Source organism: Nicotiana tomentosiformis, chromosome 8 (genome assembly GCF_000390325.3).
Source record: "Nicotiana tomentosiformis chromosome 8, ASM39032v3, whole genome shotgun sequence".
NCBI classification, from domain to species: domain Eukaryota; kingdom Viridiplantae; phylum Streptophyta; class Magnoliopsida; order Solanales; family Solanaceae; genus Nicotiana; species Nicotiana tomentosiformis.
Genome location: NC_090819.1, coordinates 18,366,038 through 18,438,126, shown reverse-complemented (window position 1 = coordinate 18,438,126; position 72,089 = coordinate 18,366,038). Strand labels below are relative to the sequence as shown.

Sequence of the window (72,089 nt, the reverse complement as noted above, 5' to 3'; positions counted from 1 at the left end):
CAAAAGTCACAAAACTCGAAAGCCCATTCACTTACGAGTCTAGACATACCAAATTTACTCAAATCCGACAACATAATCCCCTTCAAAACCTCAAAATTCCATCTCAAGAACTCTTTCACTTTTTCCCCAAATTTTCACCCCAAATCACAATTTAGATGATAAAAATCAAGATTTAATCATGGAATTTAACCAAAACCAAGTGAGAAACACTTACCCCAATCAACTCCGCAAAAATCCCTTCAAGAATCGTCCAAATCTGTGATCTCTTGCTCAAAATATGAATAATGAGCTCAAACCCTCGATTTGAATTTAACACTGTCTTCCCAGATTTTACCCTTCACGAATGCGACCGTCCTCTCGCGTTCGCGTAGACCAACTTGACTGCCTTACCATTTTACTCTTCGTGAACGTGACGCATGCCTCGCGAACGTGATACTTTACTAGCTCAGGCCTTCGCGAACGCGACCACCACCACGCGAACACGTAGAACAAGGACCTGGGGTCCCTAACTGCCTCACTCCTCTTCGTGAACGCGACCCTTCTCCCGCGTTCGCGATGCACACGCAGACCACACCTTCGCGTTCGTGTTCGCGTCCTCCCCTTCGCGAACACGTAGAACAAAAATTTTCCACTCAGAAAATACTCTTCGCGAATGCGAGAGCCCACTCGTGATCGCGAAAGAGGAAACCAGATGAATGCAGCAGCACAAATCAGCAATCTCACCAAGGCCAAGAATGATTCGTTAACCACCCGAAACTCACCCGAGGCCCTCGGGACCTCAACCAAACATACCAACGCGTCCCATAACCTCATACGAACTTTGTCGAACCTTCAAATCTCCTTCAACAACACCAAAAACACGAATTACACACGGATTCAAGCCAAATGAACTTAGAAATTTTTGAATTCCACAAACGACGCTGAAACCTACCAAACCACGTCTAAATGACCTCAAATTTTGCACACAAGTCTGAAATGACACCACGAACCTACTCCAACTTCCGAAAATCCAATCTGACCCCGATATCAAAATTTTCACTGCCGGCCAAAATCGCCAAAATTCTAACTTTCGCAAAATTCAAGCCTAATTCCACTACGGACCTCCAAATCACATTCCGGATGCGCTCCTAAGTCCGAAATCACCTAACGGAGCTAACGGAACTATAAAAATTCAAATCCGAGGTCGTTTACATATAAATCAACATCTGGTTGACTTTTCCAACTTAAGCTTCTAATAAAGAGACTAAGTATCCCAATTCACTCCGAAACCACTCTGGACCCGAACCAACTAACTTGATATATCATAATATAGCTGAAGAAGACAAAAAGAAGTAGAAATGGGAAAAATGGGGCTATAACTCTCGGAACGACCGGCCGGATCGTTACATTAGTTGTACAAGGCCGTTCCAACAACTGCATATAACTATAAAAACTATTGCATAATACACAAATTCTATGTCCATAGGTACAAGAAAATCAAACACAGCAAAACATAATCATATAAATCATTTCAGAATAGAATTCACTTAAAAATGCAGCTAAAACAACCAAAAAATATTCCAACTACCATATGATACCAATATGACATATAACTATACCAATAGAGTATACAGTTCTGCTAATTAATTCCAGAAAACTATATATAACTATACTACTATTACATAATACACATGCATAAAGAGAAAAATCAAAAAATAGTGTATCACATATTAATATAAGAACGTATTTCAAGATATTGTACTATAATACTATTATATAAAACAAACGCATAAAGAAAAAATCAAAATGATTATATAATACACATGCATAAAGGAAAATTAAAAAAATTCAAGATACTGTATTATTCTACTATTAATAAAGAAAAATCAAATAGTGTACCAATTAAATGTAGCTAATACAACCAAAAAATATTCTAGCTAACATATGATACATGTATAGTATATAGCTATACCAACATGGTATACAATTGTACGCAAAGAGTTTAATTTTTTTTTAAATTTAATTATTAAATTGAAATATTATCAGTTGTCACATAATTTAATTACGCAACCCTACCCATATAACGTTTCAGTATATATGTATACTATTATAGTATACTGTTGCAGTATAACTATATACCCAATTATAGTACACTCTTAACATATATTGTGATACAGTGGCGGTATATTGTTAGGTAACTGTGTTTTAATTTAAATTTTGCTGAAAAATTGCATATTATTATAGTATATTGTTTCGGTATATATGTATACTATTACAATATATTATTGTAGTATAACTATATACTCTTACGGTATATTGTGATACCATAGCGGTATACTATTGGGTAAATGTGTTTTTATTCAAGTTTCAGCTGAAATATTGTGATACCATAGTGGTATATCATTTTGTTATTATACTGTAACAATATTCCACTAGAAAGAACTGTATACCCAAAATTGTATATAGTATATCATTTTGGTATACAATACAAATTCTTCTTTTCCAGTTCAACTCAACTTTAATCCAAATTGAGTCTCGATGATACCAATCTAGTATATATTATATACTAATAGGAAATCATAGAGGACTAAATCACTTCTTCTTAAAAATACTCCTCAATCCTCTATATTATCCACATGGTATATATCACATACTGACATAGTACAATAGAGGACTAGTTCGTTACTTCAAAAAAGAGCTTTGTCTTATATGATACCAAACTGATATATAAGTATACCATTTTGGTATAAAGTACAAATTAATCTCCTTCGCAAGTTTAACTTAATTTCAACAAAAATTTCACAACTCCACTGCAAAATCTCCATCGACTTGTCCCAAGCTTTAACCACAACCCCTAATCAATATTTCAAACAAACTCCAGGTGATATCATATCAGAACAACTACAAACTCAATAAACTCATTATATGAATTTCAAGTTTCAAGGTCCTTGAATGGTGGATTTGAAGACTTTAAGAAAATCTATAAAATTTTAATTCAAGCAAAAAAAACACGAAATGCAAATCCAAGCAAGCATGGGATTTTGACAGAAAAGTGATGAGATTACATGAAAAATAACGGGGTCATCTGGATTTCGTACTCTATCAAATGAGAAAGCTCTGGGACTTTTCACTTTAAAGAGGAAAGGGAATGGAGTAAAAGGGAAAAAGGGATAGGTAGGCCGGGTAAAATATTTTAGCCGAATAGGTAGTTTTTGTAACAAACTTTTATATGGGTAATTACGGGTAATTATTTTGGATTGTGTGGGCATTTAGTATAGTTTTTCCTAAATAGTTTAGGCTTAATATGTATAAAGTGAGATTTTCTCTAGCTTATTTTCCTTAAATAGACATTAAGGAATTTAATGTGCAACCCAATTCAAAATGTGGAAAATTTCAACAAATTAAACAAAATGGAATTATGGTGCAAGATGCTTGGCCATCTTGTGTTTCATCAAACTTTATGGTGCAACGTCTGACATCAACGGGAGGATAAGAATTATATTAACAGACTCACTAATTGTAATGGCAAAAAAGGAATAACTAGTTCTTTTTTTAATCCATTGTTTTCGAATCGGTGCTTCCTACTTCAAATAAAATTGAGTCTGACACTTCAGCAACATGTTCAAGTTGGTGTCTGGAAATTTTATAGGATATGAAAGGTATAATGATGGTATGCACTTGGCAGAGGAAACAGAGAACCCAACAATTCTTCTTGAGAATGGAATTTTGAAATTGCAACAGTAAGATGTCAACTACGAGGTGACGATTCAAAGAGACGGTGGAAAAATTGGGTTATGATTTCTTTACTTGACTCATTTTTAATTGATTTCTTATCCTGCGTAATTTATGAAGCTCAGTTTCTACAAATGGTTAGGATAGATAATTATTATGTGATGATCTCAAATTATAAACCTAGAATTATATGCATGATTAGGAATAACATGTGTTTGCGTTTAATTTTATTATTCTTTTGACCAAATAAAAAAAACTATTTGGTAGTACGCACGAATTAGTTGGAAGATTATTCTCAAAGTTGTAAGGCATCAATGAGGCTTACATTAATACTTGAAAATCGTTTTGAGTTCATAAATATGATATTTTATATGTATATTAGTTTGGATTATTAAAGATATACATATAATAGTTTGATAAGAACAATATATCAAACCGTTGAAATGTGTAGAGGCTACAATGATTTAGTTGGAAAGCCGTTTGAAAAGAAAATTAAATTTGTGTAATTTTATACTCGTTTGTTGAGATTAAAGTCTAAGTGACTTTCTACTCATTTTGGAGATTACATTCTTAGTGATTTTCTACTCTATTTATAACACAGTTTGGAGATTCAAAACTTCACACTTTATTAAATTTGATTGTGTCATATATTACTTGGTTGGAAGATTAAAAATTTCATCATTTATTATATCTGGATGTATCAGATATTGCTCAATTTGAGGATTAAAAACTTCACCCATTATTAATTCTGGTTGTGTCATGACACAAACAATATGTTATGTGGTTGGCTCTACAAAGTACTAGAGGTGGCAAGTATGAATCTCTTTTGAAGAAATATATTTGAAATATGATATTATTCACCAAACAAGTGCCCCTTACTCATCGCAATCTAATGGAAGTGCGGGAAGAAAAAATAAAACGTTAAAAAAGACGATGTGTGCCTTATTGATAAGTTTTGATTTACCCTAGAACTTATGGGTGGAAACTATTCTTACTGCTAATCGAATACTCAATCGAGTTTCCCATAGCAAAACGCAATCCATTCCATATGAAAAATGGAAATGAAGAAAGCCCAACTTGAAATATTTCAAAGTGTGGGGTTATTTGGCTAAAGTGCAAGTCCCTAAACTCAAAAAGGTTAAGATTGGACCGAAAACCGTTGATTGCGTTTTCATAAGATATGCAACAAATAGTAAGGCACATCGTTTTCTGCTTCATAAATCAGAAAATTCTGACATTCATATTAATACGGTAATTGAATCAGATAATGCTGAATTCTTTGAGAATATTTATCTGTATAAAAAGGAATATGGGTCGTCTAGTAAAAAATTCAAGCGACCTCGGAAATAAGCAAAGGAAAGTACCTTTAAGGAGGAAAATCCAATACATATTAAACGTCAAAGGACAAGTACTTCCTTTGGATCAGATTTTCTAACATTCTTGTTGGAAAATGAACTTCAAACTTTAAAAGAAGTTATGTCTTCCTCGGAAAGAAGCAGTCAATAGTGAGATAGAATCTGTATTAAATAATCATACTTGGGAGTTAGTTGATCTTACTCTAGGAACAAGCCATTGGGTTCCAAATGAATTTTCAAGAGAAAAATAAAAGATGATGGCACTATTGACATGTATAAGGCAAGACTTAATGTCAAATGGTATGGACAATGAGAAGGCCTTGACTATTTTGGCACATACTCATCGGTTACGAGCATTACGTACATATGAATATTAGTAGCATTGGCTACCATATATGGTCTTGAAATCCATCAAATGAATGTAAAAACAACCTTCTTAAATTGAGATTTAGAGGAAGAAATTTATATGGAACAACCTGAAAGCTTCGTGGTTCTTGTGGTAAAAAGGTGTACAGACTTATTAAGTCACTTTACAGACTAAAACAAGCACCCAAACAATAACATGTGAAATTTGACTAATTAATATTGTCAAGTGGTATGTTGATAACGAATAATAGAAAAAGCACATGAAATATTTGAAATGTGGGGGCATTTAGCATATGCATGCCAAAAGCCAATGTTAGACATGATGTCTATTTCCACAAATAGTGAAAACCAATATGGTAGTCGGTAAACTCATGTCACGACCCCAATTTTCCTCAGTAGGATGTCGTGACGGCACCTAGTCTCTAAGACTAGGTAAGACTAACACTTACTGAACTAACAGAAGAATTTAACCATTAACTGATAAATCTGAAATAAAAATCTTTATACACAACTTACAATCCCAAAATCGGTAGCACAAGTTATAATCTCTATTGAGTTTGCTAGAAAATCCATAAATATAATTGTTCGGAATAGAATTAAAAAGTAAAAATACAATATTAGAAGGTGACTTCGAGGCTTGCGAACGTGACGACAGGTTTACCTTGAGTCTCCACAACAATGCTCGACCAACTAGCTAATAATCAACAATAACCGAGGCACATGGATCTGCACAAAAATGTACATAAGTATAGTATGAGTACACTACGGCAGTACCCAGTAAGTATCAAGACTAACCTCGATGGAGTAGTGACGAGGAACAGTCAAGACACCTACTGGACTAAACAACCTGAACAAGTATGAAGGTGAACTAACAGAGAAATAATATTAATATAATGCTAAGCATGATAAGGAATACAACACCATACTTGCAATGGTACACTATTAACAATAATTTTTAACAGAAAGCAGTCAGGTAATAATGTTGTAGAGTAACCTTAACACAATCTAAGTTTGGTGAAACCGAATAAAGGAAAAAACAGCAACAACTCAATAAGAACAACCGCTTTCACACCAAATCTGTTCAAGCATTTCCACGAGGTACCAAACCTCATAATCACAGTCTGTGGGTCCCTATTCATCAACCCTAATCACTTGGTACCTTGTACCCACATTACAATTCATAACCGCACGGACGACCCACGTGCCAATAGATTAACTCTCACGCAGAAGGTAAGTAGACGAGAGTGCACGTAAATGGTCAATAACATCATAATTCATCTTCTTAAACCGATATGGGTGATTTATTTATGTGTATGCTTGTGCAAGTGTTCTATGACAAATCAAGTCAACAAGTAAGAGTAGAGACAATGAATGATACATACGAAACGATCACCACAAAATGTACACTGTAATAAAGATAGCAATAAAGTAGAAGCAATGACTAGTACAATAAGATTAGCTACATAGAACTAAGCAAATAGTGCAACATGGAAGAAAATAATTAATAGTATGCTAAAGAAAACAACAATCAAAGACAAGTGCACAGGAAAGAGAAAATGTCAACAAGAGCCCTACCGAGGTACCGCCTCATAGTCTCAAAAGATAAAACGAATCACAAACTTTCCTTATTTCACCGCAGGAGCATTTACATTTAGTTTTAAAAATTATTTTTTCCGAAATAACATCCCACGTTTTAGCCCACCTTATCACACCACATGGCTTCTAGTACTTCCCCTACTAGACACGCGTTTCAAGCCCACCTTATCTCACCGCATGCGTTTCAATACCCAGACCGTATACCACCATATGCGTATCAATAGTAACAACAACACGGCAAAAACCTCATGCAAACAACACAAAAACAATACGGCAGAAACCTCGTACAAACAACATAACAATTCTCTCAACAATAACACGTGTGCCAAAACATAAGAACAACAACAACAATAACATGAGAATACGGGAAGTAAATCAACTCAGGAACTTCAGAACACAACGAAACGGTGGAACGAGCGCACAAAGAAAGATACAACATGGAATAATGATATCAACAAGAATAGCTCAACAAGAAAGAGATAATGTGTCGCAATGATTCCACAAAAGTACAATTCGACGATAAGAAATATAACATGAACTAATGATTCCAAATAAGGATAAGTCGACAATGAAAATGGATAACAAAACGACATTTAGAGTTGAGCAATTACGGAAGAGAAACCACAAATTTAATTAAGGATAAGCAATTACGGAAAAGATAACAATAACTTCAATTAAGGATAGATACTTACGGAAAAGATAATAGTAACTTCAATTAAGGATAAGCAACTACGGAAATGATAGTATGGCAATTAAAGAGGCAACAACTTTAGTTGAGGCACATAAGAGTTTAATCGGCAATAATGGTAGAACATGAAGCAATTAATTCCAAATAAGACACGTAAGGGTGAATTTGATATATGGGGGATTTAACATGACAAAACAATTTTATATCTATTAACATAAGAACCTAAGAGCCCTAAACGGTCAAATTTCCACAATTAAGCCCGAGTACGTACTCGTTACCTCGCGTACACGGCTTTCACATGACACAATTAGCACAAATGACTCAAACCCTAAGGGGTAGTTCCCCACACACAAAGTTAGGCAACATACTTACCTCAAAGAAGCTAGACAGATACTCTAAAATGACCTTCTCGAGTGAAACAACCTCCGGACGGCTCAAATCTAGCCAAAATAACTTTAAATCATAAATAAAACTCATAGGAAATAATTCTGGATAATAAAGCTTCGATCTTTAACAAGAACTAAAAAGTCAACCTAAAAGTCAACCCTCGGGCCCACACATCAGAACCCGATAAAATATACAAAATCCGAACACCCATTCCGATACGAGTTCAACCATACCAAAATTATCCAATTTCGATATCAATTCGTCCTTCAAATCATCATTTTACACTTTGGAAGATTTTATAAATTTTCCTCAAATTTCCAACATAATTCTCTAATTTAATGATAAAAATAAAGATAAAACCATGAAATAAAATCAAAACCAGGTAAATATCACTTACCCCAAACAACCACGTGAAGAACCCCTCAAACATCGCTCAAATCCGAGGTCTCTAGCTCAAAATATGAAAAAATGGACAAAACCCACGATATGGAAATTATATTTTGCTGCCCAGGTAACATGAATCGCGATAGCGAAGATTTGTATGTGATTGCGAAATAGAAAGATGACAGCTGCCAATAATACACTTCGCGATCGCGAGAGGAGAGATGTGATCACGATAAAGGAAATTTCTCTGCCCCAAAGAGTGCACTATGCGATCGCGAACTAATTCAGGCGATCGTGAAGAAGAAGGATATCACCTGCCAAGGTTATTTCTATGCGAATGTGAATGCGATGAAGCGATCGTGGGATAAGACATGCGAACGCGAAGAGAAAAAAGATCTATCTACCAGAACAACCTTCGCGATTGCGGCTACACCCACGCGATCGCAGAGAGGGACATCAGACACCAGAACTTCAGCATTCCAAAACATAAGAAAATGGCTCGTAGCCCATCCGAAACGCACCTGAGGCCCCTAGGACCCCGTCGAAACATGCCAGCAAGTTCCATAGTATAACACGGACCCCCTCGAGGTCTCAAAATACATCAAACAATGTCGAAACTATGAATCGCATCTCGAATCGAACTTATGAACTTTCAAATCTTCCAACTTCCAAAACTCATGCCGAAACATATCAAATCAACCCGGAATGACGTCAAATTTTCCATGCAAGTCTCAAATGACATAATTGTACAAGAAGTTGAATGGATCCTGAATTTCTTGAAGAAATTCCATCTTAGTTCAAAATATTTGTACATATATGCATATATTGCGATGGTCAAGCGAAAATAGGAAGGGATAGGAGCATTATGTATAGCGAAAAATCTCGTCATATACGACGAAATCATAAAACCGTTAGGAAACTATTCTCTAGGGAAATTATCATAGTTGACTATGTGAAGTCAAGCGATATTGTATCAGATCCATTTTAAAAAAAAAGCCTAACTAGAGAGAGGTAGTTGAAAGATCATCGAGGGGAATAGGACTATGGCCGAGGATAAGTCATTGTGGCGGTGACTCTACCTAGAAGACGTGAGATCCCAACATCAAGGTTTAAGGAGCTCAAACAAAGTCATTTATGACGGTTTAATATTGTCAAATAATATTTTTTGGTCCATTCTCGTGATGAGATAATGTTCAGTACCAAGGACAAAACGTTAAGGCTTTTTAATGATTTTTAAGTTTGATACGGGGTATATCAAATAGTGTATCTACGGGATAACGCATTTAGGAATCACCTATGTAAGTGTGAAGTGTTAGTCGCTTCAAGGAGAGTTCTGTAAGGCCAATTCTCTATTGACTTACAAAACCAGGCGATGTTCATGGATGAAACGAACTCAATAATGAGAACCAATGACGATTAATGGTTGATTGTATGATTTATGATTATTTAGGTATACACCAAAGCCCGACGATTCAAAGATATCAAATCTACTGATTGACCGAGTATATCCGACATATGTTCACTACAAAAAGTTCAAACGGAAACCTACTTATCCAGATGCGATTAATCCTTATTTGTGAATCACACAAGCTTTTTTGCATGTTTTTAAACATATTGCCATTCCCCCATTCATGTGGGGGATTGTTAGGTTTCGTGAATGGGTGTGAATGGGAAATTGAAGAGGCACCTTTTGAATTGCACCTCTTCATCTCACCCTTTCATTGTCTATAAATATAGAGGATTAGCCTCATTTTTTAAACGTGGAAAATCTGAATATGTCTTCCCTCTTTTCTATATTTTTGCATTATTTTTTCAAATAAACAAAGTGTCAAGTGTGATTTTCTCTATTTGTTGAGTTCACTGAAGTTCTGTAATTTTGATTGCCAGTGTTATAAAATAGTTTTTTTATTCTATCCTGAGAGGAAGTAATCCATAATGTTGGGCAACAATGAGGGGATTAAATTCCTTAAGGATACAAGTAACTTGTGGGCTCGAAATTATTTTCTATTTTGTTTATTGAATTAACGTTTCTTTGCTTCTATAATTTTCTGATTTTGAACACATATTACTAACAATAAATAACATTTGTTTTTCTCTCCAATAATGAATGCATTAACAATAAAAAAAAATAAGAAAGAAGGTGTCAAACGAAACCTGAATTAATTGGATGTGTGTCTTTCAAATGATGGTTGAGAAATAAAAAAAGACTGAACATATACTGATGCACTTAAGTTATAATTTTTCATTTAAACATCTTAATTAGGTCTTGTTTCGATTGAACACATACAGTTGTATTGGTGGAAACTTACCACATGGACTAATAGTATAATAGTAGGTGTCATAGGAGTCGAAGTAATAAAGAAGAATGATGTGCAAAGAAGATATGAACAACACCCACGGGATCATCTATGAAGATGTAATGACCCGATTGTTTATTTTGAGTATTTACGCTCATTTCAATTATTTGAACTCTTGAATAGTTTCATATGATGTATTATGATGTGTGTGAATCATTGGTTTTGGTTTTCAAGTGTTTCAGAATTAGTTCGGAATAATGAATTTCATGTTTGAAGCTTTAAGTTGGAAGAGTTGACCAAGTTTGACTTTTTAGTATTCATATTCGGAAGAATGCGTAGGCAAAGATATGCCTAGAGTTGACTGTTAAGCGTAAAGTTATAATGTTTCTCATATTCGTACCTTTGTCGAGAATTATCTGTGCTACACTTGAGGTTACAAAGGGGCTTAATCCCTGAATAAATTAGGTAGTTAGTATTTATGTGTTAACTTGTCGATTTGAGTTATGATAGCACACTTTGCACATGCCTACTCTATGGCGTGTTATTTATACTAGTATAGGAGCATGTGAATCTTATTCCATTTATCATATACATGTGTACTAATTTGATTGCTCATGTATGATATGCTTGGACTGGAGGCATATGACCATGCTAGGCAGATTATGTCATTGGCACGTGAGTTGTCCGTGCGGATCCATATACTGATATTATTGGCACACGAGTTATCTGTGCGGGTCCAGATACTAATATTATAGTACGTGAGTTATCCGTGCAGTTCATGTTAATGTGAGCTCTAGGAAAGCTGGTTACCGTTATTAGATTCGTGTGTCTCGATTCTACCATATATGATGAGTTCGTAGCATTGTGATTCGTGATTTTGATGTTGTTAGGTGTGATTTGAGGCCTTGAGTAGGTCCATGTTATATTACGGGACTTGTCGGTATATTCGGAAGGGGTCCCGAGCGGCTCGGTGTGTTTTGAGGTGAGTTTTGAACAAGTTTGGGCATTTCGGAGGGCACATTTTTGGAGTGCGGATGTGCGACCTCAAACCCCCAAAGTGCGGAGGCAGTGGAAAATGTGCGGACCGTAGTTGAAAATATGCGGACCACATTTGAAAATGTGCGGACCGCAGAAATCCTCTTGCGGCCGCAGAAAGGGGAATCTACAGGTTTGATGGTCTGACTTTGGAAGCTTATATCTTTTAATATATAAGAAATTTGGAGATGATTCAAAAATAAAAGTTGTAGCTCTTTGAATCTAGTTTCCAGAAAGTTAAACCATACATTATTTTGACATTTGTACCAAAAGTTATGGTCAATGTACTGAAACTTGGTAGTGTAGTAGTTACTGAAGTGCGGCCGCACAATTTGGATCGCGGCCGCGGAACTTGGAATATACGGACCGCACAAAACATGTGCGGTCAGCATAATGGGAGATCAGATTATTGTACTTTATAAATGAGGGTTAGAGTATTATTTCATATTTGGACTTTGGGAGCTCAATTTGTGGCGATGTTTCGTGGAATTTTCAAAACATTCATCGGGGTAGGTGATTCTAATTCGAATTTGGTTAATATACATGAATATATCATTGTTTTCATCATTTAATTAGTATTTTGAGATGAAAATTTGGGGAACATTGTGGAATTTCATAAAATAAATTTTTGGAATTTGAATATCGATTCGAAGTCGGATTTGAGTGAAAGTAGTATAGTTAGACTCGTAATTGAATGGGTTGTCGGATTTTGTGAGTTTTATCCGATTTTGAGATATGGGCCCCACTACCGACTTTTTGAGCATAGTTGGAAATTTTTATAAATTATTAAATTGTAAGCATTGGAGTATATTTTGATAAATTTGCACGTTGTTTGACTAGTTTCAAATCGTTTGGCTTGGAATTGAGGAGATAGGAAGGCGTTTGAAAGTTGGTACGCACGAAATGGAATTTTCGGAGTATTGTTCAGCTTGCTCAGCATTAGATTCGGCTTGTTCGAGTTAAGTAACATCTAAACTTGGTTCTGAGGGTATGAATCCCCGAATTTTGTGTTCTATAAATTATTGGATGTGACGCACATGCTAGGTGACGAGCGTGTGGGCGTGCACCATAGAAATGGTGACTTAAATAAATTCCGTGGAGTTGTAAAATTAAAGAATCATGTCATTATTCGCATATCCTCCACGTGCTAGAGAAATTGAGCTGAGACACGTATTAAAGATCATGTTTAGGCTATGGGGCGATACTTTGGGACCCATAGGGTCGTGTTGCTATTGAATTTAATTATTTTAAAATGTACATTTTATACTCAGTCATGTTCATCCATTATGAGGATATTTATGGGATCGGGATGCCTGCCTGCAGCAGGCCATATCGGCTCTATATATTTTATTATTATATGGATCGAGGTTGCCCGCCTGCAGCAGGCCATATTGGCTTTATTATTATATGTTTCAGCCCAAGCGTGATATAAAGCCGATATGGCCTGCTGCAGCAGGCCATATCGGCTTTATATCACGCTTGGGCTGAAGGAGCCCCTACGGAGTCTGCACCCCCCACAGTAAGCGTAGATGATTTATATATTCGGGATGGACTTCCCAGGGTATGGACTTGTCTTATTTATATATATTTGGGATGGACTTCCCAGTGCATGGACTTGCCTTATTTATTTATAATTGTGATGAATTTTCCCTGGACATGGATCTTGTCCGAGCCATTTATATTTGGGGATAAATTTACCCATGGGCTGGATTGGCCTTATACGGTACTAAGTCACTGACTGGCAGTTGATATATATATATATATATATATATGATGGATCTTTCCCTAGGTAGGATTGGCCATATACAATACTGAGTTTAACTGTAGAACTTGAAAGCATGCCTATATTTCTGTACTGTTATTTCTATACTAGATTGTACCTGCTGAGCTCGTCACTACTTTCAGCCCAAAGGTTAGTCTTGTTACTTATTGAGTTGGTTGTACTCATACTACACTCTGCACCTCGTGTGTAGATCCAGGTGCTCCGGACACGGCGACTGTTAGATCTCAGAGTATTATCAGTTGGAGACTATCAAGGTAGTTGTATGGCGTCTGATGACCTCGACTCTTTTTTCCCCAGTTATTGTACTGTTCTATATTTTTCGACATTGATTTTATCAGTCAGAATTTGTTATCATTTAGATGCTCATGTACTTAGTGACACCGGTTTTGGGAGTATTTTGTATTTGAAATTGTGAGGTTTTCTATTGAATTCAAATATTATGTTTTCAAACTTAAGAGATAATGTGGTTTATTAAGGTTGTCGGCTTGCCTAGCATTAGGATATTCGCCATCACGATAGGTTAGGATTTTGGGTCGTGACAAGTTGGTATCAAAGCCTAGGTTACATAGGTATCACGAGTCATGAGCAAGTGTCTAGTGGAGTCTTGTAGATCAGTATGATGATGTCCATACTTATCTTCGAGGGGCTACTGGGCATTTTAGGATAAATTTCCCATATTACTCTCCTTATCATGCGAAATTGATTCAGCTTGAAATATTACTCTTTGAATTCCTTCCATGCATTCGTCTGCGTATGTGAGTGATGGTATCAGCTGTGCATCGTCGGCTTATGATTCCATGAACGAGGTTCGAGATAAGTATTATGTGTTTTGGTGATGGGCCAGTCTGGAGGACTTGAGGCCAGTGCTAGACCGCAGCTTAAGCTCGGTAGCTTCAGTTGTAACTTGTACATTTGGACTCATATGTCCGGTAATGTTCCTACGAGTAGAATTTGTGGCTCGATGAGAGGTGAGATAGCTTTGTGATGAGTATGATGTGACTGACGGATGTGTTAAGACGATTTGAATATGACGAGAAGTGTTTCATTGAAATGTAAAAAGGGCCATTGGGTGCTTGATTTTTGTTTTGATGTGACGTACAGTCTCAAGTATGAATGTTTTGAAGGATATTTCACGTTGTTAAATTTTGGGACAAACTAAATTCTCATGTCTTGTTAATGAGTTTGGACTCAGAAAGATTAAGTGATTTCATAGTAATTGTGACTGCGAAAGGGTATAACAAGATGCCAATTTGAGGCTAAGCATGTGGGTTATCACCTGCGGAGTAATCTACATAGGTGTGTTCCTTATAATGTTGAGTGGAGAGTTTCTTTTCTGCCAGCGGGGCATATGTGTTGAGATTTGAATTTGAATCTGGTTGAGAAAGTTGACTTGAGTATCAAGAGAATTAATGTGAGCTTAGCGAATCATTGAGGTATTTTTATGGTTGGCATTGCATGAGCTTGAGAAGAATTTTTATAGAACTGATTGTGGTATTTATGGAGGTGCTTAAGAAGAATACAATGACTTATAGGACATAGGGCGGTGTATTTTTATGATAGGATGTCTTGTAGTGAGATTTGGGTAAGGATCGTGGAGTTATGATAGGGAGAAGTGTCAACTTGAGGGTAATTCAGAAGAAACTCGGAGAAAATAGGACGACTGGGTAGTAGGCTAGACCAGTATGGCATGATTGGTTCTTTGGATACCTATGAAGTGGTGAGTCTCTACGGATGTTTTAGTGGAAATATTCTTGGGTTGGTGAACTGCGTGGCTTGGTCGAGTTAGAGGAATTCAGTTCTGATAGCTTGGTTATGTACAAATAGATTTCAAAGTATTCTTGATGATCTCTACCATGGTTCGAACCAAATATTTTCTACCGGTGTGGGGGACATGTTGTGTATTGTGATTTCCTCCTGGATGAGAGCAAATGGAAGGTTTCTAACTAACCGAGGATGTAATTTGCTGGTGACTCAGAGTGTTAATGAGGTTCTCGTGTTTTCATAGGATGGCCTAATAGAGGTTGTGTGTGGAGTTAGATTGGGATTTGCATGTGCAAGTATACGATTTAGTTTCAAAAGGAAGGTTATGAGTTTATGGAGCACAGTCGATTTCAGATATTGGCACTAGTGGTATTACCTGAGAAGAGTGTACATTCAGAAGGGCACACTATGTTTTGACTTACAGATGTTTCGTTGGTATTGCGGTAATGAGTATGGATTCTATATTTTAGTATAAGAAAGGTAAAAAAGAACAATTTTAAATTCACATAAGGTATTTTCAGAGTGAGTGTTATGGTTGTGGTGGTGCTTGTTGAACTTGCAATACGATTCTCTTCTTTGAGACATTTCCTATTTTTGGGTGCACGGATTGTGCAATTGTGGCTTGAGTTATATTGGTGTGGCATGTATGTGGGATAGTTGTGTTTAATAATACAAGTTCATTGGACCTATAATGGGCACTATCAGGTTTGATTACGGTATATTTGGGAGGATAATATTGAAAGTCGGCTTAGAAAGTGATTATGGTTCTGGTTGGAGCGAGAGAGCTCCAAGACTTGTTGATCTGATAAGTGGTTATGAGATTCCACATGTTCCTTTCATTATCGGCAGTGTTCTAAGGTTTTGGAACAAGGTTTTGTTTGATATAGGGTTTAATACTAGTACCGGGTTGGTTTTGAGTAGTTACTATGATCAGGAATGGTGTTGCGAGTATGCGAGTTGTGTAGTATGTTATGTGATTATATTTAGGGCTATGGTTATGGCTTGATACAGCTTGTTCAAACTTATACAGTGTGTAGATATGAGACTCGGGTCTTGTAAGAAATTCTGGATGTTAGAAATTGTGTTCTAAATTTTGCGGACTAAGGTTAAAGTAATAATCTTCGATTATGTTGTGTTGTCAGGCCTATATAGAATAGGGTGGCGTGGGATCACCCCGAGTATGTGCATGGTAAGGTGGAATAGTGATTTGAAGGTTTAGGAACAACTCTTGGCACGTTTGAGGACGAACGTATGTTTAAGTGAGGGAGAATGTAACGACCCGACCGTTCATTTTGAGTATTTACGCTCCTTTCAACTATTTTAACTCTTGAATAGTTTTATATGATATATTATGACGTGTGTGAATCGTTGGTTTTGGTTTGCAGGTGTTTCGGAATTAGTTCAGAAGAATGAATTTCATGTTTGAAAATTTAAGTTGGAAGAGTTGACCAAGTTTGACTTTTTAGTATTCATACTTGGAGGAATGCTTAGGCAAAGATATGCCTAGAGTTGATTGTTAAGCGTAAAGTTATACCGTTTTTCGTATTCGTACCTTTGTCGAGAACTATCTGGGCTACACTTGAGGTTACAAAGAGGCTAATTCCCTGAATAAATTGGGTAGTTACTATTTATGCGTTAACTTGCTGATTTGAGTCGTGATAACACACTTTGTACATGCCTACTATATGGCGTGTTATTTATACCAGTCCAGGAGCATGTGAATCTTATTTCATTTATCATATACATATGTACTTATTTGATTGCTCATGTATGATATACTTGGACTGGAGGCATGTGACCATGCCAGGCGGATTATGTTATTGGCACGTGAGTTGTCCGTGCGGATCCATATACTTATATTATTGGCACGTGAGTTGTTCGTGCGGGTCCAAATACTGATATTATAGCACGTGAGCCGTGCAGTTGATGTTTATGTGAGCTCTAGGAGCGCTGGTTACCGTTATTAGATTCGTGTGTCTTGGTTCTACTATATATTATGAGCTCATAGCATTGCGATTCGTCATTTTGATGTTGTTAGGTGTTATTTGAGGCCTTGAGTAGGTCTATGTTATGTTACAGGACTTGTTGGTATATTCGGACGGAGTCCCGAGCGGCTCAGGTGTGTTTCGGGGTGAGTTTTGAACATGTTTGGGCATTTCGGCACATTGATGATGTCCTGGAGCAGTTAAAGTGCGGAGGGCACATTTTAGGAGTACAGATATGTGATCGCAAACCCCCAAAGTGCGGAGGCAGTGGAAAATGTACGGACTGCAGTTGAAAATGTGCGGACCGCAGTTGGAAATGTGCCGACCACAGAAATCCTCCTGCGATCGCAGAAAGGGGAATCTACAGGTTTGATGGTCTGGCTTCGGAAGCTTATATATTTTAATCTATAAGGAATCTCTAGATGATCCAAAAATGAAAGTTGTATCCTTTGAATCTAGTTTCCAGAAAGTTAAACCATTCATTATTTGGACATTTGTACCGAAAGTTATGGTCAATTTACTGAAACTTGGTAGTATAGTGGCTGCTAAAGTGCCGCCGCACAATTTGGATCGTGGCCGCGGAACTTGGAATGTGCGGACCGCACAAAAAATGTGCGGTTAGCACAATGGGAGATCAGATTGCTGTAGTTTATAAACGAGAGTTAGAGCATTATTTCATATTTGGACTTTGGGAGCTCGGTTTGTGGCGATTTTTCATAGGATTTTCAAGAAATTCATCGGGGTAAGTGATTCTACTCGGATTTGGTTAATATACATGAATATATCACTGTTTTCATAATTTAATTAGTATTTTGAGATGGAAATTTTATAAAATGATTTTTTGGGATTTGAATGTCGATTTAGAGTCAGATTTGAGTGAGATTAGTATGGTTGGACTCATAATTGAATGGGTTGTCGGATTTTGTGAGTTTCATCGGATTCCGAAATATGGGCCCCACTCCCGACTTTCCGAGCAGAGTTGAGAATTTTTATAAATTGTTAAATTGTAAGCATTGGAGTATCTTTGATAAATTGGCACATTTTTTTGACTAGTTTCGAATCGTTTGGCTTGGAATTGAAGAGATAGGAAGGCGTTTGGAGGTTGATACGCACGAAATGGAGTTTTCGGAGTATTCTTGTGACGACCCGACTTGTCGTTTTGAGAATTTACGTTCCGTTTAGCGACTTAAGGTCCCGAGCAACTTCGAAATATATATTATAACCTCTGTGTGTGGTCGAGTTTGGTTTTTTGAAGGTTCGGAATTAAATTGAAAGAGCAATTCTCATTTTTGAAGCTTAAATGAAAAGAGTTGACCGGAGTTTGAATTTTGAGAAAACGACTCCGGAATGGGATTTTGATGATGTCAATAGCTTCGTATGGTGATTTCGAACTTAGGAGTATGTTCGGATTTGGATTTGGAAGTCCTAAGGACAATTTGATGCATGTTGGCGAAAGTTGAAAAATACAAGATTTTTAGAAAGTTTAACCGGGAGTTGACTTTTTTGATATCAGGGTCAAAATTTAATTCAGGAAATTGGAACAACTCTATTATGTCATTTTTGACTTGTGTACAAAATATGAAGTCATTCCAGATTGATTTGATATGTTTCGGCACAAGTTATAGAATTTGGAAATTTCATAAACTCATAAGTTTGATTCGAGGTGTGATTCGTAGTTTCGGTACCGTTTGATATGATTTGAGGCCTCGACTAAGTTTGTATCGTGTTTTAGGACTTGTTGGTATATTTGGTTAAGGTCCCGAGGGCCTCGGGTGTGTTTTGGATCATTTTGGGCTACGTTGGATGCTGGTTTTTCTGATGTACGGTGTTGTTCTTCGTGTTCGCGAGGTGCCTCTCGCGTTTGCGAAGAAGGATTTGGCTTCTGGGATTTTGTTCTTCGCGTTCGCGAAAAAAGGAATTCTTGTTGTCCGTCACCTGACTTCAGAAGCTTATATCTTGCAATCTATAAGGAATTTAGAGATGATTCAAAAATAAAAGTTGTAGTCCTTTGTGTCTAGTTTTCATAAATGTAAACTATTTAGCATTTGGAGTTGTGTACAAAAGGATATGGTAGATACACTACAAGATGTCTGGGAAGAGTTTAGAAATCGCAAAGAAGAAATTTCTAGTGCACAGAGCTGACTTTGGAAGCTTATATCTCGAAATCTATAAGGAATTAGGAGCTGAGCAAAACATGAAAGTTGTAGCCTTTGATGTCTAGTTTTGAAAAAGTTAAACCATGTGTCATTTGGAATTTTGTACAAAACGTTATAACCATTGTACTAAATGTTGTTTGAGAAGAGTTTGGAAATGGCTGTGGAAGGATTTGTTCATCGCTAACGCGAGAGGAGGGCCGCGAACGCGAAGAACAAACCCTTGGGCAGCAGAATAAAGTCAAAAAAATTCTTCCATTTTTGGACAAAGAAAGCTCGGGTGAGGATATTTTTCGAGGGTTTTTCAAGTAAAATATTGGGGTAAGAATTTCTAACTCGATTTTGGTTAAAATACATGAATATATTATTATTTTTATTATGAAATTAGTGAATTGGGTTGAAAAAGGTAGAAATTTTCTATACCTTAAATTGAGGATTTGGAGGTCAATTCGTTATTGGAATTTGATAAAATTGGTATGGTTGAACTCGTATCGGAATGAGTATTCGGATTTCGTAAAAATTCTATCGGGTTTCGAGAGGCGGGCCCCTCGTTGACTTTTTAGAACAAAATTTTAAGTTGATATTTTATTATCCGGAATTATTTCCGATGAATTTTAATGAAGTTATACAATTAATTTGGATAGATTTGAGTTGTCCGGAGGTCAATTCAAGCAAGAAGGCAATTTTGGAATATCGGCCTAACTTCAAAAAGGTAAGTATCTTGCCTAACCTTGAGTGGGGGAATTACCCCTTAGGCATTAAGTCTTATGTGAAAATTGTGTAATTGAAAACCATGTACGTGAGGTGACGAGTACATACTTGATTTACATGTGCAAATTATATCGGTTGCAATTCATAGACGCCCTTATGTATTAGATTGAAAAAATTGTTGGAACATAGTAAATTCTTTATTTGTTATGCCTCATTCCTTGTTTGTCGAGGTTGTTTTTATATGATAATTTGGTGTGATTGTCACTTTGATTTTTATGTGAAATACCGTGGTTAGTTGGGTTGACATTTTTATGCCAAAATTTGGATTTAAGAAGGTGTTGTTCCTTGATGAATTACTTTTCAGTTCATGTTGTTGAAATTGGTATTGAGTTATAAAAGCCGTAAATCATATTGAGGCAAAGTGTTAAATTGTAAAATATTATTCTGTTAAGTTGTTCACTGCCGAATATTTTATTAAGATTTTGTGCACATTACGGTCGAGCCATGGGCTCCTTATTGTGAAAAATAATGTATTATTGATTTCTGTGGCAAGTTGTAATATTTGAGAACTTGAGGTGCAATTTATGAGATATTGGCACGTGATATGGTTGGGATGTTTGTTCGGGTGTTTGCACGAGGTTTCTGTCGTGCTATTGTTACTATTGATATATGCACATGCGGCGTGATAGGGCGGGCTATATATGTGGTTTTGCGCATGTGGAGAGACAAGGTGAGAATATTATTATGCTCGTACGGCGAGACAAGGCGGGCATTTACTTTATTATTGTGCACGTGGCAAGATAAGGTGGGCTATGTCGGGGATTGATTTGTGATGACTTGTGATGTCCTGGGAGCCTTGTTATTGTTGATATTTGTGTTGGGACTACGAGGCGGTACCTCATGAGTGCCCTTTTGTTGATATTTCTTTATGGCTGCACTTGCCTTTGGTTATTTTATTTTTCGTAATATGTAAATTCTTGTGTTCTCCGTGATGTATTATTTGACTTAATATTAAGTGTTTTGTATTTCTTATTATATTGTGTTGGCTTTGGCTTTTTCGTACGAGATTCTGAGGATTTATATATCTGGTTTGTACTTGTTCTTAATAATTGAGTTATTTTAAATAAAAGAAATTACTATTATGTTTTAATTTAATAAGTTTTACATCCAAATCAGTAGCTTATTTGATGCTTTTTTTTAATTAAAATATTATTTTTCTTCACTCAAACTATTTCAAAAAATAAACTCATTTCTTTGGTGAATTCTTATTTGATTTACAAAAACAATAAAATAAAATTGTAACCTTATTTTGTTGAAAATAAATTGATCGTGCAGATTTTATGTATTGATATATATATTGCACAAGTTATTTGACTAGCGAGTGTCTTGACTATACCTCGTCACTACTCCACCGAGGTTAGTCTTGATACTTACTGGGTACCGACTGTGATATACTCATACTACACTTTTGCACATTTTTGTGCAGAGGGAGGTAATTTGGAGTCAGTTGACCGCTAGCTAGCTATAGGGATCTTGTTGTGGAGACTCAAGGTAAACCTGTTGATGCGTTTGCACTGTCTTATCTCTACTTCAAAACAGTTGTGTTTGTAGTATTGTACTACCGGTTTTGGGATTGTAATTATTGTATAGAGATTTCTTTTTTGCATTTATCAGTCCTTAATAAATATTGTTATTATTTCAGTAAATGTTAGGCTTACTTAGTCCCTAAGACTAGGTGTCATCACGACATCCTACAGAGGAAGATTTGGGTCGTGACAATTGTTCAGCTTGCTTGGCATTGGATTCGGTTTGTTCGAGGTAAGTGACATTTCTAAACTTGGTTCTGAGGGTATGAATCCATGAATTTTGCGTTCTATCAATTGTTGGAGGTGACACACATGCTAGGTGACGAGCGTGTGGGCGTGCACCATAGAAATGGTAACTTAAATAAATTTTGTGGAGTTGTAAAATTAAAGAATCATGTCATTATTCGCATATCCTACACGTGCTAGAGAAATTGAGCTGAGACTCGTATTAAAGATCATGTTTAGGCTACGTGCCGATGCTTTGGGACCCATAAGGTCGTGTTGCTGTTGAATTTAATTATTTTAAAATGTACGTTTCATACCCAGTCATGTTCATTCATTGTGGGAATATTTATGGGATTGGGGTTGCCCGCCAGCAACAGGCCATATCAACTTTATGTATTTTATTAATATATGGATCGGGGCTCCCGCCTGCAGCATGTCATATCAGCTTTATTATTATATGGATCGGGACTGCCCGCCTGCAGCATGCCATATCGGCTTTATATCATATTTGGGTTGAAGGAGACCCTCCCGAGTCTGCACCCCTCACAGTGAGTGTAGATGATTTATATATTCGGGGTGGACTTCCCAGGGTATGAACTTGCCTTATTTATTTATAATTGTGATGAAATTTTTCCTGGACATGGATCTTGTCCGAGTCATTTATATTTGGGGATAAATTTATCCCTAGCATGGATTGGCCTTATACGGTACTGAGTCACTGACTGGCAGTTGATGTGTGTGTGTATATATATATATATATGGGATGAATCTTTTCCTAAGCTGGATTGACCATATACAGTATTGAGTTTAACTGTAGAATTTGAAAGAATGCCTACATTTCTGTACTGTTATTTCTTTTTTTTTTTTATAAGGAAAAATTTAGCGTTAATGACAATGAGCAGTATTGACCTAACTGTAGAACTTGAAAGAATGCCTACATTTCTATACTGGACTGTACCTACTAAGCTCGTCACTACTTTCAGCCCAAAGGTTAGTCTTGTTACTTATTGAGTTGGTTGTACTCATACTACACTCTGCACCTCGTATGGAGATCTAGGTGCTTCCGGACACGTCGATTGTTATATCTCAGAGTATTATCAGTTGGAGACTATCAAGGTAGTTGCCTGGCGTTCGCTGACCTTGACTCTCTTTCTTTCAGTTATTGTACTGTTCTATATTTTCAGACAATGATTTTATTAGTCAGACTTTGTTATCATTTAGACGCTCATGTACTTAGTGACACCGGGTTTTGTGAGTATTTTGTATTTGAAATTGTGAGGTTTTCTATTGAATTCAAATATTATGTTTTCAAACTTAAGAGATAATGTGGTTTATTGAGGTTGTCGGCTTGCCTAGCATTGGGATATGCGCCATCACGACAAGTTAGGATTTTGGGTCGTGACAGAAGATACAATGCATGTTAGTTGAATAAGAGAAAATAGGTTTGGGCCTGATAATTAAGGTCATTGGAGGTCGCATAAATGGAAAGGTAATTAATAGTTCAAATATGGAAAGAAATCAGTTGAATCCCTGATCGTGCGCGATTTGCTATTATTGCTTCGACCCTTACAAATCACCCACGTAATGGGTAATTAATATAATAAATATTATAACGGGTAGGAACTAAATAGGATAAGCGGTTACAAATTGTACTACTATATAAATCCCCTTTTCATAACTTGTATCCCCATCAGAAAAGTCAATTATCAATATTCTTGCTATTCTCTGTCATTATAAATCTTGTTTTTTCTTATTGAAAGAAAACGATAATCATCAATAAGATTTCTATTTCATTATTCTCTCAGTTTTATTCTCTATTATTGTTATTCCTTTTCATATAAATTATATTTAGAAAAATGAAGTAAATTGGTTGTTAGAAAAATTAAACAGTACTAGACCCAACGTATACCAGTGAGACGCATTTCGCACTGACATGAAAATACCTCAACCTCGGGTCTACAAGTGCACATGGAGTAATTAGCCAATTAAATTACTTTGATGCGAAAGATGAACCTAGGAACGAGCATGAAAAGTTGTCCAAAAGAGGCGTGAAAATAACATATTCCAATTGTAATAATAATTTAATTGGTTAATTATACTAAGTAAGGAGCGTTTGCAGACACACACTTAGGGTCGTTTGATTTGAATACGGCTTATGATGGGATAAGTTATGCTGAGATTAGTTATTCTGGTATTATTTTTTATTCACTGTTTGGTATGTTGTATTAAAAATAATAATTACATAATTTCTAAGAAGAAGATATAAGTTATTCCGACACTAATTACCACACTCCTATAAGGTATAAGTTATCCCGGTACTAATTTTAATCCCAAAATAACTTATATCAAATTTGCTAACCAAACAAAGTATTAAGATAGTATTAAAACGTTATACGAGTATCTACTTGTTCCTTATAGCAAACAAACCCCTCAAGGTACTTCGGGTGCAGAGTATATATGATTGATACACCATGGACTGACTATAAGTAGTGTCTAAATGAAAACTCATGGTAACTTTAGGGTCGACAATGTATTTACCAAAAGTTCAATGAAGGAAATTATTTACCAAAAGATCAGGATTCTCATTTGTCCTATTATACTTTCGGTTAAACTCTTAACAGCAAGCAATGCTTTATCCCAAGTAAAATATCCAGTGGCCATTACAATGGCCTCGAACATGCTTCAACTGTCACTCCTACCACTCTCTTCCTCATCATCACTAACATTATTATCATCTTCACGCTGCAACAATTCCTTTACTCAGCAACGCCGCCATTTCTCTCTCTTTAATGTTCAAAATTTTCGGTTTCAGTTAAGCAGAAGCACTTCCTTGGGACCGCTGTTTGTGAATAAAGAAGAAGACAGTGCAACTTATACTGTCACAGAAGAAGAAGATGATGATGATGCTGACCCAGATCCTCAATCCCTTGAATACGTTTCACAAATAAAAAGGGTTCAGTCTTTATGCTTTACCCAATATTGTTTTACCTATGATTTGTATTTTGCAGCTTCTGATGTGTATGGGGTTCAAATTTGTCACTTTTGTAGGTTTTGGAGCTTCTCAAGAGGAATCGGGATATGCTCTTCGGTGAGGTGTGAATTTATTTTCCTTAACCCCCTTATGATTTTTTCTTTCAATTAAGGTGCATTTGGTATGGATAGTAATGTTTTTTTGGAAATATTTTAACAATTGTTTGCATCATTTTTGAATGTTTGGTCTGGTAGAATGGTTGGTGACATATGGTATTTGTGCAAAATGTGGGATAAGGTATGAGGATAATGTTTTGGGGAATAATTTTTGAGTTTTAAAAGGTAGCAATAATGTCAAAGTACTGATTGAACTAAGTTATATGGAGATAGGGATGGGATATTATGTTATAAAAGGAGAATGGCTACATTTCATTATGTTACTTGTACCAGTAACTGGTTTATGGACGATATCCTCTACTACTTGACCCGCAACAGTCCTTTGACCAACTCCAGGTCTAATAGAAGCAAGCCCTCTATTAGAACGGGATTCCAACTCAGCTTGCGCTTATTCTGGAAAATTCTTCATGCTGCCCGAGACTTCAGCCCATAAGTGAAGAAAGTTGTTTTTCCCATTAATGAAATATATTTTTCCTTGAAAAAAGATTTTGTATTATTCATGTTGAACATTTTTAGTTGACCTCCATACACGCCCTTTGAATTTTCGGCTTGTTTAAGCTCTCAGTTTATTTTGAAAGATCACTTATTTTGTTAAGCTCACCACATGTACTAAGTTTGGAATGCTTTTTGCACTTTTTCATTGTCCCTTTAGTTAATGTTATATGAAAGATGTCGGTGCCTCTTCTTTTTTAGTACGACATTAATTGTCTTAACTAGGATTAAAACTTTGTTACATTAGGTCCGGGCGTCCACGCAGATGTAAGTGTGAGACTTAGGGAACTATGGTTTTAAAGAATCTTAATTTGCCCTTAAAGATGAATTATTTAGTATTGAAATGAAATGGGCCTGAAGAGAGTGGAATGGATACTGAAGATTGTCATAGTCAACTCCAACTAATTTGGGATTGAGGAGTAGTGATTAATTGATTGATAGACTGTCTTGGTTAACTAGCTCCATGGGGTAATTTAAATGTCAATTTGTATCTTGATTGACCTATTCCCTTGGGTTTATTACAGGTTAAGTTGACAATAATGATTGAAGACCCCAGGGACGTTGAGAGGAGGCGGCTGCTCGGCATCGACGATGAAAATGCTCCAACAAGGGATGACTTAGCTGCTGCTTTAGAAGAAGTAAGTCTCTGCTCCACAAATGCCTCAGCTTAATGCTGACCAAATTATATGGCTTTTTGACTCAGGAGGCTGCTCCTGAACTATCTGCTTTAAAAGTTGTGATCTGGTTCTGGAAGTGTGACCTGGAACTATGATTTGGACTATTAATCTGGCATATTTGTTGGTACTAGATGGTTTCCTCATAAAAGAAGGAATATAGGACATCCAATAAGAATAGATCATCTCTTTGGGATTGAGGCTTAATTGATTGATGACAAGAATAGAACATTCCGATGTGAAGTATTTCCTCTGGTGCAGTTGCAAAGGGAAGTTTATTCTAAGCAAATGAAAAAGGCTGCATACCTTTTTATGGAAGACTCTAGTTAAGTAGATCAAAATATAGAAGTCAGCGAAGTACAAGTGCAATATGTTGCAACACAACATTTTAGAAGGATTTACAGTGTAATATATTGGAGTTGGCATAGAAGGTTTTTCGACCCTCCAAAACATGCACTAGGATATTAAATGTTGCAATAAGAGTCCTAGTGATGCTTTTGTAGTTTTTCTCTTGCCGGCTGAAAGCTGCTTGGTAAGAAAAATAAGGAATATAATTGCTGTTTTGTTTTCAAAAATTTTAGAATGCAGATTAAATGACGTTGTTTGGTGACAAAACCTTTTCAGTTTCTAGGAAGCACTTTGAAAGCAGGCCTTGATATTAAAAGAATGAAAACTGATGTTAACACTTGTTTTAGGAAAATATTATTTTACATGCTTCAGTTATGCACTGAAATAGGCGGATATTTGAATCCCTTTGATTACAAAAATTGCTCAATTGAACAAGAGGTTCTCACTGAAAAAGCAATTCTCCTTCTGTCACTGCTTTGTATTACTCCCTTCATTTTCTCATTCTTTCCTTCATCTTTTTTCTTCCTTCAACAGCATTTCCTCTCCCCCCTCCCCCCCCCCCCATTTCCACATCCCTTTTTGTGTTTTTCCAGTTTGAATAAGAATGTTTTCCACCAAAAGACAAGTTATATGGACTATGGAGAACAATTCATAATGAACTGCTGAAACTGTCCTTTCCGCATTAAGGACCTTGTTTAATCAATAGGTTTTGCCAGCAAAAAGAAAACAATTTCTCATCTATTGTTGCAGAGCAAGTTGAAATATTTCCTTTATAAGTATTTTCCAGTACAGGTCCCCGCCTGCTTTAGTCTCAAATAGGGCACAAATTGAGGTGAACAGACTGGACTGAACCTCCCTACGTCAAGAGTTTTTGGCTCTTAACTCTACTCCTCAAGTTTTGGGTTAGATTCCCATGTTTCTTTCAAATCCAACACATCTTATAACTTATCTAAGCACTCTACTAGAATGCATGTAGATCATGTTATTAGTTCTTGTGATGTGGGAAATCCACAAGCCTCTCAGAGGTAACTTTTGAGGAATAATACAGCAGAAAGGGAATCTAGGAATACTTCGAAAGGGGGAACATAGTTAGGAAAAGGAAAAGATAAGATGTAAGATCATACCAAACTCCTTAAGTATCATGCTATATGGGAAACAAGAGTAAGAGGAAGGGGTCCTCCACTTCTAACCATGATTTTGGAGGTTCAAGTCACAAGGGGAAAAAGAGTGGAAAATTTCCACTTTTGTTCCCTGGGGTGTGGTTTGAGAGAAGTGTTACTATATCAGAAATGGAAGTATCATACTATATGGTAAGAGTTAGGAAAAAGAGTAGCTAGGGAAGATTCTGTATTACTTGAAGTATAATAAACTTTTTGTGATGTTAACTCTAAACTTAACTCTATTCTGTAAAAGATCTTTCAAACCAACAATGCAACCAACCCTTTAACTAAATACTACTTTTAGTATCTGTCAAACCATGATGAAGACAAAGGAAACTTGCACTACAACAACCAACGCATCAACCCCAAGTTAGTTGGGGTCAACTATATGAATCTTCACTATCCATAGTGGTCCCAGACATACCTAATGTTGTTTGAGACTCATCATAAGTTGACTAGCTTTACACTGGGTATCAACTTACCACAACTTTCCACTAGTTGAGTTTGGAATCGGCAACATGGGCAAGTTTAGACCGGCGAAGTTAAAAGGAAACTAACACTCTTCCTTGGAAATTATAAGCAAGATCTTTGGGAGTTACCACAATGTCCTTCAGATGAAAATTTCATGAAGCATAGAAGTTGTAGTCAGAGCAACTAATTCTGCAAAATTCTACTGATATTATTGGAGTAGTCGATTAAATTTACAATTACATCATAGTACGAGATGAATATTTCCTGTAGAATGTATGTGGATTTCTATGTGAACCCTAGTGACAATAAAGTGAAGTACACATGTATGTGGCATTAACAATGATGCGAAAGGAGATTGGAATAAATTATTGCAGGGAAAAGTGTTAGTTGTCAAGGGGTTGCATTGAGTTATTAAGGGTTTCATTTTATACTGCTTGGCAAATTTATATCTCGACATCTGTTATTGGTCTTGCACTCCGATTATGTTTATTTGATGGTGTATAGGTCTATACTCCTTTGAATTTTTGCTGATATATTACCTATTTAAGAAAATGTATCTCTCTCTATGTGCTTGGTAGGGATAACTGCTATATGCTATATGTCTATAACACAATTTCCTACTCCCAAATGTATTTAAGCTTTAGGAAAAGATTGATCGTTCATATATCTCTTAGAAACAATTTGTCCTAAAATCTGTAGAATCGATTGTGATCACTCTCAGAATAATGTTTAAAGTGTAGGAGAACATTCTTTTACTTTTAGTATTACTCTATAACATCCAATGTATAGGAGAACATTCTTTTTACTTTTGGTATTACTCTACAACAAATAATTCAACTTACACTGTTGTGTCACATAATTTACTTCCATGATTTTTTTTTATAATTTAAGCACTAAGTATGGAAATCCATACTAAGCTTTCCTTTTTTTATGTTACCAAAAAAAGTGGATTGAATGGAATTTTTTGTTGTAAGTAGGGGTGGCAAATGGGCTGTTTGGGTGAGTTTGGATTGGTCAAGATGGGCTGAACTATAAATGGGTCAATGCCCAACCCAACCCAAAGTTCACTTGATTCAAGATGGGCTGGGGTCAAAATGGGATAAACAATGGGTCATAGCCCAACCCGTCCAACTTGACCCAACTTTTTTTCTTACCTTTTGAAGAAACCAATAAACATTCTCAACCAAATATCTATAAACAAGTCTTCATAAATATTTACATATAACAAAAAGTTATAAATTTATTACAACAAGAAATTTTTGAAATACTAATTTTCAGTGAATTAAATGTAATATCTATCTCTGCATAGTATTGATTCATGCCATTTTTTTGTCACAAACCTTTTCATTGCCACAATTCTTGAATCCATGCCAATCACGAAAATGATTAACAAAAATCTCTCGTGATCAATTTCAACTTAGCATATTGCTCTGAAATCAGAAGTAGAAGTAAATATAACAAACATTTAGAGTTATACATATCTTTCTTTCTCACTAGTTATAACCTCCACCAAAGAAGAATTAAAATATTATTAAGAAATTTTGTAACTGCTATGATATCGTCTTCAATAGAGCAACATTTCCAAGATTCTTATTGAATAATTTTTTTATCTATAATACATTTAAATCTTTTTTTGTCTTAATTGGTTCAAGCTTCAACCACCAAAAGAAATAACTTATTTAAGAAATTCCAAATTACATGAGGTATTAGAAAGATTGTTGATTGGCCAAAAATTTACTTTGTAGCAAAAACACTAATCCCAATAAAATCTTCATTTCGTATTCAAATTCTTGTCCGTACGTGTTTGTGATACGTATTTGCATGTAATAACCACAGTTAGGGAGTAATCATAGTTAAATCCATAGTTAAATGATAAGGAGTAGTCAAGTTAGTAGTTAAAACTGTTAGTGAAGGTTGTTAGAAGAGGCACGTGTGGGTCATGTGACTTCCATAAGTTAGTTATAACTAACTAACTGCACATCACGTGGATTAACCTATATAGCTCACAAAACCTTCATTTTGTACTTAGCTATTGTTGTGAAGATTAATAACATTCTCCCTTCTCTATTCTCTCAATTCGACTGAGCTTCATTGAGCTCTTGGAATCACTGTTCAAGAGTAGTTCTTCTCGTTACTCTTTAGGTGTTCCTTCTTTTCAATTCCAGAATTTGTGGTGCGTATCATTGGTATTAGAGCTGTAATTCCTTGGCTACGACAATGGGCGATCATAGCACGCGAATGGCAGAGTTACGCAAGGATGTTGATAGTCTCAAAGGCTCTGTAGATTCTGTAGTTCACATAGTTGCAGAATTGACTATTTTAGTGGAAGCAAAATTTTGCCCAAGCATTAGAAGAGATTAAGAAGATGATGCTTATCAATGGGGATAGCCACGTGCAGAATGAACCAGTAATAGATAGAGGTGAGGAAGTTCTGAGAAATCGCGCAGAGAATCGAGTGGCCAGAGCTGTCGAACATCAACCTCCCTTTAGAAATTATCAGGTGGATGTGGCCATCTCCAAATTTGATGGAACTGGGCTTAAGGATTGGCTCTATAAGTGTGAGCAGTTCTTCGATGTGGACGAGACTCCTGAAGATTCAAAGGTGAAATTGGCTTCTTGTAAACTTGAAGGCCGAGCTCTTCAATGGCATCAAGGATTCATGAAATCAAGGGTTACAAGAGAGTGGCCTCGCTGGGGGAGTTTGTAGGGTGTCTCTATTCCAGATTTGGAGCAAAGTTGTTTGACGATCCAATGGGAGATTTCAAAGGCCTAAGGCAGGTAACAACTGTTCAAGAATACATTGACATTTTTGATGAATTGCTTAATAGAGTAGAATTGCAAGATGAATATGTTGTTAGTTTCTTCATAAGGGGACTGAAGCCTGATATTGGACTGCTTGTTAAAATGTTAAATCCTAGATCTTTAGCCAAAGCCATTAGCCTAGAAAGAATACAGGAATAAACTTTAGAAATCCAAAAACAAGTTTTCTTTTCAACACCTATTTTGCCAAACCCCAGAAATAATCCTAGAAACCTTCCTGTGAAACCACCTTCTTCTCACTTTGGACCAAACCAACCTCTCACCCAAACCACTGCCCAGATCTTCCTAAAACGCCAACACCCTTACCCCGTTAATCCTAAACTACCCTACAAAAATGCTAAACTCTTAACTCATGTTGAAATGGAGGAGAAGAGGAGTAAATGATTATGTTTTAACCGTGATGAGAAGTACACTCAAGGCCATATCTGCAAGAAGAGAAGACAATTCTTTTCCATGGAGGTGGATGAGGGTATTGTAGCACCCACAATTTCTTGGATCTCAATACTGCCAAGAGATTGGGATGTGCTTTGACTGCCATCTCACCATTTGCAGTTTCAGTAGCTGATGGCAATAAGGTACACAGTCACTATGTGTGCAAGAAATTGATATGGAAAATGTAGGGAATTTCCTTTGATTCAGATATGCTAGTGTTGCCCATTGGAGGGTGTAACATGGTGCTAGGAATTCAATCGTTGGTCACACTTGGAGATATCATGTGGAATTTTAGGAAGCTCAAGATGGAGTTCACTATCATGGGCCAAAAGATATCCTTGAGAGGCATCCAGCCTCCTGCTGCTAAACTAATCCAATCTGGCAAAATGGATAAGTTGCTAGCTAAACCTGCAGAGTTATGTATGATATCAGTAGGCATTCTAACAGAAGAATCAGTAGAGGAATATGCCAGCTTGTTCTCTTTGGAATCTCAGTTGGAGACTCAAAGTGAACCTGCAGATCTACAGCTAGTACTACAGAAATATGGTGATCTGTTTGAAGAGCCCAGCAAACTTCCTCCTTCTAGGATGCATGATCATAGGATTATCCTGAAGAAAGGTACTTCTTCAATCAACAAGAGACCTTATAGGTATCCAACCATCCAGAAGAATGAAATAGAGAAAATGGTGGATGAGATGTTAGCCTTTGGTGTAATCAGACATAGCACCAGCCCTTATTCCTCACCAATTGTGATGGTAAAAAAGAAAGATGGCACATGGAGGATGTGTGTGGATTACAGAGAATTGAATGATTGCACAGTTAAGGACAAGTTCCCAATCCCTGTCATTGAGGAACTATTAGATGAACTACATGGAGCTAAGTATTTTTCTAAGCTAGACCTTAGATCTGGATACCACAAAATCAGAATGTATGAGCCGGACATTCCAAAGACTTATTTTAGAACTCACAATGGCTACTATGAGTTCATGGTCATGCCCTTTGGCCTAACTAATGCACCCTCAACATTCCAAAGCCTAATGAATCAAATATTTCATGACTTCCTTAGAAAATCAGTCTTGGTTTTCTTTGATGACATTCTTATATACAGTGCTAGCTGGGCAGATCACCTAATTCACCTTGAGGAAGCTTTTCAAGTATTGAGATCACATGTGCTCTATGTCAAGAAAAGCAAGTGTGCTTTTGGAGTGAAACAAATAGATTACTTAGGCCATGTAATCTCTGAAGTGGGAGTTGCTATGGACCATCAGAAGGTGGAAGCAGTAGTGAACTGGCCTCAACCAACTACCCTAAAGAGCTTGAGGGGTTTCTTAGGTCTCACTGGGTACTACAGAAGGTTTATAAGGGGGTATGGTATTATTGCAAGACCCTTGCATGATCTGTTGAAACAAGGGAATTTCATCTGGAACTCTGCTGCCACTGAGGAAGTTGAAGACTTGAAAAAGGCACTCACTACAACACCTGTTCTGGCACTACCTGATTTCAACAAAAAGTTTGTAGTAGAAACTGATGCTTCTGGTTCTGGCATTGGAGCAGTACTGGCTCAAGATAGCAGACCTATAGCTTTCTTCAACAAAGGCTTATCCGAGAAAAACAAAGTACTATCAGCCTATGAGAGAGAGCTGCTAGCATTGGTTACTGCAGTCCAAAAATGGAACCTTAGCTACTGGGGAGACACTTGTAATCAAGACTGACCATCAGTCTCAAGTATCTACTAGAACAGAAAATTACCACTCCCAGCCAACAAAAATGGCTAATCAAACTATTAGGTTATGATTACATCATCTCTTACAAAAAGGGCAAAGACAACATTGCAGCTAATGTTCTTTCCAGGAAGGAGGATCCAATTGAACTATTCAGCATCTCTGGTCTCTTCTGAGCTTTTAGAAGCAGTTAAGCACAGATGGACCCAAGATCCAGCACTCCAAAAGCTGGTTCAAAGGCTGCAATCTGGTACCTGCCATAAATCTCACCACTTGCTTCAAGGTGGCATCCTTAGTAGGAAAGGGAGAATGATGGTAGGTGCAGATCCTGAGCTGAGGAAAAGATTGTTGTCATTCTATCATGACAGTGCTATTGGAGGACACTCTGGTATCACAGCTACCCTCAACAGATTAAAACAGGATTTCTACTGGAAAAAGATGAAGCAGGATGTGTATCACTATGTAAGGGAATGTGATGTGTGTCAGAGGTGCAAGGGAGAGAATGTGGCTTACCCAGTGCTATTACAACCTTTACCTATCCCTGCAGGAGTTCGGCAAGATATCTCTATGGATTTCATAGAAGGATTGCCTAAGGCTGCAGGTAAAGAGGTCATTTTTGTAGTGGAAGACAGGCTCAGCAAGGCTGCTCATTTTATGGCCCTCAAACATCCCTACACAACCTTAGAGGTAGCCCAAATTTTCATGGAAGGAGTATTCAAACATCATGGAATGCCCAGAACCATTGTGTCTGACAGGGACAAGGTATTCACAAGTAGATTTTGGCAGTAGCTGTTCAAATTACAAAAAGTCTCACTTCTGACTTCTTCTGCCTATCACCCTCAACCAGATGGCCAAATTGAAGTTGTCAATCGATGTTTGGAATGCTACTTGAGGTGTATGACCTTTGATAAACCAAAGGAATGGCCACACTGGTTGCCTCTTGCAGAATGGTGGTACAACACCACCTTTCACTCAGCTACCAATATGACTCCATATGAAGCTGTTTATGGTCAGAAACCACCTCCTCTACTTCCTTACCAACCTTTTGATTCCCAGCTGGATGTGATAGATAGGAGCTTGCAGGCAAGAGAAGCCACATTAAGAGCTTTAAAGGCTCATCTGGAGAAAGCTCAACACACAATGAAAGTGCATGCAGACAAGGGAAGAATTGATAGAAGCTATCAAGTTGGTGATTGGGTCTTCATCAAGTTACAACCTTACAACAACTCTCCTTAAAGAACCATTCTTATCAGAAATTATCTGCTAAGTTCTTTTGGACCTTCCAAATCATTGCCAAGGTGCCTACACTCTAGCTCTAGCTCCACACTGTAAGATCCACCCAACTTTCCATGTTTCACTGCTCAAGAAAAAGTTGGGAGCTCACACTGCTTCTGTGACATTGCATGTGATCCATTCTGACTCAGGGCATGTCCTACTAGAACCTGAAGCAATATTGGATAGGAGGCTGGCCAAGAAGCATGGCAAGGCAATAGCACAAGTCGTTGTCAAATGGATGAATGTTGCACCAGAGTACAACACTTGGGAGGATCTACAAGATTTCAAGCTCAAGTTTCCACTTTTTAATCCTTGAGGACAAGGATTGTCTGAAGAGGGGGCTATTGATACGTATCTATATGTAATAATCACAGTTAGGGAGTAGTCATAGTTAAATCTATAGTTAAATGATAAGGAGTAGTCGAGTTAGTAGTTAAAACTGTTAGTGAAGGTTGTTAGAAGAGGCACGTGTGGGTCATGTGACTTCCAGAAGTTAGTTATAACTAACTAACTGCACATCACGTGGATGTTACTATGTAGCTCACAAAACCTTCCTTTTGTACTTAGCTATTGTTGTGAAGATTAATAACATTCTCTCTTCTCTATTCTCTCAATTCGACGGAGCTTCATTGAGCTCTTGGAATCACTGTTCAAGAGTAGTTCTTCTCGTTACTCTTTAGGTGTTCCTTCTTCTTTTCAATTCCAGAATTTCTGGTGCATATCAGTTTGGGTAGTGGCGGGTTAACTTTGGGCTTCTTCATGGGTTGAGTTTGGGCTAACTTTTTTCATGGGTCTAGATGGGTTATGCCCAAACTAGCTCATCAGGAAAAATGTTTCATGCCCAACCCATTAAAAGTTGGGCAGGTTACATGGACTTGGGCTACTTTTGCCACCCCTAGTTGTAAGCAAGTGGACCTTTGTACCAATGTGATAGTGGTGTTAAACTAGCAGTTTGGAGAATAAATGAACCTAAATAGGCAGGGAGTCATAAAATTAAGTTATAAGAAAATTTATCGATGTTCACTAGGAAGATAACTATTATATTAACTATGCCTTCCACCCCATTTTATGTGGTACAATTTGACTAGCTCTAGAGAGAATGAGTTAATGTGACTTAAATATTTTATTACTAAAGAAAGAAAGCACTTAACTTCTCATTGAAATGTGTATAAAGTTTGTTCAGTATGGGAAAATCTCACATCATCATCTGAATGTGAATTGTATTACAAACATATTATTTGCAGAACTGTGTCGAAGATTTCATGACCTCTTGAAAAGGAAATGTGCCACATAAAAATGAAACGGTGAAATAGCAAAAAATTTAGAAACTCTTTTTCTTCTTGCTTTGTCCACCTTAATAGATTCTCAATGAGTTTATATGCATAGGTATAGATCAGATTGTTTCTATTTGAATGTAAAAGAAGAATCTTTTTTGGACCAAACTACTATCTGTTGAATATTTAAAGTTCCTTGATCAACCAGTTAGAGTGCTTTTTAATGTTGCAGTCTATGATTCTAAGTATATACTTCCCAAGGTCTTGCTAAATTCTTTATTTATTTTTATTTTTTTTGGTTTCAGATCAACGAAGGAAAAGTACCAAAAGATTTTGCTGCTCTGCAGATGCTGGCTGAAGAGATGAATTCATGGCCTAATTTGGAGGTATTACTGTGACTTCAAACATTCTTCTTGGCAAAATTTACAATTAAACATGATGGAAAATGCTCATAATCCAGCTCCCATTTTGTGGTAGGGCTAGCATTTCTGCATAGCGGGGAAGAAAAAACACTTTTTTTTATTGGGGACGGGGTGGGGAAGGCCGGTGAAGGAGAAACTAAATGCTCTAATAAGGTTACTTGATTGTTTTCTCCCGTAGCTTGATTGGACCAACAAATGCATGACTAGGTTTTATTATGACCCAAAATCATCAGTAAATATTGTGGTATTTTAACTTCATTTTATTCAACTGCATTCAATAATAGGTTGACAATCACAATATCTGCTTCATGAAGCACATTCATGCAGGCATAAATCATTCTAATATAGTATGTCGGTTCACTTGGGCCAGAATCAGATAGACTTACTTAATATTGTGGGTGAGAGGTGTTGAGGGACAACAATAGTATAACTCAAGACTGTTAAAGATTAAGAAGGACAAAATATGTTCTTGCTTAACATTTTAATTCATAGAATATCAAAAAGTTACTACTTTTCTTATATCTAGACTCTGTTTTATTAGACTTAGCTAAAAGTAAATGACATTACATCTAATAAGAAGTTTAATTTTTTTTTCTTCTTTTAAATGAGGGATGTCAACTTCTTGGAGAGCGAAATCTCATATTCTCGATAAATTTGACCTGAGAATCAAGTTTTTTTCTTAATTAAAGTCCTCTTAACATGCAATGGAGGTTTGTTAGTGATACTTTATCTAGATACGCCTATTACAAGGCAAATTCTAAGCCATCTATAGTTATAGTTGTCAAATGGGCCGGGTTGGCCCGGTTCCCGGACCGGCCCGGTAGTAAGGGGGCCGGGCAGGGCTGGGTTGGGACGGGGACCGGACTGTAGATTTTTGGTATCGGTTAACCGGACCGGTACGACCCGTTATGGTCAAGTCATATGGGAACCGGTTAACCGGACCGGTTCAATGCTATTTTTTGATTTTTTTATTTTTATTTTATAAAGTTGCTTGTTTGGCAACAGTCAGCTGCCATTTTGACCGTTGCCCAATGGCTAATTTGCAAGAATAGCCTTTTTTGGGCTTTTTTTTTTCAAAAATAACACTTTTATTATTTACTAATTTATCCTTTTGAAAAACTATAAAAGACCCCCCCTTCTTCTTCATTTCTTCACTCATCTCTCAATTCTCAAACCCAAATTTCAATTCAAGTTAAATCATGCCTTGCGCTTCTAGAGTGCGCTCATATGTTTGGGAACACTTTGAGGTGGTAGAAGAAAATAAAGAAGTTCACAAAGTAAAGTGCAAGAACTGTGGTCGAGCCTTAAATTTTCGTCGAAAGTGGGAGGGCACAAGCTGTTTAAGGAGGCATATGAAGAGTTGTCTTGAGCGTCCTCCAGAAATTTGTATTTAAGTTGATTTGAGACAATTTGTGTTATTTTAAAATTATTAGACTTATTTAAGCTTAATGTTTTAGTTTGTTAGATTAATTTGAAGTATTATTATGCAATGAAAATTTGAAATGAAACTATGAAAGCCTTTGAAGTTTGATCCTTACATATCAAGTTATTAACACTCCAGTGTCCAGTATAAGATCTATACTATAAGTTATATTTATTCAAACATTCTTTTTATACGTTAGTTTTTAATGTTTTACATTTTTACTTTATCTTAATATAAATTACGATTGTTATATAAAATACAATAAATAAATAAATAAGCCCGGCCCAGTCTGTTAGGCCCGGAACCGTTCCGGTTAAATTTTGCACCGGGGAAGCCCGGAATCGGTAAACCCGGTAAAAAATAACCGGAACCGGCCCGGTAATGAAACCGGCCGGTTCCGTTTTACTCTACCCCTGACCAGCCCGGCCCCTTGACATCTATATCTATAGTCCATGGTGTTGAATTTAACCTTTCACGCTCAAAGTCAGATACTGTGATAAAAAGGAAAATTTATTGCATTTGAATTTTTGTAACATTGATTTATTGGTTGAATAGTTTCTCCTCATCTTTAGATTTCAGGATAGTTTTATCTTTCTCCAACCATTTGCTGCAACTTTTCTAAAAAGTAGTAGAATACATTTTCTTGTTCTTTTCTTTCTTTTGGAAATTTCAGACACCAGTACTATTTTTTTCATGTATTAAGCTTTTACTTGATCTGGAGAATTCCACTTGCAGATAATATTGATTTCTTTTTCATTTCTTGAAATCAGATGAGACTCCTTGATTTACATCCTCTGGAAAAGCTATGTCTTTGTAGTGGCACCAATTTCATCATTTAGCCAATTAGTAGTTTTACTCTATTCTTGTTGGATTTAGGTTGAAGCTACAAAGCAAAATAAGCCTGGCAGATCCCTGTATGCAAAAGCCACAGACACTGGTATCAATCCAAAAGAGGCTGCTAAGCGGCTCAAGATTGACTGGGATTCAGCAGCTGAGATTGACGAGTCAGCTGAGAGTGATGAGCCAGATGTTCCTCCAGCTTTGGTTAGTTGACGAAATAATTCTTAGACATTGTCTCTAGTTATCCCTTTTGTTATGATTGTTCATAAGGCAGGCTAAGTACTGTTTCCGGTAATTAGCTTACAATTTGTGGAATATGTTAAATGGACCAATCTGACATGTTATTGTTGGAACATGTCAAAACTAATAGGTCCACTTCCAACCAAGAGGTTGTGAGTTCGAGTCATCCCAAGAGCAAGGTGGGAGTTCTTGGAGGGAAGGATGCCGAGGGTCTATTGGAAACAACCTCTCTACCTCAGGGTAGGGGTAAGGTCTGCGTACACACTACCCTCCCCAGACCTCACTAGTGGGATTATACTGGGTTGTTGTTGTTGTTCTTTTAACGAGTTTTCAAGTCATGGCTAAATCCTAAGTTGCTCGGACTCGGGTGTGGGTATCCGATACGGGTGCAGATCTAGAGGTCGGATCCTTCGTATCTAAATTTTAAGATTCGGGGTACGTATCTAGGTACAGCTACGGGTGGTGCGATTTGACTATATCTAAAAATAGAGCTATAAAAATATGCCAAAATAATGAGACATTATGTGAAAAACTTACATGTAGGTAGTAGAATGCAGTAACTCAATCTTTTATTCTCAAGTTGTAGGTAGCCATCTAGAAATCTACAGTCGCTTTTGACTTGAGAAATCAAAATGCAAAATCTTATCTCTAATTTCTTAGTAGTTTGTAGTCAAAGTACCTAATGTTGATTGACCAGATCTGGTACGTATCCCACACCCATACTAGTGTTGGTATCGTGTCGACATAGGTGAGGCGCCACAAATGAAAAGTCCGCTCAACTTAGACTAAATTCAAGTTAAGCTGGTAGATGAGAAAAAAATTGGCTTCATGGAAGATTATGTTGCTGCTGTGGAAAAGCATTATTGCAAATGCCCTCAAATCTTTTCATATGCCTTATAATGTAGCTCCATCATATAGCGATTTCTTGAAGATTTTCTCAACTATCAGTTTAGTGGAAAATGTGCTTAATGAAGTGATATCAGGTGCTTATTAAGTAAAATTGAATAAGATTATGCACTTGTAATTGTGAAACATTGCCAGATATGTTGCTCTCATTACCGCTTCTTTTGGAGCTGGTTCTGACGAGTGACAATTTCATGCAGGGATATGGAGCGTTATACTTGGTCTCTGCATTTCCAATCATCATTGGCATCTCTGTTGTGTTGATTCTCTTCTATAATTCTCTACAGTGATACAGCTTTTGGCATTTTTGCAGGGTCAGTAAGTTGTGTCAATGTACACGATTCGTCCTACAATAGTGGAACATGTATATTGCCACGGAAAATAGATACGTATATCTGTTTTTATAGAGCTAATTGATTGAGTAAATTTTCCACTCTCCAGACTCCAATTTATTCTGCTTTTTCTCAGTGTATCTGTATTTAGCTATGTAAGTGAATCAGTTAGATTCTAATCTTTCATATGCAACTGTGTCTTGTCTCGTCTCCTCTAGTGTTTGGAATGGTTACATTTGACCACTCTCAATTATTTAGTTAGTTGTATAATTGTATTCAGCCGTGTGATTGCACGTTCATTTTGTTAAATTTCAGTTCGAAAGTCAGAATTAAGTTGATTAAAATAGTAGCAAGTCATGCAGTTGGTGGTTTTTAGTAGTTGAACTTACTAAAACCGAATATGAAGACATACTTAAAGAATATTTTGATATTCTTTTTGTTTGTTTGGGTTACATCGAACCTTTCATGCCGGTGGACTACTATGTATGAAAAACTGCTTAGTAGATTTTTTTTTTCCGCATCGCTTATCCGAAATTCACTAGTCTGATTAATTTGGAGTCGCGCCGGGTAGACCCACTATGGAGAGTAAGGTGTTCCTTACCAAGAGGTTCTTTATTCCCATGACTCGACAAAGACCTTTGGATAAGAGCAGAGGGATCTAAATCATTCTATCACATCCTTTGGTGGTTGCTTAGTAGAACTTGTTGTCCACTTAGTTCTATGGTAAGTCAAAGTATCACATAATAGATTAATGAAATAGTGTTTTCCACACATTGGGAGAGGATTGCTTAGTACAAGTTGTTGTCCACTTAGTTCATGGTAAGTCCAAGTATCATATTAATAGATTAATGCTATTGTGTTTTCACACATTGGGACAGGAAGACGTGAGAATCATAACTAAGAAAAACAAAGACATGGCTTCCACATTCTTGGTTTAGCTATGCTTTGGCTTTTCCTTAAATACCTCACTCTATAATTGGTAGCAACCTCACTCACTTTCAGCTTCAAAGTTCAGACAAATTCAGAATTCAGATATGCCTTCATTCATGGATATTCAAGTAGCAAATGAATATGATTTCCCTATCTCACTTCACACAAATGACAAACCCAAATCTTTTGATCCCATAACAATTCCTCTCCCTTTTCCACCGTCAAAGAAGTTCTTAAGCAACAGCCTTCCAAATTCAGCAACCTCATCACCAAAATTTGCATCAAATTTATCCAAAAAGAAAGGGAAAAACCAACCTTCTCCTCTCTCTAACAACCCTTTGGCTAGGCAGCATTCTGTGGCGCTAGCAAATCTCGAACGGCTGAAAGAAAACCACTTGCGCAGGAGCATGTCATTGGGTGTAGAAAGATCAAGATCAAGCGCGCCACCGGAAAAATCTGTTCTTGGGTTGACAAAAGTCAATAGTGTTAAACATGTTGAGGAAAGCAAAGTTAGCAGAGTTCACAAATCTAGTGGTGGTGGTGAAGATAAAGTGGAGTCTTATGAGGAGAAGTTTAAGTGTGGGGCTATGTGTTTGTTTATTCCTGGTATTGGAAAAGCAAAACAAGTAAAAGCCAGAAGGGAAGAAACTGGAATATGTGATAATATGGGAGACAATGTTTCAAGGAAAGTGTCATTGGAGAAATTTGAATGTGGATCATGGACATCATCAGCTATAATCAACTCAAGTGAAGATGAAGAAAATGAGTCCAATCTCTTCTTTGATCTACCAATGGAACTAGTCAGATGCAGTGTGAGTGACACTCATTCCTCAGTGACAACAGCATTTGTTTTTGATAAGGAGCCAAAAGGGGTCCTGAAGAACACCACAGCAAAAATAACTGATAGAAAATCCGATGAGTCGAGACGCCATGTTCGGTTTTCTACATCGTCCCCTGACTCTGACTCGCCCAATTCCTGCGTAACTCCTCGCCTTCACAAGGCGAGGGAAGATTTCAATGCCTTCCTAGAAGCCCAATGTGCATGATCGATTAGTGGCGGATTCAACCATAGGTTTTGCAGTCGGCAAAATTCAGTGTTTCAAGGCCGAACCTTATATATATTTGCGAAAAACATATAAAGGTAGAGTTAGATATGCATTTCAGAATTCACAATGTTTAGATTCTGAATCCGCCACGGTGCATGACCATGAACTTAAATACACAAACCTAGATCATGTATTGTGTATGCATAAAACATTTTCCCCTTTCTTGAGAAGAGTCAAAAGGAGCATCTTTCTATTGTATCATGTAGGTATACAATGAAGCTTTATCTTCTTGAGAAGATCCTACTATGTTTAGCTTGGTGAAATGGAGAGAGAAATGATACTAACAGCATTTGTAATATGATTCTTATTACGGAGTATAAGCTATCAAATCATGATGCGATAATGGAAGACTCAACATTAATGAAATTAAAGAACAACGTCTATACCGACAATTTATAAGCGAAATTCCTATCATGAAAAATACTTATTTATACCCGTTGATTATATCAAATCAATAAATACATGACATGTGTCTTTACATGTATATAATTACGCATTTTCATGTCATTTTAATGACTTAATCATAATAAACTATACTTATAATTAGTGTGAACATAGAGTGTGCATTGTTTTTGCCTTCGAAATCGTACCATCGGCCCTAGGACAAAAAAATGAATTTATCAACTAACTCAGAATACTAGCAAAATCAACCAGAAATTCTTTAACATATCAGCAACAAGTCTGCAAAAATTTGGACTCCAAAAGACAACTACATAATAGATGAGAGAAGAATTAATCCAAACAGCCGCGGAGGCGGACCTACGTTTCGGGTTGAGGGGTCACGGGACCCCGTTAACCTCGACAAAAACTCTCTCTCTCTCTCTCTCTCTCTCTCTCTCTCTCTATATATATATATATATATATATATATATATAGTTGGGATGCCTTAAATATTTTTCGTGTGCCCCCACACACAAATAGGCGAACTGGAGGAGTGATTTTATGGAGCGCTTAAGTTTTCGCCTTTGCTGGATCTCGTGGGTTCAAAACCCATTTTCATCATTTCTCCTCTCATTTTTATTTTACTTCTTTGAATTCAACTAATTTGTACTTAATAGCAAACTGCTACACTTTTTACTTTTATCTTCTTCTTTTTTTGAATTCAATTATAGTTTAGTTTTAATACATAATAGTCAACTTACTTAATTTTATTCATTTTCAAATCCTTCCCTTAAAATTAAAAGCCTTAAATTGTAATTTATCGCACTCCTGAAGTAGAAAAATACAAATCCTTCTACCACAACTTTCTTCAACAATCACTTTGACAAAGTAGCGGATATCCGTCAACCCTGACTCGGCAATGACAACTAATTAAGAATTTGAGACCTTTCTTCAGTTCTTTAACTATTAGCACACCCTTAATCTTGATTTGTTTAGTAAGTTTTTTCATAATTTTTGAAGTTTGAACACCCTTTTGATCATAGACCCTTTTTTTAATGGAGAAAAAGCTAGAAAAGTTAAAATTTGAAACAATCTTAAATCAAATACCTTCTCTTTCCGTAACACCTATTTTGCGAAGAAATCTCTCTCTTTGTTTGATGCTTTCTATTTCTTTAGAGCTTCTTTTTATTTATACTTGGATGATAAGTCATCATAATCATTGAATTTTCAAAGAGTTGCCGCCAAATTTTATCGCTAGTAATTAGCATACAATTGTGGCCCCGTCGTGCTCAAATCCTGGGTCCGCCTCTAAACAGCCGCCCACCCAACTAAAACTAAAAATATCCGGCGGATATATAACATATATACAGCTTATGCATAATATGTGAATTAGTGTGTATAATCAGTATCTGATCTATGTATACTGGCTAGGCAAAGTAAACAGTAAATCTAACCGGCTATTTTTATGAAGATTCCTTGATAAAATTTGTAAAGGTATTTATTACCATAATGGTTAAAGAAAGAAAAAATTACATGGTATAACTAACTTATACATTGTATCAACTAGACATAAATACACATTGAAATGATTACAAGTGGTAGCTACTCTTTGTATTTTGTAGCAAAATTTCAATGGTAAATCCAGCGTATGGAGTCACATACGGTGATACAATAACTGCATGTATCACTGTATTTCAGTATAGTATATGTGTTGATACAACAATTTAGAGCGAAGGAATACAAATGATACAAATTGATAATAATTGATGATAATTAAGCAAATTGTAGTTACGTGTGGAAATTAGGCTCTAATATTTAGATGGTTCAAATTGGGCCGAGTCAATGCCTCAAATAACCCAACCTACTCGCGTCCAATGCCACATATAGATATTGAGATGTGATTTCACCATATTCCTATGAGCTAAAAATCGCCGCCTATTCTTCAGGCAGGTTTTACCTCCTCTAATTTTCGGATGCTGCTACCCTACTTAACAAGTAAGTAACCGCTCTTTCTTCGTCTGTTGATTACAGATTCATGTTCCTTGATTTTGTCTAAGGAATATATATGTATCAGATTTTTTGGATCTGTTCTATCCGCCTCTTAGCTACAGTGTAATCCTTCTCACTATCATTTTGTATACCGCTTTCAAAAATTATTTGTCTACCGTGTCTGCTCTGATCTTCATAGGAGGGATGCGAAAAAACATCAGCTTATTCACAATGTGCTCCGGGTTTAAAACCTTTTTTTTTTCTGATTAATAATGTTGTTAACTAATGCTCAAAGAACCAAAGAGTTTAACGCTCATAGGGTAGTTATAACTTATAAAATCAACAATATTATATGTGATGGAAGTGAATGTTGGGCCGTTAAAGTCCAAGACATCCACAAGATTTGTGTCGTGGAAATGTGGATATATAAGATTGATGTGTGATTATACAAGATTAGACAAGATCAAAAAATAATCACATCAGGATAAATTTGAAAGAAAGTGGCTTGAAATGGTTGGATCGTGTCCTGTATCAACCTCCAGATGCATCTGTGTATGTGTGTGAAGCCATGGCGGAAAGTATTAAAAGAGGACGAGTTAGACCTAAAATTATATGCAAGGAAATTGTCTCGAAAGATATATAAGGTTTTGGAATCCATGCACACTTAACATAAGGTAGGACAAAATTGAAGAAAAATATCTATACAGGCGATATTAATTAGTTGGGAAGATGTTTTATTAATGTTGGTACATTTACTGTAGGTGATATGTTTCATAGGAGTTTTATTAGATCTATTTGAGGCATAGTTGTTGTAACGTTGGCATTAGATGAAATTAAATGGAGACACATGTTCATTTAGGATTCATATTGTCGGTCACAACTTATTTGAGAATAAGACTTAGAGCCCGTTTGGATTGGCTTATTTTAAGTGCTTTTAAGCCAAAATTGCTTTTAAGCCATTTTGTAGTGTTTGGATAAAGTAAAAAAAGTGCTTTTAAGTACTTGTTTTTAAGCTAAAATGACAAAAACAAGCCAAAAGCTAGAAATCCTAACTTATGGCTTAAAAACTACTTTGGCTTAAAAGTTACTTAAAATAAGCCCATCCAAACAGGCTCTTAGTTATTTTTGTAAGCCCATCCAAACGGGCTCTTAGTTAATTTTGTTTTTACGGTGAAACAAGAGAAAACAATCGATAGCCATATATGTTATACTTTGTTTAACACTGATTTCGTGAAATGTGGGAACATACATGGCTGGTCAGTTCATTTAGGTTTGAATTCTCAAGAGTTGCATATTTTGCATATGCTACTGATCATGTTCTATGGCTAATGATTACAATGACAAAATCTTTTTTGGTAACGGCGGTTGGTGTGTGTGTGTCGATATTGCTAAAGCAGTTCTATAGTAGTTTTATCTTTTTTCTGTGTCTGCTGTGAGTATCATAAGAACAGAGTCATTAATCAGGTAAAGTGACTTTTTTCTCCTATAAAACCAGGCCCTAAGAAGTAAGAAATGTCATGTTAGAATGTTATATCCACTCTAATGATTCTTTTTTATTTTAGGTCCTTAATTGACAACATCTTCAATTTACATGGTATTCCATTCTCTAACGGCTCTAGAGAAATTGCTGCATCTGCAAAAACACTAGCTCTTGACAAGCCTAATCCAGCTTAAGATTGGACAGTTGTATTGACTCATAGTGGAAAACAAAAAAGAAACTTGCATAAAGTTATCGTGCTCGAGCGGACACCTTTATTGACTGTTTTCCAACCGAGCTAGTTTATTTGAGGTATTTTTTCTGTAGAGAATGATGGGGGGAGTTAATTTTGTCTAGCATAGCCAATCTTTGGAGCCTTGAAACTTTGATATTATAAGTTTGGGGCGAAATATTATCACTCGTAATACTTTGAAAGATGGTTAAATTGAGACATTTGCATATCTTTCTCTGCTTCACAGTAAATAATTAGTTTATTTATTGTGAAACCGTGAGAAATTTACAAATGTCTCATCTTCCACCAAAGTGTTACGAGCGGCAACATTTTTTCCATATCAAAGTTTTAAGGTTCCAAAGATTGGCTATGGCTGCGTACATCCTACCCTCCCCAGACCCCACTTGTGAGATTATACTGGGTTGTTGTTGTTGTACAGAACCAATAAGCGAGCAAAACGTGCTCCATTCTTCAAGGTTATCCACTTCACAAAAGCCCAAGTGACTTCAAGCTCTCAACTTTTTTATGGGTAACGTTCAGTGTTGGATGAGATGCTGCCTCATTGTTGTACATTTTATCTGCTTCACAAGCCTCTAATTTCATGTTTTCTGATGTTTCAAAAAGCAATCTCTGAATCTCAAACAATGGTGGTGGAAGAGTTAATGCTCTTTGTTCTTTGACTTTGAACTTCTTATCTCAATATGGGTGAGTTATAGCATATATTTAGCTTTCCTCTGAATAAGAGGTGAGTTATAGCATATGTTTAGCTTTTATCTTGATCATAGTTTCCCAATTAATGCAGATAGTTACTTGTTGTCTTTGTCGTGTCCTTAATCCCACAAAAGAATTTAGCTTATATTGGTATAGTTTAACTTGTAGTAGGATGTAACTTGCCTTTTCCAAGTTACAGAACTCATCTATTATGAATGGTTAACTATAATTATCGATCAGGTGATGTGATTGTGTTAAAAAGATTTTACCTTGTTAGTGTATAGTAGTTAAACTCCAAAAAAGCACTGGTAAAGCATCTTGAGATATCAATGATACCCCTCCTTGCAGTAGAATTGATTTAACGATACAGATGGTATTATAGATAAAAAGATTCATGTTTTACCTTTAAACCCAGAATAGTTTAACAGAAACTTCAACATATACTGTACAGACGAAGCACCCAAAAACAAATATTCTAATTTTACGCCAAGAGAATTCGTAGTAGTTAGACGGTGTAAAAATTAATTTATCTGAACCAAATATTTACCTTAGATAAATTTGCATTATGTTTTTTTTCTTTTTTTTGCACAGAGTATCAAAAAGTCGTAAATAACGAGAAAAAAAGATGAGAATCTGCACCGTCTCCTCGATTTTCATCACGTTACTATTTTACTCAAAGTTTAAATTATCATAATTAATCAGGGACAACCTTTTCATTAAATTCTCTTCCACATGAATCCATGTGCTCAAAAATGTTACCCACTCGCTTTAGTTATGGATCTGACTATTTTATTTCTTATTTTAATTTAAAATAGGAAACATCTTAACCCCCTTCCACAAGCCACACGCAAAAACTCTTTTCATATTATGCTATTATTATTGAATTTATCTAAGCTGGAAAGTACAATCTAATTGTATAGTAGTATTACTTAACATCGAGATAAAGTAGGTTATGTAATGTTGTTTGTTTTTTAAGGTGTTCTGTCAGTTTGTTCACATTTAAATTATGTCTCGAACTTTGTTTTTTTCACCGGTATTCGCATCGGATAATTATGTCTATCAAGATTTAGATTATGTCTTTCGGATAATTATGTTTATTTTCTACTAAAATTGAACCCTGATCACGCATGATTTCTATGCACTTCGTTAACGGCTAGATCAGATCCTTAGGTGCTTAGATATGTAAAATTGCTAATCAAGCTCAACCGCTAGATTAAGAGTTTACCATGCAAGATTTATATGTTCGACTCTTTGATAAATAAATAATACTTTCTCCGATCCAAAATAAGTGATTTTTTGGTTTTTTTTTTATGGTCCAAAATAAGTAATTTTTCAGATTTTAAAAAATGAATTAATTATTTTTTTTCTTACATTACCCTTGGAGTAAATAATATTGGAGTATGTGTTAGAGATATTTATGTGAAGAAATAGTAAAGATTAATATGGTCAATTTCATTGCTAATTAATGTTAAAAGGTGAATTTCTTAATTTGTATAAAAATATCCAAAACAAATCACTTATTGTGGACCAGAGGAGTAAATAATTAAAAGAGAACGATAAGTAAATTATAGAAACAAACATTTATGGTCTCTGTTAATCTCTTGTCAGTCTGACATTGTTTTTTTTTTTTCGTCTCAGAAATTGACAGGGTGGGTCATCATTGCGCTACCGACTGTTATGTTCATTGTCATTCAAACGATTCACTAGAGTTTTATATTTTTAACTACGCAGTGGATCTTTTGGTACGTGGGATAAGGTGGTATAGGAATTAGGATTAAATTTATCTCATATTTATTTTTAGAATTAGTTAATCTCGGAATAAATTTATATCACAATCTTGGATTATTTAATACCCACCTCATAGGTGGGATTCCCAGGATAAGATTCAAAAATGATCATGTTATCCCCGTTAAAGACCTTTCCTTTTTCACTGTTTTTGAACTGATGAAATGTGTTTGGAATTTCATTCTAGTAGTCCTATTAATTCGAATTGAACTCCACGAGACCATAACAATAACAGTGCAACGAATGAAAAAAGAATATGATATGGATTATAAAATTTATGTCGTTGTATACGGTCGAAATCGGACTTGTCCGATTTTGTACGGTTAATTGAGATCGGGGCGGCAGACCAAGGTTCGATCTCAAAATAGATTGGATCATTATATGTATAGATATTGCCAAGCTCGTAATTCAAGAATCGATCGAGATCGAAACCAGTTAAGTTCGAGACCAGCCAAGATCGATATCGAGCTAAATGGAGATCAACCAAGATTGAGATCGAGCTAAATGTAGAGACTGACCGAGGCCAAAGATCGGCCTCAATCGAGGAAAGCTTATCAAGCCAAAGACAGAGACCGGAATATCAGCAATTGGGTGGGAATCTCGACGGAAATTACGGCGCAAATCATGGAAAGACTAATTAATTAATCTATCATGAGATCCCCACTATGTATTTTTAATTATATCCAAAATAAGATTTCTTCACTATATTAAAGGTTGTTATCATTTGTAGAAGACATATTCATTAAGATCCATAGAATATAAAGCAATACATTATTCTTCTCTGGTTTTGATATTTAGTTATATTGTTCTCCTATCAATTACTCTCTATTCAACTTGAAGGCTTAGGCTAACTAATTCATTCAGTTTGAATTCATTTCTTTTACAACTAATTTCAATATTCATTTATTTATCTTTTCCAATTTGTACTAAGTTATACCACGTATCCTTAGAACTACGTATAAATTCAATTGTTATCCGTTTTTCGGGTAAATAGTTTGGCGCCTACCGTAGGGCTAAGGATAATAGTGGTTATTTGATATAAATCTCTGTAAAACACACTATTTTACACTTGCTCTTGGAAGTATCTTTGATTTCAAGCTAAAAATGACGAACTCTTAGTTAATGGCCCTACCTATCGACAACGAATCTGGCCATCAAGATGAGAATAACAACGTGGCGCCCAGGGATAAAAGACCACCCGTTGACCCCGTTGGAACTCGGGTCGTGGGTCCAATTGATGTTAATTCGCATGTGGCCATTGAAGCAAACCAACATTCCGGCCCCGAAAACAACATTCATGGTGGAACTCGATCTGTAGCACGAAATACCCAAAATATTGGAGAAGACGGGATGAGCCTGCGCATGATTTTTGAAATGTTGCAAGCTCAACAAGTAGCGATAGCTCAGTTGCAGATCAAAATCCAGGCACCGAGCAGGCCTAAGCATGGTCCACTCCAAGAAGTCACCCACAAAACGGGACCAGCTGTAGTAAGGTCAAATTATCAAGAATCGGGAACTACCCCCGAAATTATAAAGATGCTCGAGGAACTGATATAAACGGATAGAGTCAGGAAAAAAAAGAATTGAGGCAAACGACAAGAAAGTAGAAACTTATAACTCCAGGGTTGATCAGATCCCGGGGGCACCACCAATATTGAAGGGTTTGGATTCCAAAAAGTTCGTAAAAAAGCCTTTCCCCCCGAGCGCAACTCCCAAACCGATCCCCAAGATGTTCTGCATGCCCGAGATTCCTAAATATAATGGAACGACTAACCTCAACGAACATGTCACCTCTTACACGTGTGCCATTAAAGGGAACGATCTAGAAGATGATGAGATCAAAGTTGTATTATTAAAGAAATTCGGGGAGACCATGTCAAAGGGAGCAATGATATGGTATCTGTCACGACCCAATTTTTCCTCCGTTAGGTATCGTGATGGCACCTAGTCTTAAGGACTAGGTAAGCCTAACAATAATTAAAACAATAACACTATTTAAATAGAACCTCTTACAATTTCTAAAATCGGTAGTACAAGTCATAAGCTCTATAGAGTGTTTGCTAGAAAACTTGTAAATACAATTGTCCACAAATAAGAATAAACAGAGCAAAACAAAAAGTTGAAGGTGACTCCAAAGCCTGCGAATGCAGCAACATGCTTACCTTGAGTCTCCACAGCAACAGTCTACACAGCTAGCTAACGAACAAGAACCTGGATCTGCACAAAAATGTGCAGAAGAGTAGCATGAGCACACCATAGCGGTGCCAAGTAAGTATCAAGACTAACTTCGGTAGAGTAGTGACGAGAAATAGTCAAGACACCCACTGGTCTAGTAAACTGAATAGATATAACTATTTGAACAACAGAAGTATGCTGTCACATAAAGACTATGCAATATGGCTCACAGTACAGTGATGGCAATAAGGAAGGAAACAACAAGTATCAGCGAAATATCATGAAAATGACACAGAAAGGTGAATGGAACACAACCTAAATCCGAAATCACAAATACATCAAGGACAAGTAATAACTCAGCAACTACAACCGCTTTTACATCAGGTTTTAGTCAACAACTCCACGAGGTACCGAACCTCGGACAAATCACAACTCACGGGTCTCAATACCTGAATTCTAACACTTGGCATCCTGTGCTCTCATAATATCTCATAACCGCACTGACGACTCACGTGCCGACAGAGTCATTCTCACATAGAAGGCAAGTAAACAAGGGTGAGCATCTATGCTCAACAATGTCAAGAACACCTCTTATCCGATTAGAGTGCTTAACTACGTGTATGCTTGTGCAAGTGTCCTACCATAGTCCATATTAGCAAATAAGCATAAGAAAAAAGAACAGAGAGCACGTAGAATATTTTCTCATAACTTTCACAAGATAAAGCTCACACAGGTATGTATGTATACCACTTCACAAATATCAACAACAAGAATGCTCCCATGCCACAAATTATCATAAATCAATCACTGACACATCCCACTTTGTCTCGTCACGTGTGCAATAGTAACATAACTGCCAACCTTGTCTCACCACACGTGCATAATAATATTCCCACCTTGTCTCGCTACATGCGCGACCCCCCCTCCCCCCCCCCCCACACACACATATATATATATATATATATATATATATATATGCATATCCCGCCTTGTCACGCCGCATGTGCAAATATCAATGGTAACAATAGCACGACAGAAACCTCGTGCATCACCACAACAAGACAGCAATAACAATGACAATAATACAAAGTACGACAAGTAAATAAACTCAAGAACTTTAATTCACAAAGAAACGGTAGAACCAATTCACAAGGAATAACCACAGTAAATAATGCTAGGCGTAAAGAGAACAACTCAACAAAGGGAAAAACTAATGTGTAGCAACGGTCCCACAATATACATTTCAACAACAGGGAGAGCTAACACGAGTTAAATAATCCAAATAAAATAAGTCAACTAAGATGTAGGATATCTAAAACTTCTTTTAAGGTTGAGGAAATTTCAAAGGATATTCAATAATTCAATTAAGGATAAGCAGCCGAAAGATAATCATAACCTTAATTAAGACTGAACAAATTACAGGATGAAATAATAATAATTCCAAATAAAGATAAGCAGTTATGAAAAGATAGCATGACAATAGAGGAGGTGAAATCTTCAGTTAAGTCAAATAAGAGTCAAATAGACAATAAGAGTAAATCGGGAAAATGATTAATTCTAATTAAAGCATGTAGAGGTGAAACTAGTAAATATGAACTTAATCATATCAAGAACAACTCCATACTCATTGAATATAAGGATCTAGAAATCCTAAAAGGGAAACTTTTCACAAATAAGTCTGAGCACGCACTCGTCACCTCGCGTACATGGACTACAATCACTATAGAAGACTCAAATCCTAAGGAAAAAATCCCTCACACAAGGTTAGGCAAGATACTTACTCGAACCAAGCTCAAACAATCGGTCACAATGCCTTTTCCAAGAATATCCGGCTCCGAATGGCCCAAATCTAGGCAAACACAATTGCATAACATGATTACAATAATAATAGACTCATCTAATTAGTGTAATCAATATTTTAAAAAAAAATTCGAAATCCGCCCTAAAAAGTCGACCCGGGCCCACATCTCGAAATCGGGTAAAAATCACAAAATACGAACACCCATTCACTCACGAGTCCAACCATATAAGAATTACTCAAATCCGACCACAAATCTCCCTTCAAAACTATAAATCTTTATTGAAGAAGTTCTTCCAATTTTTCCCAATTTCAACCCTAAAAATCCTAAATTAAATGGAGAACACAACTACAGATTAATGTAATACAACCAAAAATAAATTAGGAATCATTACCCCAAAGCTTCCTCTGAAAATCCCTCAAAAAATCGCCAAATTCCGAGCTCTCAAGTCCAAAAACGAAGAATGAAATCAAACCCTCGAATTTCTCTTTTCTGCCCAGGCGTGACCGCACCTGCGACATAATTAGCTGCATGTGTGCAACCGCATGTGTGCATTTCCAACTGCACATGTGCTTCCTCTCGCTTATGCGTCCCAGAATCCGCTTCTGCGGAGCCGCTAATGCGCACAAATTCTCCGCACCTGCGGAGACTGCCAAGTCCAGCTCTTCTCGCACCTGCGCCTCCATCTTCGCATCTGCGGGCATCGTAGATAAGGAATTTTCCTCGCACCTGCGACCCCTGGCACTCCTCCATTTTTCCGATTCTGCGCTTGCCATTCTGCACGTGCGCTCCCGCACCTGCGGTCTCTTCACCGCAGGTGCGAAAATACCAGAAGCCTGAAGACTTAGCAATAACACAAATCAAACTTTTAATCCGTTAAGCACCCGAAACTCACCCGAGGCCCCCGGGACCTCAACCAAATATACCAACCAATCCTAAAACACCATACGAACTTAGTCAAGCCCTCAAATCATATCAATTAACGCTAAAATCACGAATCACCCTCCAATTCAAACTTAAAGAACTTGAAACTTCACATTCCTACAACTGATGCCGAAACCTATCAAACCACGTCCGAATGACCTCAAATTTTGCACACAAGTCATATTCAACATTTCAGACCTACTCCAACTTTCGGAATCGTATTCCGATCCTGATATCAAAAAGTCCACTACCGGTCAAAATCTCCAAAAATTCAATTTCCACCATTTCAAGCCTAAATGAGCTACAGACCTCCAAAACACAATCCGAACATGCCCCTAAGTCCAAAATCACCCAACGGAGCTAACGGAACCGACGAAATTCCATTATGGAGTCGTCTTCACACAGTTCCGACTACGATCAAAATCCTAAGACTTAAGCTTTCGTTTTAGGGACTACGTATCCCAAACCACTCCGAAATATCTGGTAACTGAATTCAACCACGCACGCAAGTCAATACACATAATATGAAGCTGCTCAGGGTCTTATGCCGTCGGACGGGACTTAAATTCTCAAAACGACCGGCCGAGTCATTACATCCTTCCCCTCTTAAACAAACGCCCGTCCTCGAACGTGCTAAGAATCACCTCGAAGTCTTGAAATCACTGAAAGTACATACCCAACATACACCCATGGGGGACCCTACGTCACCCCAATCCACATAAGACTGACGACACTATCCCAACTGTAATTTATCCTATCTATCAACACCGATAAGCCTTAGAGTCAAAATTCTTACCTTCATTTATCTTCAAAAGACCCGATTCTAAATCCATAATCGATATCAGTCTCAATCAGCTGTAACAACTCATGCCTACATCCACAAGGTACGACTACACAACAAGACACACCACATATAGGCCCATAATAACATTTCTGATCACATTAGCTGCCCAAAATCAAAACTAGCACCGATAATTAGATACATATCCGTTAGCAACCCGTTTCAAACCTCCACAACGCTGACAATGATTCAAGAAACACGAAGACCTCATAACTATACACCCGAATCAACAAGTCACAACTAACACCACCGGGCACACACCCCGCAAGCCAAAACTTAAGAAGCACATAACGAAATCGACTAAATATGTAAAGAGAAACACATAAGATAAATATCAAACAAGCCCGACAGGCACAACTTTCTAACAATACCCTACTACGAATCAATTCAAAAGGAAAAATCAAGTTACATGAACAAATCATAAGGATCTCATCCTGGTATCACCTCCACCACGGCACGCAGCCCGGCTCTAAAATAAGGACCAGTAGATCTCTCCGGTCTTCGAGGCCTCCTCACCTCTCTGTCTTCTCTCTCCTGATCTCATATGTACTCTCTCTCATGGCCTCGCCTGTCTTCTCTTTCCTGGTCCCACATACCCTCTACTCGACGAGCGATCCCTACCACCTGCTGAAACGAAACATCTGACTCTAACTCCCGAGCCATGCTGAACTGAATATCATGCCTAAGTCCCTCAATGAATCTACGGACACGTTCTCTAACTGTGGCGACCAAAGCAGGTGCATGTCTGGCGAAATCACTGAATCTCACGGCATACTCTGACACTGACATAATGCCCTGGCGCAGCTGCTCAAACTCCGCGCGCCATGCATCTCGAAGAGACTGAGGTACAAACTCTCTCAGGAACATCTCTGAAAACTGAACCCATGTAAGTGAAGCTAACTCGGCTGGTCTACCCAACTCATATGCCCGCCACCACTGATAAGCCACTCCCATGAGTTGGAATATAGTAAAAATAACCCCGCTCGTCTCTACAATACCTATAATATGAAGAATGCGGTGACACTCCTCCAGAAAACCCTATGCACTCTCTAAAGCCAAACCACTGAATGAAGGAGGGTCATATTTCTTGAACCTTGCAAGTCTAAGCTGCTCTTTCTCAGATGTTGCTTCCCTGACCACGGGCTGAACTGGAACCACAGACTGTATCGCCATGACACCTGGAACCTGACCAACATGAAATCGCTACCCTGGCTGTGGGCGGCGGGAGTCTGGGTTGCTCCCCCGGTCTGTGAAGTAGCTGTTGCAAGCGGAATCAACCCCGCCTGAGCCAATGTACCAAACATGCTCAAGAACTGTGCTAAGGTCTCCTGAAGTCCGGGGGTAATAACAGGCGCCTCCGGTACTTGCTCCCTAACTGGAACTACTGGCGGCTCCTTAACTGCTACTCTGGTTTGTGCTCTGGCTGCGACACTTACTCCTCATCGGCCTCTGCCTCTAGCGATACTTGCTCCGGGAGCAGCGTCGTCTATAACTGTAGCTCGTGTCCTCAATATTTGTGAGAGAATGGAATGATAAAAGTTCAAACTCCGAGATCAATAAGCTCGCATGATAGGAATGAAAGAAGTGAGATTGTCCTAATAGTTCTGTAGCCTCTCGAAGATAAGTACAGACGTCTCCGTACCGATCCACAAGACTCTACTAAACCCGCTTATGACTCGTAGCACCTATGAATCTAGAGCTCTGATACCAACTTGTCATGACTTAATTTCCCCTCCGCTGGGTATCGTGATGGAACCTAGTCTTAAGGACTAGGTAAGCCTAACAATAATTAAAACAACAACATTATTTAAATAGAATCTCTTACAATTCCCAAAACCGGTAGTACAAGTCATAAGCTCTACAGAGTGTTTGCTAGAAAACTTGTAAATACAATTGTCCACAAATAAGAATAAACAGTGCAAAATAAAAAGTTGAAGGTGACTCCGAAGCCTGCGAACGCAGCAGCAGGATTACCTTGAGTCTCCACAGCAACAGTCCACACAGCCAGCTAACGAACAAGAACCTGGATTTGCACAAAAATGTGCAGAACAGTAGCATGAGCACACCATAGCGGTGCCAAGTAAGTATCAAGACTAACTTCGGTGGAGTAGTGACGAGGAATAGTCAAGACACCCACTGGTCTAGTAAACTGAATAGATATAACTATTTGAACAACAGAAGTATGCTGTCACATAAAGACTATGCAATATGGCTCACAGTACAGTGATGGCAATAAGGAAGGAAACAACAAGTATCAGCGAAATATCATGAAAATGACACAGAAAGGTGAATGGAACACAACCTAAATCCGAAATCACAAATACATCAAGGACAAGTAATAACTCAGCAACTACAACCGCTTTTACATCAGGTTTTAGTCAACAACTCCACGAGGTACCGAACCTCGGACAAATCACAACTCACGGGTCTCAATACCTGAATTCTAACACTTGGCATCCTGTGCTCTCATAATATCTCATAACCGCACTGACGACTCACGTGCCGACAGAGTCATTCTCACATAGAAGGCAAGTAAACAAGGGTGAGCATCTATGCTCAACAATGTCAAGAACACCTCTTATCCGATTAGAGTGCTTAACTACGTGTATGCTTGTGCAAGTGTCCTACCATAGTCCATATTAGCAAATAAGCATAAGGAAAAAGAACAGAGAGCACGTAGAATATTTTCTCATAACTTTCAAAAGATAAAGCTTACACAGGTATGTATGTATACCACTTCACAAATATCAACAACAAGAATGCCCCCATGCCACAAATCATCATAAATCAATCATTGACACATCCCACTTTGTCTCGTCACGTGTGCAATAGTAACATAACTGCCAACCTTGTCTCACCACACGTGCATAATAATATTCCCACCTTGTCTCGCTACATGCGCGACCCCCCCACCCCACTCCTCCACACACACACACGCACACACATATATATATATATATATATATATATATATATATATATATATATATATATATGCATATCCCGCCTTGTCACGCCGCATGTGCAAATATCAATGGTAACAATAGCATGACAGAAACCTCGTGCATCACCACAACAAGACAGCAATAACAATGAAAATAATACAAAGTACGACAAGTAAATAAACTCAAGAACTTTAATTCACAAAGAAACGGTAGAACCAATTCACAAGGAATAACCACAGTAAATAATGCTAGGCGTAAAGAGAACAACTCAACAAAGGGAAAAACTAATGTGTAGCAACGGTCCCACAATATACATTTCAACAACAGGGAGAGCTAACACGAGTCAAATAATCCAAATAAAACAAGTCAACTAAGATGTAGGATATCTAAAACTTCTTTTAAGGTTGAGAAAATTTCAAAGGATATTCAACAATTCAATTAAGGATAAGCAGCCGAAAGATAATCATAACCTCAATTAAGACTGAACAAATTACATGAGGAAATAATAATAATTCCAAATAAAGATAAGCAGTTATTAAAAGATAGCATGACAATAGAGGAGGTGAAATCTTCAGTTAAGTCAAATAACAGTCAAATAGACAATAAGAGTAAATCGTGAAAATGATTAATTCTAATTAAAGCATGCAGAGGTGAAACTAGTAAATATGAACTTAATCATATCAAGAACAACTCCATTGATATGAACTACGTGTATTTTTGTGCAAGTGTCCTACCATTGACCATATCAGTAAATAAGCATAAGGAAAAAGAACGGACAACACGTAGAATATTTTCTCACAGCTTTCACAAGATAAAGCTCAAACAGGTATGTATACCACTTCACAAATTTCAACAACAAAAATGCCCCATGTCACAAATCATCACAAATTAATCCCTGACACATCCCACCTTGACTCGCCACGTGTGCAATAGTAACATAACTTCCCGCCTTGTCTCGCCACATGCGCAACCCATCATATATATATATATATATATATATATATATATATATATATATATATATATATATATATATATATATATATATATATATATATATATCTTGCCTTGTCACGCCGCATGTGCAAATATCAATGGTAATAATAGCACGACAGAAACCTCGTGCAACCCCATAATAACAACCGCACGACAGAAATCTCGAGCATCACCACAACAAGTACAGCAGCAACAATGACAATAATACAAAGTACGACAAGTAAATCAACTCAAGAATTTTAATTCACAAAGAAACGGTAGAACCAATTCACAAGGAATAACCACAGTAAAGAATGCTAGGCATAAAAAGAACAGCTCAACAAAGGGAAAAACTAATGTGTAGCAACAATCCCACAATATACATTTCAATAACAGGGAGAGCTAACACGAGTAAAATAATCCAGAATAAAATAACTCAACTAAGATGTAGGATATCTAAAACTTCTTTTAAGGTTGAGGAAATTTTGAAGGATATTCAATAATTCAATTAAGGATAAGCAGCGAAAAGATAATCATAACCTCAATTAAGACTGAACAAATTATAGGATGAAATCATAATAATTCCAAATAAAGATAAGCAGTTATGCAAAGATAGCATGACAATAGAGGAGGTAAAATATTTAGTTAAGTCAAATAAGAGTCAAATAGGCAATAAAAGTAAATCCTGAAAATGATTAATTCTAATTAAAGCATGTAGAAGTGAAACTAGTAAATAGGAACTTAATCATATCAAGAACAACTCTGTACTCAGTGAATATAAGGACCTAAAAATCCTAAAAGGGCAACTTTTCACAAATAAGTTTGAGCACGTACTCGTTACCTCGCGTACATGGACTACAATCAACATAGAAGACTCAAATCCTAAGGGAAAAATCCCTCACACAAGGTTAGGCAAGATACTTACCTCTAACCAAGCTCAGACAATCGGTCACAATTCCTTTTCCACGAATATCCGGCTATGAATAGCCCAGATCTAGCCAAACACAATTGCATAACATGAATACAACAATAATAGACTCATCTAATTAGTGAAATCAATATTTAAACAAAAATTCCGAAATCCGCCCTAAAAAGTCGACCCGGGCCCATATCTCGAAATCGGGTAAAAATTACAAAATACGAACACCCATTCACTCACGAGTCCAACCATATAAGAATTACTCAAATCCGACCACAAATCCCCCTTCAAAACTAAAAATCTTTATTGAAGCAGTTCTTCCAATATTTCCCAATTTCTACACAAAAAATCCGAAATTAAATGTAGAAAATAACTATAAATTAATGTAATACAACCAAAAACAAATTAGGAATCATTACCCCAAAACTTCCTCTGAAAATCTCTCAAAAAATCGCCAAATTCCGAGCTCTCAAGTCCAAAAACGAAGAATGAAATCAAACCCTCGAATTTCTCTTTTCTGCCTAGGCGTGACCGCACCTGCGACATAATTAGCCGCATGTGCGCAACCGCATGTGCGCATTTCCAACCGCACCTGCGCTTCCTATCGCTTCTGCGTCCCAGAATCTGCTTCTGCGGAGCCGCTAATGCGCACAAATTCTCCGCGCCTGAGGAGACTGCCAAGTCCAGCTCTTCTCACACCTGCGCCTCCATCTTTGCATCTGCGGGCATCGTAGATGAGGAATTTTCCCCGCACCTGCGACCCCTGGCACTCCTCTACTTTTCCGCTTTTCCGCTTGTCTTTCCGTACGTGCGCTCCCGCACCTGCGATTTCTTCACCGCAGGTGCAAAAATACCAGAAGCCTGAAGACTTAGCAACAACACAAATCAAACCTTTAATCTGTTAAGCACCCGAAACTCACCCGAGGCCCCCGGGACCTCAACCAAACATACCAACCAATCCTAAAACACCATACGAACTTAGTCAAGCCCTCAAATAACATCAACTAACGCTAAAATCATGAATCACCCTCCAATTCAAACTTAAAGAACTTGAAACTTCATATTCCTACAACTGATGCCGAATCCTATCAAACCACGTCCGAATGATCTCAGATTTTGCACACAAATCATATTCAACATTTCGGACCTACTCCAACTTTCAGAATCGTATTCCGACCTCGATATCAAAAAGTCCACTACCGGTCAAAATCTCCAAAAATTCAACTTCCACCATTTCAAGCCTAAATGAGCTACATACCTCCAAAACACAACCCGGACAAGACCCTAAGTCCAAAATTACCCAACGGAGCTAACAGAACTGACAAAATTCCATTCTGGAGTCGTCTTCACACAGTTCTGACTATGGTCAAAATCTTAAGACTTAAGATTTCATTTTAGGGACTACGTGTCCCAAATCACTCCGAAACATCTAGTAACTGAATTCAACCACGAACACAAGTCAAAACACATAATATGAAGCTGCTCAGGGCCTTATGCCATCGGAGGAGACTTAAATTCTAAAAATGACTGGCCGGGTCATTATAATATCATAATTTACCACCTAACTCTATCTACTCTTTTATCGTACTTGAAGATTCTTTTGTAAAAGCACATGCCGAAGCCATAAAGGTCGAAACTAGAAAGTCGAACCTCTTTAAGCTAAGGTAAAAAGAGAACGAGATGCTAAGAGAATTTGTATCTCATTTTCAAATGGAACGAATGGATCTACCACCGTTCAAGCTTTCATTCAAGGCCTAAACATACGAAGTTCGGTAGCCTCATAACAGTTAAAGCAGAACTTGATCGAATATCCAGCTGTAACCTAGGCCGATGTGCATAATCGGTACCAGTCAAAGATTAGGGTCGAGGATGACCAGTTAGGGACCCTACCGGGTCCGTTTATCCAAACAGGGCCATCGACAGAATTAAAAAGGATATTGATCGGGAACCACGGTTAAACAGAGATCGATATCAGCCATACGGTGAAGATCGAAGAAATAACGGGCCCGGACGCAACCCCGTTCGAATTGATAGAAGAAATGATCGAGGACAGGGCTCTCGAGGGCTCATGAGTAAGAGTGGTTTCGATAGAAATGTCAAACCCAAAGAAGCACCACGACTATCAGAATAAAACTTCAACGTTGGTGCATCCGCCATTATATCAGCTATCGGACGTATCAAAGATACTAAATGGCCTCGACCTCTGCAGACCGATCCAGCCCAAAGATATCCCAATCAAATATGCAAGTATCATGGCACTCATGGCCACAGAACGGAAGATTGCAGGCAGTTGAGAGAAGAAGTAGCCTGGTTGTTCAATGAAGGACACCTTCGAGAGTTTTTAAGTGATCGGGCCAAGAATCGCTTCAAAAACAGGGAGCTCAATAGACAAAACGAGCAAGAAGAGTCGCAACACATTATTCACATGATTATCGGAGGGATCGATGATCCCCAAGGGCCAGTGTTTAAACACACTAAGGTGTCGATTATAAGGGAGAAGCGATCTAGGGATCAGGATTACATACAAAAAGGAACCTTTTCCTTCAACGACGAAGATACAAAAGGAATCATGCAACCACATAACGATGCACTGGTAATATCTGTACTCATGAATAAGACTCAAGTTAAGCGTGTGTTAATTGATCCAGGTAGTTCGGCCAACATCATTTGATCGAAGGTCGTAGAGCAACTCGGTCTACAGGACTAGGTCATGCCGGCAACCCTGGTACTAAAAGGATTCAATATGGCATGTGAAACTACTAAGGGCGAGATAATTCTGCCAGTTAACATTTCCGGGACCATCCAAGAAATGAAGTTCCACGTGATCAAGGGCGACATGAGGTATAATGCCCTGTTCGGGAGACCATGGATCCACAACATGAGAGCAGTACCCTCGACCCTTCACCAAGTTCTAAAATTCCAAACACTAGAGGAAATAAAAACAATCTACAGTGAGCAACCGACCGCAAAGGAACTGTTTGTCATCGCAAAGTGATTCCGATATCATCACTCTCATTGACAAAGGGGTTAAATTTGAAGGAAAAACAAGATACCAAATAGCAATCACAAGTGCCAACCTTGACCCAACCAGAGAAGCATGAGACTAACGAAGATGATGATTATGGGTTCCCTCGATCCTTCGTGGTCCCCGATGATTCCGACGCTACCAAATCAACGATCGAAGAACTGGAGCAAATCACACTAATCGAATATCTGCCCAAATGAAAGGTATACCTGGGTACGGGACTAAATCACGAGCTTAGGAGAAAGCTTATTCAATTTCTTTTAACTAACATGGATTGTTTCTCTTGGTCCCATCTTGACATGACAGGGGTCCCACCGGAAATCACCACTAAGCTTGGATTCGAAATTCCATCCGGTGAAGCAAAAAAGAAGGCCCCAGTCCGAGGTCAAACATGCCTTCATCAAAGATGAGTAACAAAACTTCTCAAAATAGGATCCATTCGGGAAGTAAAGTACCCTAAATGGTTAGCAAATGTGGTGGTAATCCCTAAAAAGGGAAACAAACTTAGAATGTATGTAGATTATAAAGACCTGAATAAAGCATGCCCCAAGAATTCTTTTCCTTTGCCCAATATCGATCGTATGATCGATGCCACGGTTGGTCACGAGATTCCCAGTTTTCTCGCTGCCTAATCCGGGTACAACCAGATGCGGATGAACCGGGAGGATCAGGAAAAGACCTTGTTTATCACTAAGTACGGTACCTGCTATTATAATGTAATTCGATTCGGTCTAAAAAATGTTGGTGCAACATATCAACGCCTAGTAAACTGTATGTTCGAAGAACAAATAGGAATATAAATGGAAGTTTATATTGATGACATGTTAGTCAAGTCCCTGCGAGCAGAGGACCATTTAAAGCATTTGCAGGATACTTTCGATATACTAAGGGAGTATAATATGAAGCTCAACCCCGAAAAGTGTGCATTCGGGGTTGGCTCGGGCAAGTTTCTTAGTTTCATGGTGTCCAATCGGGGAATCGAGATCAACCTCAATAAAATCAAAGCTATCGAGGATATCACGGTAATGGATAATGTAAAGGTCGTACAGAGGCTGACAGGGCGGATAGCCACCCTAGGATGATTCATTTCGAGATCCTCAGATAGGAGCCACCGATTTTACTCGCTTCTTAAGAAGGAGAGCAATTTTGCATGGACCCCGTAATGCCAACAGGCCTTGGAAGAACTAAAGCGGTATTTATCGAGCCCGCCGCAGCTTCACACCCCGAAAGTGGACGAACAGCTTTACCTGTACTTGGCAGTCTCGAAGATTGTGGTAAGTGGAGTCTTGGTCCGAGAAGAACAAGGTACGTAATTCCCTGTCTATTATGTTAGTGGAACCTTAGGTGAGGCCGAAACTAGATATCTACACTTAGAAAAATTAGCGCTTGCTTTAATAAGTGCCTCTAGGAAACTAAAACCATACTTCCAATGTCATCCAATATCTATTGTAACAACTTATCCTCTTCGAAATATTTTGTACAAACCCGAACTTTCGGGTCGATTGGCCAAATGGGCCGTGGAAATCAGTGGTACGATATTGAGTATCGACCCCGAACTGCCATCAAGTCTCAAATCTTGGCGGACTTCGTGGGTGACTTTACGCGACCTTCGTACCCGAGATTGAAAAAGAACTACTAATAAAATCAGGTACATCTTTGGGAGTCTGGACCCTCTTTACGTATGGTACTTCGAACGCGAAGGTGTCCGGACTAGGCATCGTACTAATATCACCCATAGGTAATGTAATTAGACAGTCTATCAGAACTATAAAATTAACTAACAATGAGGCCGAGTATGAGGCCATGATTGCAGGTCTCGAACTAGCTAGAAGCTTGGGAGCGGAGGTCATAGAGGCTAAGTGTGATTCCCTCCTCGTGGTAAACCAAGTTAACGGGACTTTTGAAGTCCGAGAAGACCGAATGCAGGCCACGGAGTTTTAGGCAACCCACGATTTTTATAGGCCACGGCCACCCCACTCGGGGAGTGACACTTTGAGCAAGCTCGAAGTAAAACGGGAAAATAAGGTCAAGGGGCAAATCCCGAAAAATAAACGAGATCGAACTATTAAAATTTCGAGATCATAAGACCTTTTAGGCAACCCTCGATTTTTATAGGCCACGACCACCCCACTCGGGGATTGACACTTCGAGTAAGCACGAAGTAAAATGAAAAAATAAGCCCAAGGGGAAAATTCCGAATTAAAGAGGCTACGACCGAATTAACACATTTCGGAGAAGTCCGAATTCCATAACAAAACATGTCATCGAATTCTTTTATAAACCAATTAAAAAGGCTACCCTAGGCAAAATCATAAAAGGCTTCGATAACATCAAGCCTCAAAAACTCTAATGAGTACAAAATCGTTCGAACTCTCGAACAATTCCTATTTCATGATAAAGCATTACAAGTTTTGCAAATACAAATGATAGAAAAAGTTTTTTAGGCCGAAAAGGGGAGAAAATCCATAAACAATCTTTTTACAAAGGCCATATCGGTCTAATACAGAAGCCTAAGGGCTGTTTTTTACTTTGAGTTCGAGAAACCATCCTCGCTCAAATAAAAAACCTAAGGATTACCTTACTTGGAGTTCGAGCAAGCACTCACTCGATCGTAAAGGCTATGCTAGTTCGGTTTCAATAAAATTATTTAACCCTCGGATCTTAAAATACAACTTCATAATTTTATGAGATAGAAAGGAAGAAAGTTTTATATGTATATCAAAAATCATTTACTAGGGCAGCAGGGCCCGATCATTGTTTTCTACAAAAGACCAAGACGGTCTTAAAAGAAACACAAAAAACAACTAATCCTAAAAGGACTTAGTTTTCTCCGGGAGCAGCATCTTCGAGGCCTTCTCTGCTTTCAGATCCGCTCATACTCCCAGAATCATCATCATCATCAAGAAAGGCCAACACTCTGGCTTCAGCTTCAAGGTCCTTAGCATTCTCGATCTAGGCTATAAGATCGAAGCCACGAGCATGGATCTCTTCGAGAGTCTCCCTTCGAGACTGGCATTTAGCATGCTTTGCAACCCAGTTTGCTCGAGCCTGAGCAGCTTCGGCAACCTCATTTGCTCGAACCTGGGCAACTTCAGCGTCGGACCGGTAGACGGCCACCATTGCATCAGCATTAGCCTTGGCTGTCTCGACCTCCGATTTGGCCGCTGCAAGTTATATGGCTAGCTTCTCTCGATCGGAAGTGGATAAACCCAACCGGGATTGGAACTCCTCAATTTTCTTGACTTGCACCAAGGTTTTTTCTTTCAAGCTTCGGAGTTGGGTCTCAGCCGGAGCCAATTGAGCCCGAGCAGCCTTCTTTTCTGAGGCAAGGTGGTCCATGATCTTCTTCCATACCTCGGCCTCCGCTTTCACTGCGTCCACTTCCTCACGAAGCTGCCCGATCATGTTGATCTTTCGCTGAATCTGTGGGATCGAACTGTTAGCCACCACGCTTGAGTCAGTGTTATTAACTTCAAAGGTTCTTTTTACCTGCTCGACTAGATCGATTTGTTCTTTCTGAGCTGCTTCTAGCTCAGCCCGAAGTCCTTTTGCTTCCCTTTCCTTTTGCTCACTAAGAAGCTTGAAGGCATATCTCTGCTTAGTAAGCCCTCAATTTTCAGCTTCGTACCGGCCCAGCTCCCAACGTGATCGGAAGAAAGCCTCGTGATAAAGCGCAGAAGCCTACAAAAATAGAAGGAATTATACAAAAGGACAAAAGTACAAGTATACAAATTAACATCGGCAAAGAGAATATGGACTTGCCTGGTTTAGGGCTTGTTGGGCTTCATTGAAAAGACGAGGCGCTCCTGCCTCGCCCGAGCTCTTCTTTGAAACCTCCAAGTCACTCAGACCGGTGACACCTTCTACCCCAACGAAATAACCACGAAATAGATCTTCCTCTCCATGGGCTCCTTCCCCGTGACAGGTCTCCACGGCTTGAGCATCGCGTATCATCGACTCAGAAAATAAAGAAAACGAAGGGGAATCCTTGATTTTTATTGCCCCGAATAGATCTTTTGGGGCAACGCCTCCGTCTTGGAGAGCCTCGAGCCCGGTTTCTGCACCGGCATCCACCGCCTCTTCAAACAGTCTCTTTGCCTCGAGACAAATCATCTTCGGTTCCTCTTGGCTAGGGTACTTAGGCCAAAGTCTCCCCCTCAACATCATCGAGCCTAGACGGAGCAGTATCAACTCCCATCGGTTCCGAAGTTCTCCGAAACTCGGTGCTAAATCGCGCACGGGCCACCAGCCCAGAATCATCTTCTTTCTCTTCTTCTTCTTATTCTCCCCTTAGTCTTTAAACTGACTCCATAGTCAGTGGGATTATGTTTCCCTTGGGCTTACGGGGTGTTCTCTTCTTAGGTTTTTGACCCTCGGAGTACGAGGCCCTTTTTCTCTTATTCTGCTTCGCCGGTTTAGAGACAATCGGTAAAATTTCTTCATCACCGGGTGGGGACCTCATAGCCACATCCTTTCTGAGACCTACAAAAGGAGAAAGTAAGTAAACTTATGTTTGCAAAAATGTTTGAATGATAGACAAATCGGTAAGTCAGGAAGAAGGATTACCATGAGTACAAGCCTCCCACTGACCCTTTGATAAATCGCGCCATGTGCGCTCGACGTATGTTGACCTCGAAACCAGGCTCCTAACCCAGTTCTCGAGGTGGGGAACCGCACCCGGCATCCAAGCAACGACTGTGTCGAGAAAAACCAGATAAGAAAGAATGAAAAAGTAAAAACAACGAACAGAAATTAAAAACAGAATCATACTTACGTTTCATATTCTATTTCTCGGGAAATGGCATGCTCTTAGCCGGGATTAGGTCTGTGATTTTCACCCAAACGAACCGGCCCATCCAGCCCTGATCTCTGTTTTCATCTATACTCGAGATGAGCTCCTTGGTAGCCCGGCGTTGAAGCTTTATCAGCCAACCTCAATAGAGTTGAGGGCTATATAATCTCATGAGGTGGTTAAGGGTGAAGGGAAGCCCATCGATTTTGCTCACGAAGAAACGGAGCAGTATCACGATCCTCCAAAAAGAGGGGTGAATTTGACCGAGGGTCACCTGGTATTTCTTGCAGAAATCAACAATGATCGGATCGAGAGGACCCAGCGTAAAAGGATAAGTGTAAATACTCAAGAACCCTTCCACGTGGGTGGTGATCGCTTCTTCCGATGTCGGTATCACAACCTCTTTGTTTCCCGAGTTGCAATCTTTTTTTCACCTGATCAAGGAGGCTTTTGGGTATCGAGCATATATATCTCGATACCGGTTCGCATCGACCAGAAATTGGTGAGGGTTTCTCGACCTTAAAGTCGGAATCAATGACACACCCTCCCAGAGTAAGATCTTCAGGGCGTGGCTCCACCACTGGTTTTTTGCCGGGCAGCCAAGACGAGGAAGCAGTCTATTTCTGCAAAACAGTTTTAGATGTTTTTGCCATTTAGTTTTTGTGGGCAAAGAAGAATGGAGACTGAAATGTTTTTAAGTTTTAGAAAGAACAAGCAAAGAAACTTAAAGATATGAAGATAGGAAGCTTTGAAGAAGGCAAAGAACTATGGAGATTGGAATGAAAAAGATTTGAAAGTAAAAGTTTGAAATAATGAAGAAAAGGGCTATTTATCGGTTTCGCAATGACGACTCAAAACTAGTAGTGGCCGACTGTCGATTGACGCGCATTAAATACCTAGATAATTGTACCGACGAGATGTTTCGGTCACTTCTGCTGCTTATGTCACGACCATTACGTCATAATCGAAGGCTCAAATCGTTTCTTGTCATTACTCTCCAAAAAACGAGGGGACTATCTATATACGGTCGAAATCGGACTTGCCCGATTTTGTACGGTTAATTGAGACCGGGGCGGCAGACCAAGGTTCGATCTCAAAATAAATTGGATCATTACATGTCTAGATATTGCCTAGCTCGTGATTCAGGGAACGATCGAGATCGAAACCAGCTAAGTTCGAGACCAGCCAAGATCGGTATCGAGCTAAATAGAGATCGAGCTAAATGTAGAGACTGACCGAGGCCAAAGATCGGCCTCGATCTAGGAAAGCTTATCGAGCCAAAGACAGAGAACCGGAATATTAGGAATTGAGTGGGAATCTCGGCGCAAATCATGGAAAGACTAATTAATTAATCTATCATGAGATCCCCAATATGTATTTTTAATTATATCCAAAATAAGATTTACTCACTATATTAAGGGTTGTTATCATTTGTAGAAGACAGATTCATTAAGATCCATAGAGAAAAAGGCAGTACACTATTCTTCTTTTGCTTTGATATTTAGTTATATTGTTCTCCTACTCTCTATTCAACTTGAAGGCTTAGGCTAACTAATTCATTTAGTTTGAATTCATTTCTTTTACATCTAATTTCAATATTCATTCATTTATTTTTTCTAATTTATACCAAGTTATACCACGTATCCTTAGAATTACGTATAAATTCAATTGTTATCCGTTTTTCGGGTAAACAGTGGTCAATTTTGGAACCGGCATAGAACATTGTCAAAAAGAAAAGCAGTAAACAATAATAAATTAGTGATCCAATCTTTTGATTCTAGAATATTACAAGACAGGGATTATAACATTACAGAACTTTTATTCTATAGAGTTGTAGATCTCTTTTGGTTCAGGTGATATCTCCATCTTTATTTTTTTTTTAAAATTACATATGTCTAAGTCTCTAAATTAACTAAGGTTAAAAATGGAAACAAATGATTTATTCAAGTTTATTTAGTTTCAAATCAAACACAAGTTTGGGATTATACACGGTATATCCCATTTTCAATCCAACGAACCAAACAAAATATTGGTACTAAATAATCCAGGGATTATTAGTCCAGGGATAACTCTAGCCACGAACCAAACGACCCCTTAACTTATATGTATACCGACACTAAAAATAATTTTTACACCAGTAACGTAGACTAACAAGTTATTAATTTATCAAGCTTAATTTAAATATTTACTTAATAAACTTAAGTTAATGACATAAAAAAACTAACACTATCTATGAACGAAATGGAAAATCATCTTTTACAAGGAGACGTAACTCAAAGACGGGCTGATGTAGTGTTATGTGTCCATTCGAACTTAAAGCTTTGGCTTAAACTCTCTAATCTCCATATGTATTAAATTCTTACTCATTAAGTACAAATAGTTAATTTCAAACTCAACAAATCATACGGTCTGTGATAGAATATCGAACTTTGAATCCATAAATTTTAATATTGATCCACGCCTGTCCAAAGTAAGGAAGACATATGTCTATAGCGTAATAATTACTCCCTCAATTTCAAAAAGAATGAACTCTTTACTATTTGAAAATCAAACAAAATTTTCTTTTATCATATTTTTTGCAAATAGTTTTTAAGTAATTTGAATTGTTAAATATTATAACTTATAGTATTTTTTTATGTATTTTCTAAATATATAAATTTTATTTCAAAATTAAAATAATCTATATTTGAATTCATATAAAAAATTAGTCAGTTTAACCTTCATAGAAAATATTCAAACAAATTGAAATGAAGGTAATACTAATTTTTGGTACTATAGATTTCTTGCCGTAGGCATCTTTCATCTAAGATCATATACAATAAATACCCTCTCATGCAACTAAAGGTGAAAAGCAGAACTGTCGACCAGAATAATTTATGTTAGTATAATAAATAGCAAAGGGTTAAATATATTCCTCTATTTTTAAAAATGGTCTAAGAATATCTCTTGTTATACAATTGAGTTATCTATACCCTTGCAGTCATACTTTGGGTTCAAATATACCCCTCATTTAAACGGAGGGACGCGTGTCATCGTCATGTTGGTCAATTCTAAATATCTCCTAATTAATTAAAAAGACTCATTACCCATATTCGAAAAATAATTTTTTAAAGCAATTTTTTTTTATAAAAATTGGAAAAAAACAAAAAAACAAAATTTACTAAAAACTGAAAAAAACGAAAATATTTTTTTACCAGTTTTTACAAAAAAAAACTGCTTTAAAAAACTGAAAAATATTTTCTAAAACAATATTTTTGTAAAAACTGAAAAGTAATTTTCTAAAGCAATTAAAAACTGGAAAAACTGAAATATTTTTAACTAAAAACTGGAAAAAAAATTATTTATTTTTTCAGTTTTTACAAAAATATTGCTTTAGAAAATTACTTTTTAGTTTTTTTTTCAGCTTTTACAAAAATATTGTTTTAGAAAATATTTTTCAGCTTTTTTTAAAGCAGTTTTTTTTGTAAAAACTGAAAAAAAATCATTTTTTCAGCTTTTAGTAAAAAAAAATTCAGTTTTTTTTCAGATTTTACAAAAAAAATTACTTTAGAAAATTGATTTTCAGCTTTTTTTTTTGTTTTCAGTTTTTACAAAAACATTGTTTTAGAAAATATTTTTCAATTTTTTTTAAAGCAGTTTTTTTGTAAAAATTGAAAAAAAAAATATTTTCCTTTTTTTCAGTTTTTAGTAAAAATAATTGCAGTTTTTTCAGTTTTTACAAAAAAAAAATTGCTTTAAAAAATTATTTTTCGGATATGGGTAATGAGTCTTTTTAATTAATTATGAGATATTTAGAATTGACCAACAGAACGATGACACGTGTCCCTCCATTTAAATGAGGGGTATATTTGAACTCAAAGTATGACTGCAGAGGTATAGATAACCCAATAATGTAACGAGAAATATTTTTAAACTATTTTCAATAGAAAAATATATTTGACACTTTGCGTATAATAAATGTAAGCTACTATATGGAATCGTCTAAACACTTCCAAACTCAGTTGTCGTAGACGTTGAGCTTTAATTGAATCTACGTTTATAGCATTAAAAGTTGACAAATTTTTTCCCATTTCCTGTTTTCTCCACACATTTTTCAATGCCATTTTAGGCCCACTGCTCCCCATCTCACAGGACACAAGTCAATTATTCTATTCTCTTTCAAGTTGGTTACAGTCCTTTCTTTTTTTAAGATTTCTTTTAATAAAATAGTATATTTTTATATAAATTTATAATCGTATCAATAATAAGGGTAAGTTTTTTATTTGTGAAAATAAATCAAAAAAATATTGAACAGTACCGAATAAATTTACATATGAAAAATATATTTTTAAATTAAGTTTAAAACTAATAAAACATTAAAATTTTCCTTGGGCCTTGGAATTATAAAAGTAGTTACAAAATAACAAGTAATTAAACTCAAACTATTATATTACTCCTATTGAAATTAAATTATTTCCACCATATTCACTAGCAAGACACGAGATATTGTAGCGATTATGAGTAGCAAACTACAATATATTTAATATGTTTCCTTTCGTATGAGTTGAATTTTTGAATATTTAATTTTCTATAGACTTTATTCTTGAGACATAACTTGGTTAATATCTTTCCACTCGTGTGATTTATATTTATTTTTTTTTGCATTTGCCTAGTTTCATTTACACTGCTGTAGAATAGTTGATGGATCTATATTATGGCTATCTTTCATACTTTCTTAATTCATCACTTTTTAAACTGTAAAAATGTCTAGAGAGTTTTGATAAGTCATATAAAAGTATGTATGTTATTACATTCTACTTCTACTAGTGATTGTTACATGACATTTTAAAAATTAACCGAACTGTACCGATACCGAAGAGAAACCGACATGATTGGGACGATTTTGAAAAAGCTAATTTTGGTTATACATAATAGAATAACTGAAAATTTGGTATGGTACAAATTTTATAAAATAATCGGCCGAACCGAACCATTGACACTCCTATCCCCAGCTCATCCCATCTTCATTCTAATTTATTTATAGGGTTGAATAGGAAAAATTTCACATAAGAACAACTAGGCTCCCTACTTTTTAATTTTATAGCCC

General features: G+C 37.2%; 2 protein-coding genes and 1 long non-coding RNA gene across 4 annotated transcripts; all 3 read left to right on the top strand.

The window, feature by feature from the left end:
* Positions 1 to 24,558: 24,558 nt before the first annotated feature.
* On the top strand, positions 24,559 to 40,207 carry LOC104099422 (ycf3-interacting protein 1, chloroplastic). Of its 2 annotated transcripts, none has more exons than XM_009606405.4 (6): positions 24,559 to 24,976; positions 25,072 to 25,116; positions 26,187 to 26,300; positions 36,143 to 36,223; positions 38,559 to 38,726; positions 39,866 to 40,207. In XM_009606405.4, exons 1-6 carry the CDS (start codon positions 24,572 to 24,574, stop codon positions 39,953 to 39,955), a joined length of 903 nt encoding a protein of 300 aa, XP_009604700.2. In that variant the 5' UTR covers positions 24,559 to 24,571; the 3' UTR covers positions 39,956 to 40,207. The 2 variants fall into 2 exon arrangements, with proteins under 2 accessions (XP_009604700.2, XP_070038240.1); XM_070182139.1 differs by having other exon boundaries at positions 24,599 to 24,976; positions 39,979 to 40,207.
* Positions 40,208 to 41,031: 824 nt separating this feature from the next.
* On the top strand, positions 41,032 to 41,973 carry LOC104099423 (uncharacterized). Its single transcript, XM_009606406.4, has one exon. It carries the CDS (start codon positions 41,032 to 41,034, stop codon positions 41,971 to 41,973), a length of 942 nt encoding a protein of 313 aa, XP_009604701.1.
* A 2,245-nt stretch (positions 41,974 to 44,218) lies between these two features.
* LOC104099424 (uncharacterized) lies at positions 44,219 to 46,930 on the top strand. Its single transcript, XR_687004.4, has 2 exons — positions 44,219 to 44,409; positions 45,966 to 46,930. It is a non-coding gene; the product is annotated as an uncharacterized lncRNA (long non-coding RNA).
* The last annotated feature ends 25,159 nt before the right edge of the window (positions 46,931 to 72,089 follow it).

Excerpts from the sequence above, each read along its gene's own strand:
- LOC104099423 (XM_009606406.4), top strand. The coding sequence starts at position 41,032 with ATGCCTTCATTCATGGATATTCAAGTAGCAAATGAATATGATTTCCCT.
- LOC104099422 (XM_009606405.4), top strand. The coding sequence starts at position 24,572 with ATGAAGGAAATTATTTACCAAAAGATCAGGATTCTCATTTGTCCTATT. Across the intron at positions 24,977-25,071 it reads ACGTTTCACAAATAAAAAGG|GTTTTGGAGCTTCTCAAGAG; the intron begins GTTCAGTCTTTA and ends TCACTTTTGTAG. Across the intron at positions 36,224-38,558 it reads ATTCATGGCCTAATTTGGAG|GTTGAAGCTACAAAGCAAAA; the intron begins GTATTACTGTGA and ends TGTTGGATTTAG.